The sequence below is a fragment of the Eublepharis macularius genome, chromosome 6, assembly GCF_028583425.1.
Source record: "Eublepharis macularius isolate TG4126 chromosome 6, MPM_Emac_v1.0, whole genome shotgun sequence".
Lineage (NCBI taxonomy): Eukaryota > Metazoa > Chordata > Lepidosauria > Squamata > Eublepharidae > Eublepharis > Eublepharis macularius.
In genome coordinates, this window is record NC_072795.1 from 12,133,146 (window position 1) to 12,204,306 (window position 71,161).

Below are 71,161 nucleotides of genomic sequence, written 5' to 3' on the forward strand. Positions count from 1 at the left end.
ATTCAAATGTTGCCTCTGCTGTGAACTCGCTAAGCAGGCTAGTCACTCTCTCTTTCAGCTACCTGCTCTACAATATGGGGTTGATCATCCTGGCCTACCTTATGGGGCAGTTGTACAGATTATGACAAACTAAAGGTGTCAGAGGCACCTTGAAGACTGCAAGATGTACGCAAATGCAAAATATACTTAACTCAGTGGGATTTCTGTATGACCGAACATGCGTAGCATCAAGCTCTGAAAGGTGCAAGGGGAGTAAATGTAACACCCCAGTGCTGACTTCGTAAATGTTGCAGGTGAATGTGCATAAATCCTGCACGCACACCTGTTTAGAAGAAAGAACCAATGTGTTCATTTTAAAAATAAAATCAGGAACTAGAACCTCAAGCGTGGGGTTTAAATCAGACCAGAATTGCAGAGGCAGGCAATGGCAAACTACCTCTGCTAGTCTCTTGCCATAAAAACCCCACTAGGGGTCATCATAAATCAGCTATGACTTGACGGCACTCTCCACCACCAGATTAGGTGGGCAGCCATGTATCATAGAGGTTAAGTTGTTGGGCTGTGAATCAGCACTCTGCTGGTTTGACTTTCACTCCTGCCATGAGCTCAGCAGGAGGCCTTGGGAAAACCCCTTCTCTCAGCCCCAGCTCCCCAGCTGTATTGTGGGGATAATAAAAACACTGACTTTGTTCACTGCTCTGAGTGGGTCATTAATCTGTCCTGAAGGGCGGTGTATGAGCACATTGTTATTATTATGAGCTGCTGTAGCACAGAAGTTAAGTGGTTGGACTGTGAATCAGCACTCTGCTGGTTCGACTCCCACTACTGCCATGAGCTTGGCAGATGGTCTTGGGTCAGCCACTCCTCTCAGCCCAGCTTGTGGGGATAATAATAACATTGTGGGGATAATAATAACATTTGTTTCCCGCTCTGAGTGGGCGGCGTATAAGCCCACTGTTATTATTACTATTGGTGGTGGTGAGTGCCATCAAGTCATAGCTGACTTATAGAGACCCCTGGTGGGTTTTCAAGTTCAGAGACTAACAGAGGTGGTTTGCCATTGCCTGCCTCTGCCTATTACTATTATTAATAAGATACTTTCAACTGGGTAATAGTAGTTCTAATAATAATAAGAATGCAACAGTAGTCCCCATTGTCATCGGGGCACTAGGAACTATTTCAAAAAACGCGAAAACTAATGGACAAACATCACTCTTTACACCCGAATAGTGATGTTGACAGGTTATATTTACTATGAAAAACTGGTGGAAGAGGACTGTTACAAGTACATCAGGTAGTGGAAGAAGAAAAGAGGGGCATGGATGATTACATCAGTAGAAGCAAAGAAAAATTACCTCCGGCTGTGAAAACAGAGAATATATTAAAAACAACTAAAACAAAGGCTGAATACAAGAAGAAATAGTTTGAGAATAGATTAAATGACTGGAAGAACAAACCCTTACATGGGCAACTTCTAAAAAATATTGAAGGAAAAAGTGACAACAGCCTAACTTGGGCATGGTTGAAGATGGGTACAATCAAGAAAAATCAAAAAGAGTCCAGTAGCACTTTTAAGACTAACCAACTTTATTGTAGCATAAGCTTTCGAGAATCACAGTTCTCTTTGTCAGATGCATCTGATGAAGAGAACTGTGATTCTCGAAAGCTTATGCTACAATAAAGTTGGTTAGTCTTAAAGGTGCTACTGGACTCTTTTTGATTTTGCTACTACAGACTAACATGGCTAAGTCCTCTGCATCTACAATTAAGAAAGAAACTGAAAGTCTGATCTTTGCAGCACAAGAACAAACGTTGCAAACGAATATTATGAAAGCCAAAATTCAGAAAATCAGTGAAAATCCAAAATGTCAACTTTGCCAGAAAAAAGATGAAACTGTGTCCCACCTTATTTGTAAATGCAGCAAAATTGCACAGACAGACTACAAAGCTAGACATGACAGGGTTGCAAAGCTGATTCATTGGTCATTGAGTAAAAAGTATAATCTGCCAGTATCGAAGAATTCATGGGAACATCAGGTGGAAAAGGTGTTGTTAGAACATGATCTTGTGGGATTTTAGAATACAAACGGATCGACACCCTTGAATACAATACACCAGACATAACAGTTGTGGAAAACTGAAAAGTTTGAATAATAGACATTACAGTTCCAGGAGATGCCAGAGTTGAAGAAAAAGAACAAGAAAAAATGATTAAATATAGAGATCTGGCGATAGAAACTACCCGACTATGGAAGAAGGATGTATGCAATTTGAATATTAATATTAATCATAGCAGCTATGTTTATATCCAATTCTTCTAGACAAATGAGTGCCCCACTCAGCGCGGTGGACAAAGTCAATGTTATCATTACTCCCAAAATACAGCCGGGGAGCTGGTAACACTGTCGGTCCGCAGCAGAAGAGCAATATTGGGGTCCCCTCCCTTGAGGTCGCTGTGTGTAAAGTGCTGCTGGACCCGAATCTTGCTCTTCCCGTGGGCTTGTGCGCCTTTGGCTGGCCTGGGTCTGCTCCAAAGCCGGCAGGTTCTGCGGGGAGGGCGGGCGATTCTCTGCTCTGTCTGCCGTCCTTTCCCGGGCGCTGGTTGGGGAGGGGGGAGAGAGAACGCCTGGCGCGCGTCTCCTTGGCGGCGCGCTCCGATTGGCCGCCCGCTTTCTGCCTGCCCGGCGCCAGGATAGCAGCAGCCCGGGAAGGGCCGGGCGGGGGCCGCGCAGGCAGGCGAGGACGCGCTCGGCATTGGCCGCTGGCGGGCGCCGCTCCGCCCCCCCGGCGCTGCCTTCAAGTTTCTCGGGCTGAGCTGCGGCAGGGAAGAGCCGGCCGGGCGCGCGGATCGCCATGCGCGCGCCTTTGAGGTCTCCGGCGGGGCTTTGATCTCGGGCCGGCCCGCCCTTTGATCTCGGGCCGCGGAGGACGCCGACCGGGTGCATGGATTATCCCAGGCGGAAGAAGCGGACCAACTTCACCATCGGGCTGCTGTTCCTGGCCGGGGGCATCGAGTATGGTAGGTGGGACCCCGCCTAGAGCGGGCGCTGTCGGGCGCCTGAGCCTTGGTGCCCAGTGGGGTTGAGTCCGGTGGCACCTTAGAGACCCACAAGGTTGTCAGGGTGTGAGGTTTGGAGAGTCAGGGATCCCCTCTTCAGATACACAGAGGCAGTTATAGTGGATGATAGGTTGCCACCTCCAGGTGGTGGCTGGAGATCTCCCGGAATTACAACTGATATCTAGACCATAGAGATTCATTCCCCTGGAGAACATGGCTGCTTTGGATCGGGGGGGGGGTGTATGGCATTATACCCTTATAGGGTCCCTTCTCTGCCCAAACTCTGCCCTCCAGGCTGCGTCCCCCCAAACCTGGAGCTGGCAGGTTAAATTGCATATACAATGAAATATGTTTTTAAACTTGGTTGTGATCTGCCCTGAGCCTGCTGATCTGGGAAGGGCGGAATATAAATTAAATATAAATAAATAAATAAATATACTTCCAGGAGGTGGCTGGAGATCTCCCAGTGTGCAATTGCTGTCCAGGCCACAAAGATCCTGGGAGAAAATGGCTAGAATAATTGAGTCCAACCCCCTGCACAATGCAGGAAATTCACGACTACTTTTGGGGTGTGGACTCTATGGCATTATATCCCTCTCAGATCCATCTCTTTCCCAACTCCTGCCCTTTTCAGGCTCCACCATAAAAACCTCCAGGAATTTCCCAGTCCGGAGCTGGCAACCCTATTCATGACGATAGTTTCCGGTTAGTAGCCATGTTGGTCTGCAGTAAAAGAAAAAGATTCAGGTCCAGTAGCACCTTAGAGTTTTGAAGAGTCAAAGCTCCAGATGCCAATATCTGATGAAGGAATCCTTGACTCTCAAAAGCTCATCCCCTGGACATCTTGTTGGTCTCTAAGGTGCCACTGGTCTCCAATCCTGCTGTTCTACTGCAGACCAACTCAGCTACCTACCTGAAACTATGTCGGTGCCCAGTATTTGCAAAATGGCTTGTCCCAGTGGCAGGCTTAGGCGTGGCGGCCGAGTCTCCCGTGCCTTTGCAAACTTTCTATCAGTTTAATATGTTTTTTAAAAAGTCCATCCTATTCATTGTATTGAATTTCACTTTATACCCCGTCCTTGTTGAGGCTCAAGGCACGTGACATGGTATAAAACAGAGCAGTCAGATAGCATGAGGCAACCAACCAGGACGGGGATTACCCAGTTAGAGAATAATATCTTTGGCCCGTGCGGGCAGAGGTTTTAAACAGGCTCCCTTATTGCAGCTGCTGTTCCCTGAGTATTGGTATGTATGCACGGAAGACGTCCCAACTAGTTCCAAGTTTCCTGCTCAAACGCCTCTGTTCCAATCAGTGGCAGATCATGGGAAAATGTATCTTTGTTGGGGCTTCAAATTGGCAAGGCTTCTGGGGCGTTGCTGGGTTCCTGCTTTTGCCATCAGCTCTGTGGATTTCTGACCAGGTTTGTCTTGCGCCCGTCCCCCAAGGAAATGGCGCTCTTAACAGGGAAAGATCAAGTTCCACTTGCCCCATCTTTGCCTGTTCCCTTTGCAGGCGGCATTCAATTCAACACCTCCAGAGGGTGAGGTAGCTATTGTATCACTCGTCTCTCGCCACCATGTCCCCTGTCAGCACTTACCTGTGCAGTTAGATTGCTTTCTAGAACTGCAGAGCAGTTCAGGACAAACTTGTCCGGCAGCCTTTTGGGCTTTGGGCGAGCTTCCTGAATCTGAAATTCCGGGTTCAAGTCTCTGCTTGGCTGCCTTGCTTGCCAACTGACCTGAGGCAAGCTGCTGCCATTTCTCTGCTTGTTTCCCAGTCTGACAAATGCTTCCTCTAGGTGATTCATAGAATCATAGGGTTGGAAGGGACCTCCAGGGTCATCTAGTCCAACCCCCTGCACAGTGCAGGAAATTCACAATGCGGGCACTTGCTTCCCATTGTCAAGAGCTCGGACAAACCTGGGACAAACCTGCCTCTTTAGTTGCTGCCAGTGCGCCCCACATCAGTGGGACTTGCTTTGTTCTTTGGGCCAGCAATAATCCACTAGTAACTTTCCCGCTAATTTAAATGGCTAATCAGCCCTAAATCAGAAGTTTGCTTGGGAGGTTTTGTGAGATTTTTGCTTCAATACACTTAGGGCGGGCATGGTTTAGTGGCAAGTGTCAGGCGTGGGAAATCCTTGCTCTATGGCCTTAGGCAAGTTACTGTCTCTCTGCTGAACCTACCTTGCAGATTTGTTGTGATGCTAAGTTTGGCAGTTGTTAGGTATAAATGCTGCTGATATCGGTAGGCGTGCTTCACAGGGTTCCTATGATAATATTAATAATAACATTTGATTGACATACCGCCCTTCAGGACAACTTAACGCCCACTCGGAGCGGTTTACAAAGTGTGTTATTATTATCCTCAACAACAATCACCCTGTGAGGTGGGTGGGGCTGAGAGAACTCTAGAAGAGCTGTGACTGACCCAAGGCTTCAAGTGGAGGAATCAAACCCGACTCTCCAGATTAGAGTCCTGCCGCTCTTAAACCACTACCCCAAACTGGCTCTCATTATGACAAACAGGAGTACGTTAATAATTGGCGGATGGGTGTGGCCACACGGGGTACAGAATCCCGAGAATATCTGTGTTCGTTTTGCAATTCTAGCTTTTGTGGGTAGAGGGATGGAAACCCAGAGATGAGGCTGAACAATGGCAGAGGGTGGGGGCAGGGTGTTGGGACTTCACTTTGTGCAAACCTCATAAAATAGTATCTATGCAAATGGGCTGGATTGCGGAATTTCTGCAGGTTCTAGAAAGCCGCTGTCATTTCTCGTGTGCAGAATACCTGCCTCCCTGAGCGCTTAAGGGTTGGGCGGTGGAGAAATCTTCTTAGGATCAAGGTCATTCCTCCTTGGAAGCCACCGATGATCCTCCCTCCCTGTGAAGCAACGGTGCTGTTCTTCTGCTTATGAGAAGGCGGATAGCTTAATTCAGAATCTCAGGAACAAGACGAGGGTTGCAAGAAAACGTGATGTTCGGAAATGGAGCTCTGCTGCAACCGGAGGGGGGGGCATGCCCTCACAAAGCTGGCCAAACGTTGCCATAGCGCTGCTGGCACCGCATCGGTTCCCCAGCTGAGCCGAGCATTGCGAAATGCTCAGCCTTTGAAAGCAGAAAAGGAGTTGATGTGGAAAGGAAAATGGAGATATTAGAGTGGGAAGCAGCTGCGGCTGCCTGTTGTGGTTCGGAATCCTAGAAAGCCCTTCAAGTGGGCAGAGCGCTGGATGGCAGACTGCAACTTTGTCTGTTGGGTTTGGCAATAACTCAGTGGAGTCAGGACAGGTTGAGGCCAGCAGGCTCGCAGGGGGACCGGAGGGCAAGGGTTATGCTCCGGTTGCTGGAGGTTTTGGGTAGGCCGCTGTGGCACCAGCTCTTCCGTGCAGATGCCTGAAGCTGCTTTGAAATTAAGAAAGAAGTTTGCTAGAGTGAGTGTGATCCTCGGGGTGGCAAATTCTGTTCTTCTTGAAATAGGGTTGCCAACTCCAGGTTTGGAAATCCCTGGAGATTTTGAGGGGCAGAAAATAACAACAACAACAACATTTGATATATACTACCCTTCAGGACAACTTAACACTCACTCAGAGCGGTTTACAAAGTGTGTTATTCTTATCTCCATAATAATCACTCTGGGAGGTGGGTGGGGCTGAGAGGGCTCTGAAAGAGCTGTGACTGACCCAAGGTCATCCAGCTTGCTTGAAGCAAAGAAATGGGGAATCAAACCTGGCTCTCCAGATTAGAGTCCTGCCGCTTTTAACCACTACACCAAACTGGGTCTCAGATCCTGGAGAGGACGGGGTTTGAGGAGGGAGGGACCTCAACGGGATATAATGCTATAGAGTCCATGCTCCAAAATAGTCGATTTTTCCAAGGAGAATTGATCTCTGTGGTCTGGAGATCAGTTGTAATTCCAGGAGATCTCCAGCTTCCACTGGGATGCTGGCAACCCTATTTTAAATGCACACCAGAGTTGGAGCTGAGAACTAGAACTGAAGCTCAAGGAGACCTTCCAATAGGATGAGTCAAAAAGGTCTTGCTAGGCTAGAGTGTCTGGTAAAAGTCCCCTGTAACAAATTTAAACAATAAATTGGTCTCAACAAGTTCTTTTTAAATTCAACGTGCAAAGTGTGCAAACGTTACATCCACAACAATTAATTGCAATTCATTACTGATAATACAATAACATTACAATAACATTTCACAGGCTCACAGACGCGTGTGAACCATCAGGGCTGTCTGATATAATTTGGAGCAATAAGTACAAAGTCAATGCCCCACTGTAAACATAAGCACTAAAGTGCAAGAGGTGCTGTGCAAATAGCAGGTCAACATTGACCTCAGTGAATTGGTGGAGCTGAAATGGAGTAATGCAATGGAGTAATGCAGTGGCATAATTGATTGTAACCTGTACTAACTGGATTTTGCCCGTGAGAGCATCATGTGCGAAACGGAGGCGGCTGATTCTCCGTAGGGCAGGAACATCATTTGTAGACCGCACTGACAGAAGCCTTGGCTTTTGTTTTTTGCTATTTGCACAGCACCTCTTGCACTTCAGTGCTTATGTTTACAGTGGGGCATTGACTTTGTACTTATTGCTCCAAATTATATCAGACAGCCCTGATGGTTCACACGCGTCTGTGAGCCTGTGAAATGTTATTGTAATGTTATTGTATTATCAGTAATGAATTGCAATTAATTGTTGTGGATGTAATGTTTGCACACTTTGCACTTTGAATTTAAAAAGAACTTGTTGAGACCAATTTATAGTTTAAATTTGTTACAGGGGACTTTTGCTAGTTATTACTCATATATATATCCCCTGTTCTTTGGCCTTTTTTCTATTGGGTAGAGTGTCTGGTAATACATTTTTATCTCCTCTCTCAGGCTCTCCCTCTTATCCCCATCACATCCCATCAAGGTAGGCCAAACTGAGAGGGAGACAGGCCCAAGATTAGCCAGTGAGCTTCCGTGTAATTCTGCATAAGGCCACTTCATTTGTGTGTGTGTGCATCGGGGTGGGGTGGTGGGGTATCTTCTCTTGAGCATCCAAGCAGCTGCATATGATTTGTGCCGGACAGATCAACATTATCTCTTATTTGAGAGCCCGCTTGAGACTCTAGGCCTCAAAATGAGCCAGTGCCCTTGAACTGGGTCTTATCTGGAGTGCCACTTTCTCCGTGCAAAGCTTGGTGTTTTTCCTCCCGGGTTTCACAGATCCCCTGCTTTAATATTTTACACATTGTGTGCAAAGTCTGTAACCAATCCTTCTGAAGAAAGGTCAGGAGAGGAGGCGCGCTTGCTCAGCTCCAGGCTTAAGAGCAAAGGAGGAGTCGGTCAGCGGGTAACAAGGCCCAGGCGGGGCTGCGTCACTTCTGCACAGAACATGGGCCCCGTGAAAGAGCTCCCAGGTCTTGCAGGCTCTGCTTTGCTTGTGCCCAAACAGGAACGACCAGTTTGAACCCTGGGAGAGCAGGAGCCGACTGGCCGGGTAGTGGCTGGAGCTCTCTCGAATTACAACTGATCTCCTGGCCACAGAGATCAGTTCCCCTGGAGAAAATCCAGAGGAGTTAGGCGTGTTAGACTGTAGTTGCTAAATAGTAAGGAGTCCAGTAGCACCTTTAAGACTAAACAACTTTATTGTGGCATAACCTTTCGAGAACCACAGCTCTCTTTGTCAGAAGCATCTGACGAAGAGAGCTGTGGTTCTCGAACGCTTATGCCACAATATAGCTGGCAATATACGCCTTTGTGTTTGGGAGAATTGATCCATCAGTAGACACAGGAATGTTCACAGTCAGTATAACTCTGAATGCTAATTTCTTTGCGGGGAGGAGGATTCTGGGATTTCCTCCCTTCCTGGCTGGACATTGCAGACTTGCTGCTTGCTCACCAGTAATTCCTTTGAATCACATATGAGCTTTCAAATGGCACAAGGACTTACCAGACCCAGGAGGGTAGACTTGGTTCTTCTTTATCTCAGGTACAATATGGGATGTGGGTACAGTTTTTGTTTGCATTTTCACCTTGGCTGAAGGATCCCAACAAATGTGAAGGTTTTTTGGGGACGGGATCTTTATTCCCACTAAATGAAAACAAAGTGCTTTTGAATTAATTAACTTCATTTATACCCTGCCTTTCTACCCTGATGGGAACCCAAAGTGGCTCACATCATTCTCTCCTTCAGTTTATCCTTACGACAACCCTGTGAGGTAGGTCATGTTGAATGTATATGACTGGCCCAAAGTCACTCAGTGAGCTTTTGTGGCAGAGCGAGGATTCGAACCCTGGTCTCCCAGATCTTTGCTGCTTTAACACTGTGCAACCCTGGCTATCAAACCTTGGCTTATCACCAAGCGAGCCAAGCATGTGTGCTCAGCCTGAGCTAATAGCATTGCAACTTGGTTTTATGTTTTATTTATTTATGTTATTTATATTCCGCCTTTCTCACTGAGACTCAAGGCGGATTACATAGTGTGAGATTAGGACAATTAGTGGCAAGGACAAGGGCAGGCATTTCCATACAGTGTCAAGAACATTTCCATAAACAATGTCATGGGGTAAAAGAATATAAGTTTACCAAGATACAGTATTAGCAAGGATCCAGTATGGGGTTGAGGAATTGCCGAAACAGAACATAATCAATTCTAGGACTTACATTGAACAACATAAAACACAGGGATAGCAGAGTTGAACCCGCTCTGTCATTAAATGGAACAGGGGCCTTCTCAATTGAAATGGACAGAATACTGCACCAGGAGGTGGGTGAATGTTTTTGCTTTTAGCTTTCTTCTGGGAATCATATCTGGGCAACGTGCGGTGGAAGGGGAGGAGCTTCCAAGGTAAGGGGGGGTCTTAATCTTTTTGACCCAAGCTGACCTGTATACTCTCTGAGCTGCCTGTGACCCTCTCTTTTCTTGGGACGACCCTTTCCCCCCCACTAGCGGTGATCCTGCCTACCATCTGGGCTTACCTGCGGACCCTTGATGCCGAGCCGTACTACCTGGGGCTGGCCATCTCTGCCTTCAGCTTTGCCGGACTGATCACGGGGCCATTCTTTGGGTACTGGTCGGACCGCACCCGTCAGACAAAGGCTATCATCCTCTTCGCCAACTTGTTTCAGATAGCAGGTAAATGGCCAACATCTGGAGGGGACAGTTGTTGAACACAGGGTCAAGCTACAAAGGCAGCCACACCCTTCTCTGTCTCTACTCCAGAGACATAACAGTTTGCATTTCTTCCTGCCTCCTTTATTAGGTGGCCATTTCCACACACGTTGAATAATGCACTTTCAATGCACTTTACTTGACTACAGTGGTCCAAGCAATGGTCACCTCTAGGTTGGATTACTGTAACACGCTCTACACTGGGCTTCCCATGGGCCTGATCCGGCGGTTACAGCTGGTACAGAATGCAGCAGCGCGGGTCATTGCTGGAGCACCGGTGTGGGAGCATATTACACCGGTGCTACGCCAGCTGCATTGGCTGCCAGTGGAGTACCGAATCAGGTTCAAGGTTTTGTTGTTAACCTACAAAGCCCTATGCGGACTGGGACCGACGTATCTGAGGGTCCGTCTCTCACCATATGAGCCCCGGAGGACTCTCCGCTCTGGCGGAAAACATCTTTTAAGTGTCCCTGGCCCTACGGAGGCCTGCCTGGCATCGACCAGGGCCAGGGCCTTTTCGGTCCTGGCCCCGGCCTGGTGGAATGCTCTGTCTTGCGAGACAAGGGCCCGGCAAGATTTACTTGCATTTCGCCGGGCCTGTAAGACAGAGTTATTCCGCCAGGCATATGGCTGACGCTGGGCGATGCCCCCCCCATGGAGGGGGGGTTAAACCATCGCCCCTATGCGAACACAGATGCATGTATGAACCGCTGTGCAGTATGAACCGTAACATTTAATGCTTTTAAATGTTTTTAAATGTATTATTTAATGCTTTTAAATGTTTTAATGGTGGGTGATGTTTGTATTTTGTTATCTGCCCTGAGCCTGCGAAAGCGGGGAGGGCGGAATATAAATATAATAAATTAAATTAAATTAAATTAAAATTAAATTTAGCAGTCCTTTGGAAGTGGATTTTTTGTTCCACACATGGAAAAGCAGTTCCAAATGTTCACTAAAGAGTATTGAAAGTGGATTATCCGACATGTGTGGAAGCAGCCGGTGTCTTTAATACACTTTTCCTCCTTTCTTTTTATCAAGCGCGGAGCCCCTTGTCCCTTCCAACTCCAGCCCCTCACCTGTGTGGCTGTTCCTCCATGCAGTTCCCACGACCCTTCCTGGAATTGAAAGGGGGTTTAGGAATGGAGAGAAATGGAGGAAGGCTCTCCACAAGTGTAGCTGGAGACAAGCCAAGAAATGTATTCTGTAGTTTAGTGCGTATTATTTGTTGGCAATAAATGTATTAACAATAACCCTGAATGCTGGTTTAGTAGGTAGGCAAACCAAATTCCTGCTTCACTATGGAAGCCATCGTCCTAAAGGTCAAAGAGAAAGGGTGTAATCTTGTTGGTCCACTAACATTAGGGGATATTTATCAGTACTTGGGGGGGGGGGGGTTGCCTTGTAATGTCTGGGTCAGTTCTTCCACCCCCTACACTTAGTGGAGCTTCTCGACCTTTACCAATTATGTAGCCGAAGGGGACTTGAGAAGATGTAGGGCTAGGGTAAAACGGCCCTTAATGAAATGAGGACAGCACCAGTCTCTTTTCCACAGTGCTAGAGACAAAAACAACTTGTGTTCCTGCTTCCTATCGGGTCAGCCTATCAGGGATCCAAGCACAGAGAAGAAAGACAGGGTTTACTCTCACCTTCCCCCAAGATATCCCGCTAGTGTTTCATTTGCCTCTGATAGCTTGCCTTATCTCTCTGCCTTCCATTTCAGGGAATTTCATGTACTTTGTTGGTGGGTCCAAATGGATGCTTCTCAGCAGCCGGCTGGTAGCAGGTAAGAGCCAGATGTGTCTTCCAAGGTATATTTTACATGGGTGTAACTAGGGTGGGGCCGGAAGAAGGTGGCCTTTGGGGGTCAGTGTATCATCTCTTCCCGTCTTCTCTGTGCTTGGATGGACAGGTGTGGGGACTGGAGCTGGGGCTTCCATCTTCAGCTACCTGACGCAGTCCACCACTTCGCAAGAACGCGCCACTGTGTTTGCGGTAGTCATGGCTTGTCGGCAGTTTGGGCTCCTTGTCGGTAAGCTGATCTTCCTCCCCTTACTGTGAGATCCTGATAACCTTCTGTTCATCCCACTGTGCGTGAAAAGTCTTTTTCCGTTGATGTTTCTGTAGCCTGGGATCATTACCACAAGTTTCTTGAACTCTTGGAGAAAGAATAAGGAGGAAAATGAGGACTGGCTGTGGTTGGTCCACTGTGCAGCGTGGACTGATATGCCTGCAACTTTTTGTTTTTGAAATGCATTTGTTTCCTGAGCAAGCAGGCGTGCTAATTGGTTGTCATAACATTTGATATTTACTAGGAGTATGATCGACAGTCTTCATTCATACGCTGCAGAATCGTATTTTAGTTTTTCTAAAAAAAATTATCTAGTGCATTAATCTGCTTCTCCTTCAGCGAGTTTAGGGTAGCACACATATTCTATCCTCACAACAACCTTGGAAGGTAGGCGCGCGTGACCGGCCAAAATTGCCCAGCAAACTTCTTAGCAGACTAGGGATTTGAACTTGGCTCTTGCAGACCCTAGTCTGCCATTCCAATCAGTTTGCTTAGAGACAGGTCCCTTCTTGGTCCTCTCCATACACATGTGGGCAGCGTAGTGTAATGGTTAGAGGGTCAGGCTAAGATCTGAGACACCCAGGGTTTGAATCCCCACTCTGCCGTGGATGTTTTCTAGGTAACATTGGGCCAGTCAGTCTCTCGGCCTAACCTACTTCACAGGGTTGTGTGGATAAAATGGAGGTGAGGACAACAATTTCAGCTGCTTTAGGATCCCATTGGCAAGAAAAGGGGGGGATAAGTAAAGTACATAAAGACACATAGGGCTGAAATTTAATCCTGACAATATATATATATTGAATTACCTCAGAAATTTTCAGCTCCTGATTTCACCTGACTTTCCCCCTCTGGTAAATAAACAAGTTAGTTACTTTTGGAATTTTAAAAGCACCTCTGGTGCCATTTCTGTTGTTGAAGGACGAGGGAACGTCATAGCATCTGACCTGCCATGTTTGTTCCAGGGCCAGCCTGCAACGTTTTCCTGCGCCTCTGTGACTTCTGGATAGGGCCCTTTGTGGTCAACAAGTTCACATCGCCTGGGGTGAGTAACGGCGCTTGAGGATCATCTAATGCAAACTGGTACATTTGTGGGGCAAATTTGTCGATTCTTTCTCCCCACCCCAATGCACAGGAAGCAGCCTGAAGCAGGGGTCATTTCGTAGAAAAAGAGCTGGAGGAACTCATTAGCATAACTCATTAGCATATGCCACGCCTCTTGCCATCACCAGAAGTGTGTCATTAGTATAACTGATTTGCATATGCCACACCCCCTGACATCACCTATTCTGGCTGTTTTGGACCCAATCCTGGCCATTCAGGGCCAAAATTGAGCCCAAAATGGTCAGGATCGGGCCGCTGATAAGCGGCAAAGTGATCCACCTCCTGTCAGAGGCCCGATCCAGGCCGTTTTGGCCCCAATCCAGGCCAAAATAGGCCCAAAATGGCTGAGTAAGGTGGGCGGGGTCACCTGACATGTGACCTCTTTGGGGAACTGCCGGAACTGCGTTCCTGTGCGTCCCCCCTTGAAATGAGCCCTGCTGAATAGTAAATGGACCATACCACCTGGGGGGGACTGCATTTGTGGGAAAGCACCGCTTCTGAAATCTTCCCGGGGTTCAACCTTGCAAGCAAAACTCTAGCAGAGCTGACCTAGAACTGTCTTTTTCTTGCTGTCCCCGTTTTGGTTTTTTTTGGCACTTGCTTCTTCATGGAGGGAGCATTTAAAAGTGGTATTCTCCCTGCCGTAGTCTCCGGTGGCACAGTCCATTCTGTCCCTTTGTTCCTTCCTTGTTCACGCATGCAGGAGAATAAGGAGGCAGAATGGACCAGAGAGCTTCAGGCTGCAGGTGGTGAAATACGAAGCATCACATTTTGCAGTGTGCTTTTTATGTTACAAACTTTCCACAAAGAAAACCAGCACGGCAACCAGAGGAAATAGTACCTTTCTCCTTGTTGTGCTGTTTCTCTGTGCATAGAAACTTCTTTTTAAATGCAAAGGAAAATTTAATTTACTTCATTGGCTTTCATCTCAGTGGCGGGGGTGGGGGGTCCAAAATGGCTTATATTATTCTCTCCTCCCATTTTATAGTTGCAACAACTCTGAGGTCAGGTAGGTGCAGAGTGTGTGACTGGCCCAGGGTCACCCAGCAAGCTTCCATGGCGGAGCGGGGAATTGAACCTGGTTCTCCCAGATCCTAGCCTGACACTCTAACCACTACACCACGCTGGCTCTGAAAGTAGGAATGTGGTGCAGTCCGTTGTACCACCTGTGAAAACCAGGTGATAATTCTGTTGCCTCTGTAGATGCAGTTTGAGTTAACTGGAGAACTACAAAGAGACTGAGACTGAGATTTAGATTGTAGGTGAACATATTGTTGGCCATAGGATTGCCTGGCAACTGGTGGGAATCTGTGGGTCAGGGACACAGGAAGATGCATGTGGCATTGCATGCCCCATGGCATCACTTCTGTATTGGGAATCGCCAGAAATTCGGTGGCAAACCCCTAGTGTTTCCTAGAGCTATGTGATGTCACTTCCGGGTTCCACCTGGAAGTGACATCACACCATGTACATTGCAGGGTTTTCTTTTCTCCCACTGCGGCTCACAAGGGTTGCTGGCAGGAAGCCAGTGGGAGGCCAGGTAACCCTAGTTGGGCAATGCCATTTCACACTGTGCGGCATCTGCTTTCACAGATCTCTTTTTCTCCACAAAGCTTATTTGAGTGAGCACCTGATTTTGGTGGTGGCTGATTTTAAAACCCTAGAGGTAGTAGGTGGTCCAATGAGCAGAGCTGCCGCATGGGTTGATACTGGGAGCCGTCCTGCGGATATGTGGGCCCCACCCTTGAAGGCCATTAAAGGTAACAACCAGTTGCTTGAATTGAACTCTGAAACAAACCAACAGCCAGTACAGAGATCACAAAATATATGTGCTAGGCAGCTGGTCCAAGCTGGTAATCAGTCTGCTGCATTTTGACTTTCTTGAACTTTCCGAGTTGTCTTCAAGGGCAGCCCCATATAAAACATGTTACAGTAGTCTAGCCCCAGGATTATTGTTGCAGCATGGATAGATTTGCAGGATTTGAGGAGGAGGCCAGTATCCAAACAAGATGGGACTGACAGAAGGCACTTTCCCCTACCCTCTGTTTTTCCAGTAAGAGTTGGATCTAAACCTCACAGCCCCCCAAAGTACCTCTGATGGGAACAAACCCTCCTCTTCAAAGGAGGGCAGAGCAATTCCCTCCCAGCCCTCAGTTTTGCCAACCAGCATCATTTTCGTTTCACACTTTGATGTCCTTATTGTTAGTTGTTACGTTGTGAGCTGCCCGGTTGGTATTTATTTCCTCACTTGACCAATTCTAGAAGCAGCATATTCAAAAACACTCTCAAAATGGCCACCAAGGGTGAAAAATTAGCACTACTGAACATGTTGTGCTACCAAATCAGAAGAGGTTGATTCAAACTCTGTGCTTGTGTGGGAAATACTTTTTAAAAGATTTTAATGTAAAAGATACAACAATAGAAAGTGCATAAAAAACTTATACAGACACTACATTTAAAATTAGATTAAACTAATAGAAAGCTGCATTCAGAATATGTAACAGCACAATTAAATTGTATAATAGCTCTCGTTCCCTCTCCTTAGTTGGTTATACCCAAACGTTTAGTATCAACCATTTTTAACTAATCATTTCTCCTGTGTTTTATCTTTGTATCGTTACCTTAATTTATCTTAGTTTTAACCTAAAGAATCAAAGAAGTCTTTCCATTTTTTCCAGAATTCAACTGCTGGTCTATTATGCACATAAGAAGTTAATTTGGCCATAGGTCCATAGTCATAGATCTTGTCTATCCACTCTAAAGTGTCGGGGCACAGATCTGTTTTCCATTTTGCTGCATATACCACTCTTGCTGCTGTCACCATGTACCAGAAAACGTCTCGGAAATACTTTTTTTTTTTTTTAGTGAAACGATGGGGGAATTAAGAGCCCCTGACCATCCAAGGGCCCTTTCCCTTCCTTCTTCATGCTGCGTTTTCTGAACTGCTGGATTATGTGAATGTGCTCAGACGTCTTCCTTTCTCCTCTCTTCTCTCGTGTCTGCCTGCAGCTCTTCATGTGTCTGGTGTGGATTCTGCTTCAGGTCATTGTTTTTGTCATGTACTATGACCTCCCGCTTTTGCCGCCCCCTTGCTCGGACAGAGTCATGTCCATGCCATCAGATGTCTTGGATGAGGAAGAGGAGGAGCCCCTTGTGCACCATGAGGTGGGCCAAGAGGAGGAGGCAGAGCCCAGCAGCTATGGGAGCACCTGTGTGGAACCTCGGGGTCCCCTGTTGGGGGACGAGTGCCGTTATGTGCCCAATGGCCACTTGACGGACGAGGAGGCTGCCAAAGGGAGAGAGAAGAGCCCCTTCAGTAACTTCAGCTCCTTGAGAGGTGAGACTAGAGATGTGCACTTTGGGTTTCCGATTGGGGTTTTTAACTTGAATTGGGCCTGATTTGGAAAGATTTGGGATTCCCGAATCATCCGCAGCATTGCTGAGCTTATTTGGAAATCCCGAAGCAAAGCTTTCCAAAGCAACTTGTATTGCTTCGGGAAGCTTTGGGCAAAGCAGCCGGCCCACAGCACTTTTCTAGCTGTTTGTATTTGCAACCAGCAAGAGAAGCCCTCCTCCTTCTCCCATCAACTGAAAAAAGCAGCGGGGTGGGAAGTTTGAAAGCAACACTTTTCTGGCCATTTGCAAATGGCCAGAAAAGTGCTGCTTTGAGCTTCGGTGTGCTCCGTAAAGATTCCTAAATCTTTACAGAGCATACCGAAGCATTTAAACACCCAAATAGTTTTTGGGTTTACCCGAAGCAGGAAACCCGAATCCTTTTGGGGTGCACGCCCCTAGGTGAGACCCTTTCCATGGTTGAGTTGCAGCGCATGGCCATCAGAAGCTTTGCAAATAGAGATCTTTCATGTCACTTATCATCTGATCTTTTTAGCTGGAGATGCTGAGGTTTGAACCTGGGCCTGCAAAGAAGGGCAGAGCATCTTCTTTGCAGGCAGCAGGTGATGTAAAAGATCTCTACGTGAGATGGTGGAGAACTGCTGATGGTCCGATTAGACAATATTGACCTTGATGGCCTGATGCAGTACAAGGCAGCCACAGGAGTTTAGCAGACGTTGCCTTTGGGCAGCAAGCTCAGGGCTTAGGAGGAGATGCCTGCCCCAGCCACGCTATCCCTGCATCAGAGATCTATTTTCATTAGAGGTGCCAACGCTGGCTTCGGAAATTCTTGGAAATTTAGGCGTGGTGCTTGGCGACGGAACTCAGCAGGGATGTGATAACAGAGTCCACCCTCCGAGCTTGCCCTTCCCCCTAGGCGAACAACTGATCTCTCTAGCCTGATGACCAGTTGTCATTCTGGGAGAACTGCAGGTCCCAACTGGAGGATGGCCGCCGTAATTTTATAGCGTGTAAGGCCTGCTTGACACGTGTAACAAGGTGGTAGAATGTATAGTGGAGGATCATGTTTTGGAATTCGCTCCTGCGTTTAACAAAAAACCCCAAATCCCTGCAAATGGAAAACTAGCACCATAGAGAGGTTCCGCGTGTCTCTTTTCCCTCTGTGCAGTGCTAGTTTTCTATTTGCAGGGAAGCTTTTTTAAAGATGCTTTCGAAACCGGAATGTGCAGTATGATGGGGTACAGCCCTTTCTATCACCCCAGGGCTCCATATTCTTATTGGGGGGTTCCGCATGATCGATTTTGATCAGACTTTCTGAGCAGTTGTGCTGAAGTGGAATCATACGAATCCACCACTCCCTGATTCCACATTAAGGCTTTTGTTTTGCATTGACATTTCATTTCATCATGCTCAAAGTCCATCGTGCGGAATTTGCCCAGTATAAAAATCGATTCCTCATTGCTTTTTCTGGGGGAAGTGTCGACAAACATGTGTCTTCTTCATTTTTTAATCCCCCCCCCCCCCACAAAATGTTGCTACATATAAACGTTGCTTCAAACAAACACATCTGATAGGTCAGAACATTTCCCACCTATATCGTGGAATGGGTATTGGTTATTGACATTTGGAGGGAAAATTGTTACCGATGACCCCGCTTTCCCTCTGCCTCAGAAGCTGCCAGCTGTCAGCGAGCAACAAGTAACAAATTTGGCGCATTGAAAAACGGACCCGTTATTGGTCAGCTGTCGTCATGTGACACAGGATATGTTTCTGCATAGACTTGTAGAAACGTTGCAACATTTTTTTATAATTAAAAAAAAACGGGAAGGGAAAGGTAGTGGGTGTGGCTTAGAAAACGTGATTGGCCAATCAAATGAAGTTGATTTGAAGGGCGAGAGAGAAGGGCAAGGGTGGGGAGAACATCGGATAAAGAATTTTGCATGATTAAAATCCCTAATCTGCTGCGAATGGACAAATAAGTTGGGGAAAAGCAGGATGGAAAAAAAAAACGGACAAATCCTGCAGTGACTTCGAAGCTGCTGCTAGGATTGCCTTCCCACGTGTGGAAACACAAAGAAAAATCGAGGCCATTTGGAAGCTGAACAGCGGAAAACCACTAGTGCGGAATCACCCGTTTTCCTGCATGAGCAAACTAGGTTGGGTTAATGTGTTGGGTGGCACATGCAAGAGATGTGGAGAGGCCAAAACAAAGCTCGGCGAAGATAGGGGCAGTGTTATGGTGAATGTTCCAGGAATCTAGCCTTGCCTGCTTCAGTCTCGCAGGACTGATGAGCCCTGTTCTGTCGTTCCAGAGTATTTGAGGGAGGAGGTGGTGGTTCTACTCACGGCCCAGTTCATCACTCTCTTCAATCAAACGGCCCTGGAGGTAGGTGTCTGCGGGCAGGGTGCTCTCTTATCCCTTTGCAACGTGTTCTTAATCTGGTTAATTGGGCGGTTTGTGTCCTTGCACCTTTTTTTATCTTCCTTGAGCTGGTGAAGATAACGTGGGATATCAATATTTTAAATTTAAATTTTTGCCATGCAGAGTTGCCAGTTTGCTAGTGTGGCTTTGGGTGGGGGCTGGGCAAGCAGCAGGGGGGAGATGCAGCGATGCTCCTGGTGCCCTGTCTACTGATCTCTTCGCCTGGCCCCCGCCCGAAGCTAGAGCTAGCAGTGGCTAGGCACCCTATCTGCTGTGCGGGGAAGGGGGGGCAGGAGAGGGGCTCCGAAACCCCCCACACCCAGTGGAGGGGAAAGGGGATGCCCCGCAAGAGCCTGACGCCTGCACTCCCCTCCCTGCTGCTCTGTAAATGTTAAACTTAAATCTGCAAGGACGCCTACACTTCCTACACTCCCCATCAAACCTTGAGGTAAGCAGACACGTGTAGAACTCTAGTAACACGTCTCGTGTAGTTCTGCTCTTAGTCTAAACTACAAGTTATTTTTAACTCCGAGATGTCCGGGAGGAAAATGGTCTCCTTGGACCATTTCAGGTTGGGTTAACAGCACAGGGGGGGCAGGTCTAAACCCCTTCTCCCACCCACTGTGGTCCTGTCCTGAACTGGGCCCACGCTGCCCTGGGAAACAGGCGGCTCCGGCCTACATCTCTCAAGCAATGGATGTTCCTGGGGAACAACAAGATTTGACTACTTAGGGCTAAGAGTGAGTACCCCCAGGGTGGCCCAGTGAGTTTCATAGCAAAGTGAAACTTTTGAGTCTTCCACATCCCAATGGTTCTTTAGAGAAAAAGGTGGATTGCGCACTCCACCTCTTTCATGACTTTTGCAACTGATTTGCATTTACACGGCCCTCACTTCCTGCACCCTCCCCCCCCTCCCTTTACCGCCTATATATACCTCTGGCTGGTTTCTTCATACCCTGCATGCATCTGACGAAGAGAGCTGTGGCTCTCGAAAGCTTACGCTACAATAAAGTTGGTTAGTCTAAAAGGTGCTATGGTACTCTTTACTATTTTGCAACTACGGACTAACACGGCTGACTCCTCTGGATCTCTGGTCCATCAAGATCAGTATTCTCAGACTGGTAGTGGCTCTCCAGGGTCTCAAGTAGAGATCTCTCGCATTGCCTACTGCCAGATTCTTTAAACTGGGTATCGAACCTGGGACCTTCTGCCTGCCAAGCAGATGCTCTGCCTCTGAGCCACACCCCCTCCCCTCCTGTGGGCTGGATCTCATGCTCTTGAGTGGCTAGTTGTCAAGCAGCGCCTGCATTTCGTACCCTACAGCTTCCCCACATATGACCGTGCTCTTGTGTGTGGCTTCTCTCTTTAGACCATGGTGACGCCCATCACCCAGCGGTACTTGAACTTTGGGGAGTTGGAGAACAGCATCATGTACTTCCTGTGTGGTGTGGAGGTAAGGATAGGTTGTGTATGCGACCCGGAGTTATCACTGTAGAGTAGGGCAACAAGTGTGTGCACTGGATTCCAGGCCATGTTCGGTGTGTGGATTTGACCTTCTAGGGCCTCCAGGTGTCTCTCCTCCAGAATGTCTTAGGGAATGCTGTCTCCCGTATATTACCACAACGCCACTCTTGAACCCTTTGCGCATTGAACAAACATGCTGGGAGGAAGAGTGGGCAGGAGTACACTGGCCCTTCCCTCCACCTCTGCATAAGTGCCAGGTTGTCTGCTTAGTGTGGATGTGTAGAGGCACTGCTGGCACCAGGGTTTCTGGCGCCCGCGGCGATCCCCACGTGTGTGCGCCCCCGGACTGTGTGATGACGTCATCACGTGATGGCGTCATCACGCAGCAAACGCTGGGCCCATTGGCCGGTGGGTGGCTGGGGTGGCGTGCGGAGGCTGCCCGCGCTCCGCACGCCGCCCCGGCTGCCTGCCGTGCCTGGACTGTGCCTGCTGCGCCCAGCCAGGGGTGTGTGGCAGCGGCAGCGTGGGGCTGGCCAGCTGTAGCAGCCACAGGCCAGGCATGCCAGCTCTGTGGAGCGCACCTCCGCCCCGGCACCCCCTCTGGCGCCCCCTCCAGCGCCCGCGGCGCCCACCTCACCGCCTCAATGGTGGCGCTGGCCCTGTGTAGAGGAAGAACGTGCATGCACCTTCCCTGTGATTGGGGATGCCACTTTCCAAACACTGCCAAACACTGGGAAGGAGTGCATGCGCAGATGTTTCCTCTGTGCATAGACGCCATGCTTACAAGCCGGTAATCAAATGGAGGTGGGGTGCAGGGTTCGCACACACTTGCCTGCTGTCCTCTCCATATATTCAGTCACGCTCTGAAGCTTTGTGTGTCCAGGGCTTAAGATCAACAGGGCTTAAGCCTCCTTGCCTGCAATTCAGTTCTCAGCTTCTTTCTGCGGTGCTCAAAGGGTGGAGGTGAATCTGGAGGGCTGGGGTCGACTAACTTGGTTTCACCCGCTGGATCAGAGCTAGAGGGCATTGGTCATGGGTGACTCGTGACACCCAGCTTCATTGTCACTCTATATCTCGTCCCCTGCTTTCGGGAGGTGGGGGACTTGGGCGTGGATAGCGGGATTTTGAGCAGACTGTGGGAAAGGAAAGGACGAGTGAGTCCTTCCTACCTGCTCTTTAGGGTTGCCAACCCCTGCTTAGGAAATTCCTGGAGATTTGGGGTCAAAGCCAGGGGAGGGCACTCAGCGGGGATGTGATTCCACGAAGGTAATCCTCCAACGCAGCCATTTCCTCCAGGGGAGGTGATCTCCGAGTTGAGGAGATGACTCGTCGTCCTTGGCGAACTCCAGGTCCCACCTCTCAGGTGGCAACTCTTCTGCTTTTAGTTGCACCCTGAGGTTGCCTTCACTAAGAACAAAATTGGGGGAAGGATCATGGAAATGTGTGTTGCAGATTGCTTGGCCCCAGGATCCAGCGATGATTACGCTGGCCTCCCATCAATGGGAGAAGCCCCTGTGGGAAGGGTTACCGGGAGCTTTCAAAGGAGCAAGTAGAATTCATACCTTTTAAACTGAATCTGCTTCAGGACAACAATTTTTTGCCGACAAAGTGAATTCTGCAACCTGTGTCCACTACGTGCCAAACGACACGTGTCAGCTTTGCAAAACTCGCAACGCCATATATTCTGTACGTGCCCTTGCTCATTCACAAAGCACAGCTAGTCCTTCCGTTGTCGTCCTTCAGGTCATTTGCGGCTTCTTCCTGGTCCGCTGCCTCAGTGTCCGCTTCAAGGATCGCGTCATCTTGGTGGTCGGCTTGGTCATCTGCAACGTGGCCTGTGTCTGGTGTCTGCTCTTCCTCACCCGGCCCCAAGGTAACGCAGCAGCGTGGGCCCGTCCCCCACCCAACAGAGCCCTGGCGCTGCGCTTGCTATGCATTGCTGGGTCTAGTAGACACTACCCTCCGAGGCCCGTTCTGTCCTTGGGGAAACCCTCCCTTTGGAATAAATGGTGAGAACGTAAGAACTGCCTGGCTGGATCCCTCTAGTCCGGCATTTGGATGCTTCTGGGAAGAGCCACAAGGAGGGCATGAAGGCAAGGCAGCAAGTGTTCCCCGGTTGTTTGAATGATGGGTGGTGCCTGGCAGGGAGCTGGGATGGGAGCAAGGAACCTGCGAGTTCCGTTTAGCAATGCCAGCTAATAGCCATTGGCGGACCGATTTGCTTTGGCCATCTAAGCTGGTGCCTCTTGATCTGCAATTCCTTATTAAGTGTGGTGAAGCTCTTTTTTCTCTTTGCGTATGTGTTCTGTGCCATCAAGTTGCTTCTGACTTATGGCAACCCTATCAATTAGCAACCTCTAAAACGTCCTGTCATTGACAACCTGGCTTAGGTCTTGCAAACTGGAAGCTGTGGCTTCCTTTATTGAGTCACGCCATCTTATTTTGAGTCTTCCTCTTTTCCTACTACCTTTCGAGATTTGAGAATGGCAAAGGCTAGACCTGGTTCAGTGCCTTGTCTATTTGCACCCAACCCTGTTCTGTCTGCTGATATGTGGGAGATCACGGCGGAACAGACTATGTAGGCTGCCTTGCTAAGGATCCGAAGGTTAAATCTGGCCTGTGTCGCTCATCACAAGCCTGCTGCATTGCACATACTGTTTATAATCTAGTCTGCAGACTGGTTAATAATTGAGTGTTTGTCATTGGACTGCCGTATCTGAGGGTGACCTTCTTGTTTGAGTAGCCTGAAAGAGATAGAATGTTCATGTTAACTTGATTGCAATTTAAAAAAAAAAACTGGCTTTGGAATTTTTTTTTTTTTAAAAATCCAAAGCAAAATTGTCAAACCCAAAGCCTTGTAATCTCTCTTGAGTCTCATCACAACAACACTGCAGAATGCAAGGTTTGAAAGTGGCGAAGGCCGGATCAGGGCCGTTTCCAGATGGCTTACCTGCCTCTGGAACGTTGCGCCATGTTGCGGGGGGAAACGCGAAATATCGCGTTTTCTCGCGCAAGTTTTGTGCGACGTCGCGCAAAACTCGCGCGAGAAAACGTGATATTTTGCGTTTTCCCCGCAACATGGCGCGACGTTCCAGAGGCAGGTAAGCCATCTGGAAATGGCCCAGGTTTAGTACCTTGTCTAGTTGCATCCAGCCCTGCACCGTATGCTAGTATTTGGGAGATTACGGTAGTACAGACTCTGTGGGTAGAGAGCTGCCTTGGTTAAGGATCCACAGGTTAAATCTAGCCTGGGTCGCTCACCACAAGCCTGTGGCATTGCACATATTGTTTGTAATCTAGTCTGTGGGCTGGTTAATAATTGGGCGTTTGTCGCTGAACTGCTGTATCTGAAGGTGACTTTCCTGTTTGAACCGCCTGTGAGAAATGGAACGTTCACGTTGACTTGATCGCAGTTTGTTTTAAAAAATCCAAAGCAAAAACCTCAAACTCAAAGCCTTGTAATCTATCTTGAGACTCGGCACAGCACAACGGAAATATGCAGGGTTTCAAGGTCCCCTGGAAACTCTTTGTCAGGCTCAGGGCTCATTTCGAGGGGGAGCGCACAGGAACGTAGTTCCGGCAGTTCCCCAAAGTGGTCACATGTCAGGTGGCCCCGCCCACCTGACTCTCAGCCATTTTGGGCCCGTTTTGGCCTGGATTGGGGCTGAAACTGCCTGGATCGGGGCTCTGACGGGTGGTGGATCACTCTCCCACTCATCAGCGGCCCGATCCTGACCATTTTGGGCCCCTTTTCAGCCATATTCAGCCCCTTTTTGCCATTTTGGGCCCAATTTCGGCCCTGAATGTCGAGGATTGGGTCCAAAACAGCAAGGATAGGTGATGTCAGGGGGGTGTGGCATATGCAAATCAGTTATGCCAATGACACACTTCTGGAGATGGCAAGAAGTGTGGCATATGCTAATAAGTTATGCTAATGAGTTATGCTAATGAGTTCCTCCAGCTCTTTTTCTATGAAATGACCCCTGGTCAGGCTAGATGTTTAAAAGAAATAAATAAGTGCGAAAGGAGTTGGAGATGTCTCAGGCCTAATCTTTAGGCCAGGCAGGTTTGAATAAAAAAGGTACGGAAGGTTAGAGCTGGTATCAGGTTGCCTCTTTGGGAGGGACGTAAACGACAGCGTTTAACAGAAGTCCCAAGAAGCCGGAATCAATGAAACGTCTCTCTAACAGCAAATGCAATGCGCCGGTTCCTTAAAAGATGAGGTAGATGTGCCAGAGGGAGCATGAGAGAGTACAAAAGTTCAGTCTGAGATGGCCCATCCATGCCGGAGGTCTTTCTATTGCTGCTTCAAGCATTGAGTTTTCACCTGCCTGGCAGCCCTGAACAAGGTGGTCTTTTCCACCTTCCGGTCCTTCCTGCCTTCCGGTCCTTCCTCGTTCTCCTTTTCATCCACAGGCAGCTTTGCCGTCCTCCTCATGGAACTGGTGGTGGGCGTGTTCCTGCAGGTGTTGGGCCTGCCCTTCGTCGCTGTCTCCCAGGTGTCGCTCTTCTCAAAGGTCACGGCAGAGAGGACGCAAGGTAAGCCCACTCACGGTGCCGCCACTGAGCTTCAGTTGTTAGCTCTATTTCTTTGTCCCCTTCTTGAAGTGTGCACCAGCTTTGGGCAGCTCCTGCCGTCCTGGTCTCGAGGCTTCTCTTGGTAAACATCCCAGCACCGTTCTCGAGTTTCTGAGGTGGATACCTTCTTCATGCCAGTTTCTAGATGGTGACTTGGTCTACACACGCAGCTGCAAAAAGATGACTCTTGAAAGGGTAGAATGGGCTAAACCATTTCAACTTGTGGGCGTGGAATGCTGCTTTTTGAAAGGGGGGCTTTTACAACCAGTATCCCTACCCTGCAGCCTGAATCTGGTACAGTCTGTTCTTTCACCTCTGTCTTCCACCAGCCTTGTTCTTCTTTCATACATCAGCTCTTGAGCTTAGCAAGAAAGTTCCTGGTAGGCTGCCGGAAGTAAGCTGAACTGAGCCCTGGCAATGCTAGGAGTGCTGCCAGCATCATAGCGACTTGGCCAGCAGCAACGGCAAGGAGTTGTGGCTACCCTGACAGCCAAGTAGCCTCTGTCCTTGGCACCGCTGGGGGCGTGGTTCAGCGTGCTCCATTTTATCATCCGAGCCCGGCCCTGGTTTTGCTGTATGTGAATATTTGGGCAGACGAATGCACATATTTGCTACGAGTACTCATTCTGAGGAAGTGCGCCTCTGTTTTCTCTAGTTGCATCATGCTGCTACCGTAATGGGGGTTTCCGAGTATTATTGATCGCTCTTGGAGGGGGGATACCATATCCTCCCCCCTGCAGGGATAGCTGCCTCCCTTCCTCTTAATTCTGGGCGCTGATCACAGCCGTTCCAGCAATCGGGCAGGTGGGACGCACACCCTTTTTGTTTGTGAGATTGAAAACGCTCTCTTTCCCCAAGGCCTTGGCTTTCTAAGCTCTGTGTTTGTTCTGGGGTATACCCGTGCCCAAGTTATGAATTCCAGACTCCGCTTAAATAAAAGTTAAGTTTATTTAGCTTAAGGAGTGTTTGCCAAAAGCATGAAGCATTCTTAGGCAACAGACATTAAGAAAAATTTACTGTTGCTCAGGGCTTTTTTTCTAGGAAAAGAGGTGGTGGAACTCAGGACTGCACAACGACGTCACTTTGGGTTAGCTGCAACAAGGGGGAGTTTTTAAAAGTTTAAGTCGCCCTCGGAGAAAATGGTCACATGGCCGGTGGCCCTGCCCCTGGCGCCGAGGGCAATCTAAACTCCCCTCTGTCTGGAGATCAGGGGCTGGGGCCACCAGCCATGTGACCATTTTCAAGAGGTGCCGGAACTCTGTTCCACTGTGTTCCAGCTGAAAAAAAGCCCTGCTGTTGCTACAGAAATCTATTTAAACATGAGAGCAAGCTACCTAAGGATCTCTGCCTGGCATCCATTTTGTTGCTTATCTCACCCATCCATTAGAATGTGAGCTCTCTCCCATGCTAAGCTGGTTCGGCACAGGGACACCCTGAGGGGATGAATAGCATGTGGCTTTCAGCTTCTCTCCGGGTTACTTGCATGATGGAGAATGGAGTAGCGAAAGAATAGAGTGGGGCTGGGTGAACTGAGAAGCCATCTTTTCAGGACTCAGTGCCCCACCCGGCAACTCAAGAGCCAATCAGGGCCAAACTGTTAATTAGCGTTTCAGCTGTGTGAAACTCTAGGGAGTGAACATGGAGCCTTTCTGAGAACAGCCTCCCAAGGCCGAATCTCTGGGAAACTCAGGGACTGCTCCACAGTTCAGCCCAGCCACCATATATCTGAGCTAGGCTACAGGCTGAGAACACTTACAATTCTGAACCCGAGTTCAGCCATTTTTACCAAAATCTGGGTTTGGGCTGACAACTTCTTCCCGCCACGCCCCCCCTCCTCCAAAGGAAGCCATTGAACTTGTTTTGTGTTGGGGAATTTTCTAGCCTTCCCCCCAAGTAGAGTTGTGTAGCAGTCTAGACAGACTTCCATGTCTTTTAAACAGCGAGCTCTGTGTCAAAGCAGGAGCTGTTTCTTTCACCGTGGCGCAACAAAGCATCTGTCCTTTTCATCATGGACTCCCGCGATGGTCTGCACACTCATGTTGTACTTGAACAGCACCACATTAAGCACTCTATTCAAGTAGAATCCCATGAGTGGTAGATTTCTACACAAGTTGCATATCAAGATGCAACATTGCTGGAAATGTTGGCACCGTGGGAGAGAGATAAGTTTGGGGGGGAACTGTACTATAAGCAATACTTACTGTCCTGTCAAAGATCCAGAGGAGTTAGCTGTGTTAGTCTGTAGTAGCAAAATAGAAAAGAGTCCAGTAGCACCTTTAAGACTAACCAACTTTACTGTAGTATAAGCTTTCGAGAACCACAGCTCTCTTTGTCGGATGATTCTCGAAAGCTTATGCTACAGTAAAGTTGGTTAGTCTTAAAGGTGCTACTGGACTGTTTTCTATTGTCCTATCAAACCTACACTGTTGTGTAGGTTTCAAACCTATTGTCCTATTAAACCTATTGTTGACTGCTCTAACAATATAAAATGCACCATTAATAACTTTGCATATACAATTGCCATATTTGGCATCTTTATGGAATTTAAAGTTATAAATATCTTAGTTTTCGGCAAGCAAAACCCGACCCTTGCGAGAGAACCGCAAGCTGATGCGCCCTGTGCTACCTTAGCACGTCTAGTTCCGGTGCTACCTAGTTCCAGCTAGATGTTGTCATGTTACTTCTGTGGCTGTTGCTTAGAGCGAGCTCAGGTCTCCATGAAACTTTCATGGCGTTTCTGCCCCCCCTCCAGCAAGGTAGGGCAATAAGCTATTTGTTACCCAATCTGTGTGCGTATGTGTCACGCTGACATGTAGGAGAGGTGAAAAAGTCAAGGAAAAAGTCAGGTCAAAAGGACAACAGGAGACATGCAGCAATTGAGAGATAACGGAAAGCCCTGCATGTTCCACTCATAGAGGTTAAGAATCCTAGGTGCAGAAATGCACCTTTGCTTTAAGAGTTGTATCTGTCTATGGCATGCCCACCTTGTCTTTAAAAGCATTTCACTCATTCTAAATGAGAACATATTTCTAGTAGTTCTGTTCTGTACTCCCCCAAATTTGCAATTTTTCCAACAGAAAAATGGGGGGGAAAGGCCTAGGGAGGGGGGACAGGGAAGCCCCCCTAATGCTCCCCCCGGGCTTCACATCTCTAGCTGCATCTCTGTTGACATAGGAGCAGGTTGTAATGAAGCTGCCTGAGAGATTGTCAGGCCACTGATGCAGTTGTCTCCTTTGAGACCGGCAGTGGCTCCCTTGGGGATTAAAATGGGGTGAAGGGCTGTTGGAGAGGTGAGGCAGGGGGATATTTACCATCATTTTCCGGTGCGACTGGGGAGTGTGGGAGCATGCATGCACATTCCCTCCCCCTGGTGCCTTTCCCCCCGCAGGCCAGGTGAGTGGGGCCAGGGGGGTGGAAGGTTGGGGGCAGAGGATCCCCTGCCCCAGGTGGGGCCTGGCATCTCTGTCTCCGGCAGAGAAAGGTCTTTCCTAAGACCGGAGATCCCTCCTACTGGAAAAGTCGTGGATTGAATCCATGTGAAGCTGGTGGTCTCCCGCTGAACCACAGCCACTCTCTTGCAGAATAGAGTTGCAGAAACTCGCACCACTTTGAGAAAGCCCTGGGTCTTGTTTAAACCCATCTCAGCCTAGTTCCGCCCTGGTCCCCTTCAAAGAACCTTGCACTTGTACTCCTTCTCTTTCCTTCATTTTAATAATGGTTACTGCAGGGAACAGTGTCTTCTTTCCACCCAGATTTCTGTTTCTCGGCCAGTGTTCCCTTCCCGATCTGGCTGTGCTCCCCGGGGTCCGGTTACTGCCAGCTGTTGCCCTTGTGAGCCACTGAGCTTTCTTTTCTGGTGGTGTTGGATTGCTCTGTGGCCTGATCTCCTGCCTCCGTATTTGCAGTTTTTGAGAGGCAAAAGATCTTGGCACGATCCTTCTCGGGAGGCCAAAATGCCAATACAGATCTGCCTGTATTAGCATAAGGTGGCAGGACTGTGTCTGGGGGTGTATGTGGGGCGCACCAGCCTGCGGTTCCCAAGGGGGAGCTGCAAGAGCCTTGCCCAAAATCCAAGGGTTGTAGCTGTGGATTTTGCTAACAAAGGGGTGTGTGGACACCTGCAAATTATTGAATTTGCCTGGGTTGCAGGAAAATCTAGCTACAACTCTGCTAGGCAGCTACTAGGTATGTTCCAAGCCAACAGCGTCAGTTGGTGGCTTCTTGCTGTTGCTACGGACTACGGATCGGTCTTTACCCAAAGCTTGGTTATTCTTCCTCCTCTTTATTTTGGATATTGCTGTGCTGCCTTTTCATAGTCCTGCTCGAGGCAGCCGACAGTTAAAACCACGTCACAGTGTTAAAAACAAGCCACTGGACGTAGACAGCAAAAAAAGGGTCCATAAAACAGAAGCAGACCATTAAAAAACTGGTAAGTTAAAGCTCCTAATTCAAAGCCTGGGTTAAAAAAAAATGTGTTTTAGCCTGGTGCCTAAAAGACAGGGAAGGGGCCAGGTGAGCCTCAAGAAGGAAGACATTCCGAAGGTAAGGAGCCACCACAGAAAATGCCCTGTCTCTAGTTGCCACTCACCTTGACTCTGAAGGCAAGAGTATATAGAGCAGAGTTTGAGAGGCAGATCTTAACTGGCGGGCTGGAACCTATGGGAGGAAACAGTCCTTCAGCTACCCTGGCCCCAACCCCTTTAGACCCTTAAAAGTAAGAACCAGCATTTTGAACTCCGCCCGAAGACAGAAGGGCAGCAGTGGAAAGTGCCATCATGTCATAGCTGACATATGGCGACCCCTGCAGGGATTTTCAAGGCAAGAGACTTAACAGAGGTGGCTTGCCATTACTTGCCTCTGCATAGCAGCCCTGGCCTTCCTTGGAGGTCTCCCATCCAATTACTAACCAAGGCCGACCCTCCTTAGTTTCTGAGATCTGATGAGACCAGGCTCACATGGGGCTATCCAGGTCAGGGCAAACAGATGGGTGACCAGTGCAGATCTCTCAGCACTAGGGTGATACGATCCCTGTAAGCAATCCCTGACAATAGCTCAGCTGCTGCATTTTGAACCAGTTTCTTTTAAGGAACTGCAGAGAAGGAAGGGACTGAGGCTGGCATTCTCACGGAAGTAGTAAAAGCGTGTTACCTCTGACGCTGCTTATCTGACAGACTGCGCCTCTATCCAAAATTTCCCCATGTGGCAAGAGCTAGTATGTTTGTGAGGGGAGGTTCTAGTTTAACTTTCTTCTGAACATACTGTCCATATGTGGGGAGTTTCCGCGTGCCTTCAGTACATGAGCGTCTGATAAGTGGTCTGGTCCAAGAGTGACAGAGACCAGAGCTGCGGCCTTTCAAAGGCATGGATTCTTTTAGCCAAGCTGTGTATTTCTTCTTCTTCATCCCCCTCCGCACATCCCATTCTGGCTGCTATGAGAGGAAGGCTTTCTTATCTTGGGGAGGAGATCTGCATTGTGTGCAGCCACAGGGAATGAAGATATTCTAGATTATTACCTGTACTGAATTTTTAAAAAAAATCTTTGAAGAAATGCAGGATTTGGTGATTTGTGTCAATTACGTAAATAGTCCGTTCTCGTAAATCTAGTGATTTTTCTGTGGTTGTGCTCTCTCTGATTGGAAGAAGTAGCAGCGTGTTTTGCAGATGTTGACACTTTCAGCTCTTGACCAATAAACATCTTCACAGCACCTCCTGCCTACCCTGAGATACCAGGAGAGATGGCTCATGCACTTTTTCAAAGCCATCCTCTGCAATCTTAAGGACTACAAACTTGCTTTTCTTAAAAGACAAATGATGGTTACGATGCTGTATTCCCCCAGTACCAAAACTCCTGTCTTTATATAGCATGATCTTGAGATATTATTTTCAAAGCCATCCTCTGCAATCTTAAGGACTACAAACTTGCTTTTCTTAAAAGACAAATGATGGTTACGATGCTGTATTCCCCCAGTACCAAAACTCCTGTCTTTATATAGCATGATCTTGAGATTTTATTGCCTTTTCTGTCTCCTAATATCCAATTATAAAAACATCCCTTCAAACCACTGTGGTTTCTGTGACTACTGTCCCCATTTTACAGATGAGAGGGAGAAAAACTGAGGCGGAAAGAAAAGAGGGGCTTTTACTGATGCCTTCCATATGTTCATGTCTGACCAGGGGTTTGAATCTGGCTCTCCACTTCAGCATGCTATCAGCAGATTGTATTAGCTCCTGGCTTTCCTTTATCTTGTATTTCATACCAAATGATTTTAAAAATCAGATCTTATTTACAATCACTTTTATCCTGCCCTCTGCTGAGCCTGTGGGTCCCGCTTTATCACAACAATCCTGTGAGGTAGGAGATGTGAGAATAAATGATTGCCCCAAGGTTACCCAGAATGCTTCATGGCTGAATAGGGCAGTCTGTCTGCTCTAATAAAGCACGTTCTCAACTTGCATCTTCAGCTATCTAGTAGCCTTGACTGAGGCTAGAGTAGAGACAGGAGTCTGACGTCTAGAATCTGTTTCTGAGCTAAGTGTTGTATTTGCATCTGGAATAAAGTACAGAGGGTACAGAAACTGCACTATTAGCAAAAATTGAATAATCTATATGAAGAGCTTATAGTGAGAAAACAAAGAATTATATATATATATATATATATATATAGAGAGAGAGAGAGAGAGAGAGATGGGCACAAACCGGAAAAAACCAAACTGTGCGGTTTGTGGTTCATCACATTTCACGAACCACAAATTTTCACGAACCTGCCCCAGTTTGCGAACCAGTTCGTTTGGTTCGTGAAAACGCCACATCCAGGTCAGCAAATCATCACTTCTGGGCCAGCAGAAGGTCACTTCCGGGTAAGCAGAAGGTCTGCAGGAAGTCCATCCCCTGTTGCCTAGGAAACTGATTGATTGGCGCCAGGCAGTCTGCAGTGACAAACCAAAAAATGAACCAAACGAACCAGCCTAAAGTTCATGGCGGTTCATCAGAAATGGGCTCTGATGAACCGCCAGTTCATGAACCACAACCAGAACTGGTTTGTCACGAACTTTGGTTTGTATTTCAGTTCGTGTCCATCTCTAGTGTGTGTGTGTGTGTGTGTTCCAAACCATCAAGATACAAAGGTATTTGGCTGGTCTTGCGACCGTAATAAACCTTTGATTGATTGATTGATTGATTGATTGATACAAAGGTACTCCTCCTACTCCTACTTATCAAATGTGGGGAAAACCACATATATATCTTCCCAAGGGGAGAGCGCCAAGGCAGTAACAATTCTAGTGCACAACTCTTCTTACAGCAATAAGAAATCCAGTTCACAACTCCTTTTACAGATGAATTGCCAGCTCCATTTCCGTTTCAAATCAATCTTCATCAGAGTTCTTTTCTTACAATTCCAAATGCCTCAATAAATTATCAAATTTTAAATACGCAATAGGATTTGCATCTGGAACATCACAGGGATGCCGTGTCCTCACTTGGCTTCTTAGATCAGGATGTGCGGGCGAGTTTGTACAGGAAGCAGACTCCGCAAGACCACCTCTGTCAGGTCTGCTGCATTTCAGGGATGTGGAGGGCTGCTGGTGGTTAAAATGCTATCCTGGACAAAAATTCCCTGCACAAATGCTGCTCCGCGGGGGTTGAGAGGCCAACACAGTGGAGAAACCTGACCTACACACGGGAGATCAAGCATCCCTCTAACGCTTTTGCGTCTCTGCCCTCGTAGGGTTGAGTCAGGGGCTCCGCCGGTCTGTAGGAGGAGTTGCAACCATCCTGGGGCCGCTGTGGGCTGGCGGCTTGACAGAGAACCTTTATATCATGCTTGGAGCCATGATGGGGCTGCTGAGCCTGTTGATGGTGAGTTCTTGGAGGAGGCTGGGGATTTTCCGTTTCTCTTCCCCCTCCACCCGTAGATTGTGAGTTGGTAGAGCCAGAAAATCTTTTGCAGAAGGAGAAAAAGGCTTGGAAGGATAGCAGGACACGCATGGCTTACATCTCCTGCTCACGTCCAGTGTGGCTTCATCTTTTCACACTCAGGTTGCATCTGCACTGTTATCAGAAAGGAGAATCATCTTGGGGCATAGATATGTAGGTGTCCCCATTCTTGGATCAAGGGATCTCTTAAGTTACAGTCTCTGCTGCTGAGGTTTAATAGTCCTCCAAAAGGAGATGAAGAGCAAAATCGAATGAATAAATAATAAATAAATAGAAGAGACGCTTAACCAATTCAATCTTTATTGATCTAGAATAGAAGTGGAGAAAGACAGGAAATGTTAGGGGTAAAGGCAAGTTCAAAACGATTCGAAATGCAGAGGCGGTTCTTGCACGGGCAATGCTCAGCCATGAAACAGCAAGCAGTTTACTCAAGGGGGTTCTGAAATACAGTGCTAGTGATCCACTGCTACCTAGCATCCTGTTACTTGAGAGTTTACCAAAGATGTCTCTTTCTGTGTGGTTAGTCTAGGAAAATCATCTAGGGGAAGTGGCATGCACTTGGAAGACTGGATAGTGACAAGACGGGAAAGGGATCCCTCATCGGGACTGTGGGTAAAGGGGTTTGACAGAGGGGGAAGGCGTCTCAGAGTTAAGCTACAAGAGACGAATTACACGAGGAGGAGCATGTGAAGGGAGTTGCAATGTTAGCCAGGAGTTTTAAAAGAGATCGGAAGGCTTTTTCAATGTCCCCTTGCTACAGAGCCAGGGAGATCCCTACTCAGAGGGTTTGTTAATTTCCTCTTCGCCTCCCGAAAGCTCTGTCAGTTTCACCTCCCCTTCTAAGAGGAGAAGAGGAAATTAAACCCTCTGGGCAGCCATCTCCCTGGCTCTGTAGAGAGGGGAAACTGACAAAGCCTTCCGATCTCTTTTAAAACTCAGCTTCCCGGCTAACATTGCGACTCCCTTCACGTGCTCCTGCTCGTGTAATTCGTCTCTTGCAGCTTGGCTCTCAGAGCCAAAACACACGTTAAGAAATACCTAGGTTCAGCACGTGTTCTCTTACCTCAAGGTTTGCCGGGATCTGTAGGCGTCCTGGAAGCTTAAAGTTTAGCATTTACAGAGCAGCAGGGAGGGAAATACAGGCGCCTGTATTTCTCTTCCCCTTCCTGCTGCTCTGTAAATGCTAGACTTTAAGCTTCCAGGATGCCTACAGATCCAAGCAAACTTTGAGGTAAGAGAACAAGTTTAGCATTTACAGAGCAGCAGAAAGGGGAAGGGAAATACAGGCGCCTGTATTTCCCTCCCTGCTGCTCTGTAAATGCTAAACTTTAAGCTTCCAGGACGCCTACAGATCCCGGCAAACCTTGAGGTAAGAGAACACGTGCTGAACCTAGGTATTTCTTAACGTGTGTTTTGGCTCTCAGTTGTCATTAGAAAGACCTGTCAAAAAGAGGGGGTTAGAACAGGCAAAGCCCAAGGAATAGCCAAAGAGTTACAATACAAACCCCTGGGTCAAAATCAACAAATCAGAGTTATATTCAATAGTACATTCATTCATGAAAATTGTTTACAAGCATATACATTATCTTACATATCATAAATTTGAATACATCTGTACCACCATTCAACTAAGTTTCAGACCGTGTGAATTCTTAGTCCATGTGTCAATTTTCCATGTAGATAATTTTGATCTCGCAGTGCATCAAAATAAAGTTATTCACCCTTAAATGTGTAGTTCATCTTTCTTCCAAAAAAGAACCGCATGTGAGTGCACTGAGATAAGCACCTGAGATTTTGTGATTTGCCGTTGGGTTTATAGATAGAAGAACGAGACATAAATGCCCCTGAGAAAACGGTGTGAAAACTCTTGCAAGCAGCTTGTTGGGCAGAGGGAGGGGAGACCGGCCAGGCCCCCTCTCCCATGTGTTCTTCTCATTTACGAGCAAAGAAGTGTGTAAGGCGTCTACCCGCAAGCAATTGGATTTTTTCTGGAAAGACAATTTTCCACACGACCCCTTCAAGCACGTGGGGAGTTTAGTGTCTTGCAGTGCACTGGAGAAAAAAAAATTGGAAGAAAGATGAACTACACATTTAAGGGTGAATAACTTTATTTTGATGCACTGCGAGATCAAAATTATCTACATGGAAAATTGACACATGGACTAAGGGCCAAGCTACAAGTGACGAATGACACTTGAACGGCAAGTGGATTGAGTGAAGCGCAAGTGAACACAGAGAAATACACTTGCCGTTCAAGTGTCATTCGTCACTTGTATCTTCGCCCTAAGAATTCACACGGTCTGAACTTTAGTTGAATGGTGGTACAGATGTATTCAAATTTATGATATGTATGATAATGTATATGCTTGTAAACAATTTTCATGAATGAATGTGCTATTGAATATAACTTTGATTTGTTGATTTTGACACTCATTAGAAAGACCTGTGCCTGAGACTATGGAGAACGGCTTCCTGTCTGAGTAAACGAGACAGAACTTGAGAGAGCAGCAAAGGTCTCTCTCAGCGTACGGCGGCTTCGTACGTCTGGAGATTCCTCATGCCTTATAGATACAGAATTGTCAATTGTCCGCAAGAGCTCTCTCTCCAATCCATGCGTACAATTTGACATTGGTTGAGGCAGCAAAGGAAGGAGATCCAGCTAGAATTAAAAGGAGGCTGGGAAAATGTCCGTTCCGTTCAGCGAAATGTGCTTAGGATTCTTTTCAGTGGGCAGGAGTGTGAAGGATTCCAATGAAGGGCTTACCAGAAAGTGTGGGATTTGAGAACTCCTGAGGGATGTGGCCACATGTGGGACTTCTGGGAAGGCATTCCATCATAACTCTATGCCTTGATGCCGAAAATAGGTCCTGGGGCTGAATCCTGGCTTTCTCTGTGGTGCTCATTCTCCTTCGCTTCTACAGATTATGGTGGGGCTTTCCTACCCTTACCTGGTCGAGCCAGCTGGCGGCTACGTGTCATCAGAAACAGAGCGGGATGAAGACAGCTCATGACAGTCATCTTGATCGGAGGTGCATTGGAAGGGATGGAAAAGCTGGCGCCTGCCCAGGTGAGTGCAATGACCACGTCATGTGGGGGGTTTGAAATTCCAGTTACCCAGCAAGCCACGGAACAGCTGGCGACCAGGTTGTCGGTTAGAGGAATTGGGTCTGCCTCAGGTTTTTGAGAGCCAGGCCAGGCGGTCCAGAATTTTTGGTTCTTGAACCATTTCACACAGAGGTGCAGTGTCTTCTTGTCGGTATCTCCTTGCGGGACAGCAGACAACATGCTCTTCAGTGTGCAAATATCAACTAATATGTCTTGCCCAGCTCTTTTTCCTGCCCTCAATAAATCTTAATTGTGATTGTAAAGAAATGGACTTGCACGCTCCCATTCCTTTTGGCTGGGAGGTTGGAAAAACCCCTCGTCCGTCCCTTCTTGACGCCGCTGCCCCTTCCCTTCACTCCCCAGAGGCACCACAAACAAATGGGTATCCCTGCCACTGCTGCCAATGACTCTGAGAATATCTCCTGCTAAACAGAGCTGCATGTCTAGCACTTTGTATCTGCGTTGCTGTTTAATGGCTCAGTGTCATTGTTGCGGCTGCCAGCTTTGCTCCACAAGTTAAGACGGGGGGCTTTTTATTGCAACTCCCTGTTACCACACTTCAGCTAGTGAGACTGAGGGCCAAGCTACACGTGACGAATGACACTTGAACGGCAAGCGGATTGAGTGGAGGGCAAGTGAACAGGGAGAAATACACTTGCCGTTCAAGTGTCATTCGTCACGTGTAGCTTGGCCTTGAGAGTTTCTAAACGAGGTGAAGTGCCCAAGAATGCTCAAGTGAAGGGAGTCGCAATTTTAGCAGGGAAATTGTAGTGTAAAAAGACAGATCTGAAGACACTGTCATTTTCACCTCTCTAGAGCCGGCATGGCAAAGATCTCTGCTCAGAGGGTTTGTTTATTTTCTCTTCACCTCCCCAAAGGGGAGGGAAAATTGACAGAGCCTTCAGGGAGGCGAAGAGGAAATAAACCCTCTGAGGAGCAATCTTTGCCGTGCAAGCGCTAGAAAGATGAAAATGACAGAGCCTTCCAAGCCTGTCTTTTTACACTATAGAGCCTGTCTTTTTAGTCTACAATTTCTGGCTAACATTGCGTCTCCCTTCACTTGAGCATCCTCGTGTACTTTGTCTCGCCAATAGAGATTCTGAATAGGGGTGATGTGTTTCCAGCAATCAGACTTGGAGGGTTCAAAATATAAGAACATTTTAATAAATGGATAAAAAGACTATGCATGTTCTGGTCAGTTATTTCAGGCTGAGCAAGGGAACAAAGAAAAGGAAGAAAACATGCAGTACCCTTTTCTTTATATTTAGTTTTTATCCTAGTGCTGTTGAAATAGGACAAGCAAGCTTTACCTGAAGCTGCAGCAGTTCAAAGATCACCATCGCCTTAATTCTAGTGCTTGACTCGTAGGGTAGCCAAGTCCCCCGTGCTTGAAAGTTTGGGGAGTGTATCAAGGGGGCTTACCTTGCTTGTGTGTGCACGCTCTGGAGTATGTCTTCATCTCGCTGGGAATAATGTCATTCCCAGCATGATGCAAAAGTGACAGGTGTTGCCTGGGGCTGATTTAATAATAATCAGCCCTAAACACCTAGATTGAAGGCCGCTTTTTATCAAATCAGCCCTGCGAGCAATCTGTCTCTTGCACGTTGTGCCGGTAACGACATTATTCTCAGTGCTAAAGGAAGTGCTCCGGAGAGCTCAGGAGTGAGCTACAGAGTTTCTAGGCCTCTTCCCTTTCCTGTCCCCTTTGCCAGCTAGGGGAGAGTTGGGGAGCAGAGGCGGGGAGTGGAGGACCCCTACCCTCACCAGGGGACTGGTAACCCTATGCCTGAGTCTTCTCCCTGTTGCCCCTTGAGCATGGACAAGAGGGAGTCCCTAGATATAAGCATGGCGTTTACCAGGGGTCATTTCACAGAAAAAGAGCTGCAGGAACTCATTAGCATATGCCACACCCCTTGACATCACCAGAAGTGTCATTAGTATGACTGATTTGCATATGCCACACCCCCTGACATCACCTATCCTGGCTGTTTTGGACCCAATCCTGGCCATTCAGGGCCTAAATTGGGCCCAAAATGGCAAAAAAGGGCTGAAAATGGCTGAAAAGGGGCCCAAAATGGTCAGGATCAGGCCGCTGCTGAGCAGGAGAGTGATCCACCTCCCGTCAGAGGCCCGATCCTGGCCATTTGGGGACCAATCCTGGCCAAAACGGGCCCAAAATGGCCAAAACTCAGGTGGGCGGGGCCACTTGACATGTGACCTCTTTGGAGAACTACAGGAACTGCGTTCCTGCGCATTCCCCTTCAAAATGAGCCCTGGCATTTACCCATCCAGAGAGCTGCTCAAAATGGAAGTAAAAGAGAGCTCCTTCCTCATGTCCTGAATATTTCTCATCTGCCCTGAAGAGTCCATCTCACCTGGGGGTCATGTGGATCTTCCTGCCCCCAAAGGAAGCATTTACTTTACAGCGCTTGGGCTCTCGGCAGCCTTTATCCCATTTGGGTGTGACATGGCATCAGGGAGTGTGAATTAGTAGGTTTTGTTCGGCTTCCGCCAAATAACTTAACAATTTGATAACTCTCTGCTGGGAGCTTGACGGCTTTCTTTTTCAGTCCTCCTCCTTTCTGCCAACTGCTAGTTTGCCGCTGAGTCGTCAATACTTGGGCCATTTCCACACTACTTACCTTCATCCAGAATGCTGTGGAACGTCTCCAAAAACCCGCAGAAGATAGTGTCATCTTGCGCGATATCGTGCAAAACTCGTGTGAGAAGACGCTGTCTTCTGCGTTTTATTCACGATGTTCCGCAGCGTTCCGGATGAAGGTAAGTAGTGTGGAAACGGCCCTGGACAGAGAGCTGTGACGATAATTGAAACATAGGGTGGATTCTTGCGTGGAGGGCATTTCTCTACAGCGGTGATCATGTTTGAATGCGTCAGAATGCTCTTTATGGATTACGCTCTTTATGGATTATGTAGGGCACCCATTTAGCTTGAATTTGCTTGTTTTTCAGCTGGCAAGGGTATCAGTGATTAGCTGTAATCCAGGCATCCGAGCAAATATCGGTGGGTACGCTGTTGCTGGTGGAGGGCTTTTTTCCAAGGCGTTCCATCATAACTCTAGTTCTCTCGCTTTGCCTTGATTCTCTTTCCCTTCTAAAGATCTTTTCCCCCCAAACAGAACACACAATCCCACCGCATACAACTTGGCCGGGGAGTATCAAAGCAAGCCGTTATAGCGATGTGAAAACATCTTCTCCGTGTACAAGGAAACGGGAACAAACACGACGTCCTTACCATTCAAAAGCTCCCAGGCCTCAGTCAAACCCGCAGTGAAAATCATTAAGTCTTTGAAATTGAAAATGCTTTCATGGCTTAAAGCCGTTTTGAGATCTGCTACTAGAGGTTACCGGGGAAGAATTCTGATGAGCGGCCCCAGGCGAGTGGAATTTGGCTGAGAAGCTTGGCCCGCACACTTTAAAGATCAACCGGCTTCTTTCCAACGGGTGGACTGGTGGCCCTAGCCATTGTGTCCTTTGTCCCGTTCCCTGGTTTCATAATTCTCGACTTTTGCAAAGTCCATTTCTCACATTCTGAGGCTCTTATCAACAGCGGTGGACTTTATTATTATTATTATTATTATTATTATTATTATTATTATTATTATTATTATACAGCAACAACATTCAATTTATATTCCGTCCTTCAGGATAACTTAATGCCCACTCAGTGCGGTTTACAAAGTATGTTGTTATTATCCCCAAAGCAATAATTACCCTGTGAGGTGGGTGGGGCTGAGAGAGCCCTGAGAGAGCTGTGACTTGCCCAAGGCCACCCAACTGGCTTCAAGTGGAGAAGTGGGGAATCAAACCCGGTTCTCCAGATTAGAGTCCTGCTGTTCTTAACCGCTGCACCAAACATCCTCCGGTGATGGAGGATGTGTGTGATCTAGGACTTGGCAAGATCCCTTTTGATCTTGTGCTTACCAAAGCTGACTTGTGCAAAGTTACCCAACCTAGGTCCAGAAAACGGAGCAAAAGGGCCATCAAATGTGGCAGCGGGCTCCATCTTGGCTCTTCATGTAACACATTTTTATCCTGCCTTTTCGCTCAAGCGCTCCGGGCTGTGTAGATGATATTCTCTTCCTGCTTTTTATCCTCACCACACCCCTGTGGGGAGAGGCCAGGTAACTGGCCCTAGTTACCCCAGTGAACTTCATGTCTGAGTGGGGACTGAACTTACTATATAGCAATAACAACATAATAATAATATTCCATTTATATATTGCCCTTCAGGACAAAACACCCACTCAGAACGGTTTACAAAGTGTGTTATTATTACCCCCACAACAGTAAACACCCTGCGAGGTGGGTGGGTCTGAGAGAGCTCTGAGAGAGCTGTGACTAATCCAAGGTCACCCAGCTGGTTTCAAGTGGAAGAGTGGGGAATCAAACCTGGCTCTCCAGATTAGAGTCCTGCCGCTCTTAACCACTACACCAAACTATAAATCTCTTGTGGGAAAGGCGGGGCTGTAGCTCAATAGAAGAGCATCTACTTAGCGTGCACAAAGTCCTAGATTCAGTCCTTGGCATCTCCAGTTAAAAGGACCAGGCAGGAGATGATGAGAGACATCTCTACCTGTTGAGCCACTGCCTGTCTGAGTAGACAGTACTGACCTTGACCAAGGGTCTGATTCAAACCAGTACAGACTGATGACCCCCATTCTCCCGCCTTGTGTGTCTCTGATTTGCTAAACAGTTAGGGCATCATGTCCTTGCGCATTGTCAACGATTACTATGAAGTAGATACCTTGCATCTGCTCTAGGGACATTCCACTTGCGCACAAATCCAGTTGAAATAGAAAAGAGCAGGAGTCCAGTAGCACCTCTAAGACTAACAAAATTTGTGGTAGGGTGTAAGATTTCGTGAGCCACAGGTAACTTCTTCAGATCTGGTATGTGAAGAAGTGAGCTGTGACTCACGAAAGCTCATACCCTACCACAAATTTTGTTAGTCTTAGAGGTGCTACTGGACTCTTGCTCTTTTTTTTCTGCTACAGACAGACTAACAAGGCTACCCATCTTGATCTATCCAGTTAAAAGTAATGCAGATGTCTGGGGGACGAATGTCTGGTGTGCAGATCTCCTTGCCTTGAGCAAGACAAGAATCTTGGGCATCTCAGAAGCCTTGCCTGATTCTCTCCCACTTCTTTCTTCTTCGTGCAGGTGCCCTCCTGGCCGGATTCTGGTATCACATTGCTGCTGTCCTTGTGGGATGAGAAGCAGGAGAGAGCTTGCCTCCTTCCAAAGAGCAGTGCCCAACGCAGCTGCTGGCTGGACCTTTTTCTGTTCCCTTTCCGTGTCTGGATGCCCCCTTTGGTGCCCGCCTGGTTGCCACCACGGTTCCGGACTGGGTTCAATACTGCCCCACGAGGAACGCCTTTCCCTTTCACGCCTCTGTCAGTGCCCTTCTTTTTGGCCACTCTGGTGCCTGGCAAGCTGCCTTCTCTGGATTGGGGGTTGGGCATAGCAGCCTCAAGGCTGTAGAGGACCCCCTTCCCTCTACACCCGTTGCTCCTCTTCCCCTGTCCCGTTCTCTTTGATTTAGTTGCAGTGGCAGCTGCAGTGCGTGCTGTCACAATTTCTTACGGTAGCGTGTGTACATGTGCCCCTCTGCAGAACAGAAACCTGGCGGAGCTTCGAGGGCGTTAAATGAGATGGGTGCTAATTGAACTGAGAAGGGGGTTAGCCTGCTTGAGGTCTCTCTCTTGCCCCAGCCGAGTTCCTTATGGCTCCTGTTGGAATCAGGCAAGGGGGAAGAAGTAGGAAGGCAAGGGTGGCTCCATGGAGCCCGTCACTGAGAAAATCCATGTGTAGGTTGAAGACCAGATCTCTCCCCATTTAGTATTTCAAGTATGTTGCATCAGAACAGAGAAATTGTACTTTTGACTGTCAAGTCTCATGTTCTGTAGCATTAATGAATTCCTCTCTGAAAGCGGATTATTGGCCCGTGTCAATGAAATCCATCGGCCCAGAGGAGCTGCCTTGGCGTACTCCGAGTCTGGCCTGGCATACAGAGGGAATGCTGATCATACATGCTGGCTTTAGTTGTTTTGAATTTTAACCTGCCCTCCTTCCCAGAGTATTCAAGCTGGGTAAGAACTATTTCAGAACAGGGAATGTGAGTTTGTCCCCCTCCCCAAATATTTATATCCTAGATCCCAAATCAAGCCCGGTGCTTGCCCATATATGTGGGAACGGCTGCTGCCGCCAGCCCCGCGACCTCTTTCCGCCGAGCTGCCGAAACCAGACAGCTGTGCGGCAACATCTGCAGGCATTTTTGAGACCCGCTTAGGACCTGGTGTCCTCTCACAGCACCAGCTAAAAGGTTCTGCCTTCGGCCCTTTCTGAGCTGCACAAAACAGGTCATGTTTGGGGGTCGGGGGGCCTTTTGCCAACTTAGGGTCTTGGCCAGTGTCAGATTTGCCCGTATGGGGAGCTGGCCTTGGGATGCTGAGGCAGAAGGTGTTTGGGGATGTGCGATGGTCTCGGACGATCTCTCGAAGGCCTCTTGCTCTAAATCATGCTGAGGATATGCAGTAGATAGAAGGCAGTCTCCTTAGCAATGTACAGAGCAGCTTACGGCTAAGGCTGGAAATCCAAATAGTGGCACGGGTTTTGCTTGAAATCTATAACTGGAGAAGCAATTGCTGTGAGTAAATAGGAGCTTGGCCCAAGGAAAGCTGGGAAATCAGTGCTGTTGCTACTAGCGCAAGTCTGAGCTCCCCATGCAGGGGCCAGGCCTGCGTCTGAGGATGGAGCTGTTGCCTGAAGGCCACCAGCCAGCAGCTGGCACGTGCAGAGAAGCGGCAGGGAGCCTCAAACCCTTCCCCAGCTGGCTGCTTCTGTCCCGATTTCCTCCTTTAGAGCCTCTTTGGTTTTCTGCCCTAGTTCCGAGATGGAAGTAAGCCTGCCTGGGTGAAGGAATCGAGGGAGGAAAATTGCTGCTTCTCCAGTAGAAAAGGCAGCTTCCTTGCTACTGTTCGACATCTGTCAGTGGGAAACCGCTGGAGGATCTACTCCCTTGACAGCTCCATTGGCCTTGGTCATGTGCTTGATCCGTTTGTGAGTTCTGGGGTGGCATTTGATTGTGAAAATACATCTATTGGCATAAACTGGACCACTGGAAGTGTTCAGTGAGCCATCGGCCCCCACCTGCCTGGACTGGGGCTGAATGACCTGTGATGCTCAGTAATGCAATTCTTTCCTTCCCCTCCCCTTTTTGAGAAATGAAAAGCAGCCTTCGGAGGCTGCAAGCGGATAGAAGACTGAGGGGAGGGGCTACTCCATCCATTCTGCCCAGACATTTATCTGTTCTGATGTTCCCTCCCCAAGCCACGCCCTCCCAGTGAACTAACATCACATCCTCAAAGGAAGAGGCAATTTTGCATGGAATGGCCAATTCCAGGGGCTACTGGCATCCGGCCTAAAATAGGCTTGTGCAGTTTGGGCAGTTTTTACAGTTCCAACACAAATAACCGAACTAGCCCCAAATCCACAATTCAGCAGCAGATTCCTCCATGGGGAAGCGGGTTCCAGGGGAGCCCATACCATTGCCTCTGTGTATGAACTGGATCTTCTAAGAGATCTGAACAGGATTCCATTCCAAAGGATACTCCCTCTCACTCACTCCCCCCTGTATTTTCTGTTATATGTTGGGAGAAGAGGGTTCGTTTCTCCAGTAGGGTTTGATGTCTGGACGACCACAATAAATTCACTTGTCCTACTGAAGTTGTTTGGAGGTTGACTCTGAAAAACTACCTGGGCTACAAAAACCAAAATAGTTTTGTGGTCTCTCTCAGAGGCAAACTACACGAGACAAATGGCACGTGAATGGCACGTGAATGGACTTACACGTGTCGCTGCGTGTTTCTTTTGCACACTTGCCTGCACTGCCAGACTGTGGCAGACCCCGTGTCTGCGCGTGCATGGGTTTCCTCCGCGCTATGCCAGGAGTTGCTAATTGCATCCCAGTTCGCGCATGCTTGAACCATTCCTCCCAACCGTGCACTTGCTGCAGCAGCCGCACATCGAACAGGGGGTCTATGGATGCATGCCCAGTCAAGGACGCGTGACCATACCAGGACTGCAAGACACATGAAGGTGGGATTTTTGACACCTGCTTGGTTGCGTGCCGATCATATCATGTAGTTTGCCTCTTAGTCTAATGACTGTATTGTGATATACATTTGCAGGGAGGTGGTTCAAGTATGCTCTCCTTAGAGAAAGGAGAAAGGATAAGATTTGGTAGATGACGCATCTAACCGAGTAGATTCTAATGTCTGGTAGTAGATTTATACACAAGTTGGGGGGAGAAGCATGGGGAAGGAACAGTTTGGAAATATCCCCCTCTGCAATCTGTGAGCTTCCAGGAATTCGAGTGGGCTGATTCCCCCCCTCCCCAGTTTCATTGTAACTGACTCAGCTGCGGTCAGCCGCGCTCAGCCTTTTCCATCAGCTGGACCAATCTAGTCCTTATTTTAGGTTTGGTTTAATTCACAAAGTTGTCTTTTTGTGCACGTCAGGGGAGTCCCCTGGAAATCTAGATTATTTATTGATTTGATTTGATTTGTACCCTGTCGTCCCCGCAAATGGGCTCAGGGTGGCTAACAACATTCATAAAATACATTAAAAAATCACAAAACCATCAAATCAGTAATTAAAAAGTCATTCAAATAGTCCAGGCGCAGGCTATTTAACAAATATTTGGGAGTCCGTAACAGATGGTGTTATCTGTCCATAACACATAACACCAGCTTGTCCAGGGTGTCTAATTGTGAAATTCTAAGGAGAGTTACTCCAGTCTAAGCCCGTTAAAATTAATGGGCTTAGACTGGAGTAACTCCGTTTAGGATTGCACTGGCTGATTCCGCACACGTTGGATAATGCACTTCCAATCCTCTTTATACATCATTTGGAACGGATTTTTTTGTGTGCGGAACAAAAAATCCACCTCAAACGATTGATAAAGTGCATTGAAAGTGCATTATCCAACGTGTGCGAAATCAGCCACTGTTAGTTTCCCACTTTCAGGAGGCGCACAGAGACCAGCCAGTTTGTTATCAGATACAGGTGTGCGAGATAGAAAAGGAGGGCTGTGGCACAGCACTGGAATGGGAGGGTTGAGGAAGGCTTGTCTCTGAACGCATGCAGAGTGCCTTCCATTGCCAGCCCCATCCCAGCTAGAATAAAGAGCTCCAGTTTTTGCAGAGGAGGGTTGTGTTGACTGATCGTATCTGATTCCCTCACATGCACTTTTGTGAGTCAGGAACAGGATTTGCGTAACATATCACATATTTTGTTGCTACAGATAAGTACTCTAAAGGGGCAACATGAATGCGAGTATGTGCTGAATCCACAAAAAGTGGCAGCGTCCTTTACAGAGCGTGGAATGGCTAAAGTGAATAATGCTTGTGATGTTCAACGATGATTCAGTTCTGCCCCATCCTATCAGAGCACGCTTCTGTTTTTTTGAAACGGGGAACATGATGCACCTTGGAACCAAGTGGGATCACTGTTGACCATTGCAGGCACCTTTCTGTGTTGTTTCGGTTTTGAATGGGGCCCACAATGGCCAACTGAAAAATAATGTGCGTGCAAAGTAGAACTGTAGCCAGCTCTGTTGAAGATATGTGTCCCAATAATGCAATGTGCAAGAGAGCAAAAATATGCAGGAAAAATGGAGAAGGTGTACATATCCACACTTAAGGGAAGATAACCGGAAAGCCATAGCCCTAAACCATTTACTGAAATAATGTTCTTTTTCCAGTTTAGTGGCAGGTGGCTCCCCTCTGTAAAACAATAAACACAAAACAACAGAAGCTTGCCTCTTACCCAGTCCTGATTAATGCTGGACTCCAGTGGCCTTTCACATTTGTCAGTCATTTTTGTAAAGTGCTAGAGCCAGGAAAATGTCAATAAGGAGGCTGATCCAGCAGGGGGCACTGTGGCACCACAGATGCCGTTATCTGAAATAACTAAACTTATTCCTGAAGAGTACCAGGAGTTCTTAGGGTGGGATGTTGCGTTTATGCGAGTGCATGAAAGAAAGGGAGTGAGGGGGGAGAGAAATAGGAAACCTGCCATGAGCTCTAAGTAGAAGCCTCTGGAGTCCCAAATGCCAGGCACGTTGCGTTCAAGCAAATTAAATCTGCACAAATCAAATCAGGACAATGTGCCCAATATGTAGGTCAGCTGCATCTCCCGAGTTCACAGTTGTAGTCCAGGACTCTGAACAAGTTGCTCATTCCATTCCCCGTTGTAGTTGGGAAGTTCCTTGGCAAACTTCTTGCAGTGGGTCAGGCCTGCAAGGATGGTTTGGTTCCAGGCCCATTCTAGATTGGCAGATTCCCTCCAGTACACGACAATGTTGCAACCTCCGTCAGCTCGGCCTCAGCCCAACAGGGCAAGTCAAAGCATTTGCAGTGGTCCCTGCAAAGGGGTCTCGTGTTGCCAGTCTCTTGGGCATCAGGAACAGTTGCAACCAGGGTGGAAAGGGTATCAGGTCATGTAGTGATCCTAGGAGGACTGGATGCAGGGCTCATTTGGAGGGGGAATGCACCGGAATGCCATTCCAGTAGTTCCCCCAACAGTGGCAATCGGCTTTACCCCGGGCATATAAAAAATGGCCGTGAGAATCAAGCACTGATGTAACCCTTACTGCCCTCCCTTTCATGATTTCCCTAAATTCTTAATCAAATGATCAGCATTCCTGATAGATGGCTGTCTAGCCTCTGCTTAAAAACCTCCAAATAAGGAGTCCACCACCTCCCAAGACAGTTCTTCCTAATGTTTAGCCAAAAACTCTTTTGATTTAATTTCAACCCCTTGGTTTTGTCCAACCTTTTGGGGCAGAAGAAAACAACTTCTGGGGTGATGGGTGGTATTCAGATACTTTCAAACAGGACACACTTTGTGCATGGAAAATCCTTCCACCCAGGTAGGAATTTCAGATGGGGACAGGTGGCGAGAAAGAGATTTCAGGAGAGATGGTGGCAAGATTCCTTGTAAAGTCTATAGACCACTCTAAATTCAAGGTTAACATGGCAGTCCTATACAAGACCAGGGCTTTTTTTCAGCTGGAATGTGGTGGAACGGAGTTCCGGCACCTCGTGAAAATGGTCACATGGCCGGTGGCCCTGCCCTCTGATCTCCAGACAGAGGGCAGCCATTTTCTGCTGTTTTGGGCCCCTTTTGGCCTTGATTGAGGCCAAAATGGCCCTGATTGGGCCACTGCCAGGTGGGGGAACACTCTCCCCTCTGGCAGCAGCCAAATCCCAGCCATTTTGGTCTGGTCAAGTGCCGTGGGATATGCTAATGAGTTATACTAATAAGTTCCTGCAGCTTTTTCTACGAAATGACCCCTGACTGGATGAATAGGAAAGCAGAGATTCCAACTCCTAAATAATGATATTGACAATATAATGTATTGGATGATGATGATGATGATAATAAAATAGTGTGCTTATATACTGCCCTTCTGGACAGATTAGTGCCCTCTCTAAATAGCGAACAAAGTCAGTGTTATGATTATCCCCACAGTACAGCTGGGGATCTGGGGCTGAGAGGATTACGCAAGGCCACCTGCTGAGCTCATGGCAGGAATGGGAGTCGAACCAGCAGAGTGGTGATTTGCAGCTCAATCATTTAACCCCGATACTACAACAGCTCTCAAAACTAATAATAATGGCATTTATATACCATTCCTCTAGAAAGATTAGTGCCCTACTAGTGGACAAAGTCAGTGTTGTTATTATCCCCACAATACAGATGAGGCTGAGAGGAGTGGCTTGCCCAAGGCCACCTGCTGAGATGGCAGTAGCGAGAGTCGAACCATCAGAGTGCTGATTTGCAGTCCAGCCACTCACTACTATGCAAAGTGGCGAGTCTTTCCATTTTCTTACAGAAAGAATGCAAAAACAGTAGTAGTGGTTTGACATGCTTGCTGTAAAAAAACATAGTCTCCCAAAGAAGCCCTTGAAGAAGCTTTCTAGAGCAACATGTAGGGAATTTTTACTTCTTCGCTTGCATCATTGGCCTTTGCCTATTTTCATTCTTATGTGATTGGCGTGGCACTCCTGATTTCTTGTTTGCATAAATTCTGCAGACAGAGGGGAAAATTGCATTGTGACTTAATTTGCATAATCTATGGGTCGTAGGGAGAATCAAAGAGCCACAAAATCTTATTCAGCTCTATATACTGCAGCGCTTCCACTCACATGTTCGCCAGCTTATCCAAAAGTGTAACTTGCCTTGCTAAAAGAATAAATGAGGGTTCTGAAGACACTCAGCTCTGCACTCGTCACGGGGTCTGTGCTTTTTCCGCCCGCCTACAAAATTACAAGCAAACATACAGACTTGGAAGGGAGCAGGATTTTTTCCAAGTGCTTCTCTTGATTAACGTTCCTTTCGATTTCCTTGCTTATTTGTTCAATTAGACAGGGGAGCTTGGGTAATTATATAAATATGCAAAGCAAACAGACTCGCGTTGCATTGGAATGCACCAAGCTGCTCGGTTGCATTACGAGGGACAGAAATGCCTACATGTCTCTTTCCTCCACGTGCACTTGAATAAATTCTCAGGAAGAGACAGGAACCACGTCCTCCTCATCCACCTGTGCAAAATATACCCCAGAGAGTTCCCATGACATGGGTGGGAGGACAGGCTTTGTGGTTTCCCAGGCCAGGAGGGTTTCAGACTGTGGTGGGAGTGCCCCAGAGGGAACTGTCTGAAAGCCCCTTCTCTAACCAACTGTCCCAAATTATGCTTCCTTGCCACCTAGAAAGCTCCTATTTGAGATTCCATACACCTTGTTATATGTGCTGCACAAATCTAGCTCTTTCCCCCCTCTGCTATCCCGCAACATTTTACTATTTACTAGCAGCATTCTTTAATCTTGCCCCAAGACAAGAAAACTGATAATGTGCATATTAATGCAAATTCATAAAACTATGTACATTGGTGAGTGCTATGGAAAGGGGTGGGGCTGTGCAGGGTTTCCCATGGATGGATGGTATGCCTCTTCCAAGGATCCCTCTTCGCCATAGGTAAAAGTAATCCCCCGTGCAAGCACCAGGTCATTACTGACCCATGGTGGAGACGTCGCATCACATTTTCTTGGCAGACTTTTTGTTATGGGGTGGTGTGCCATTGCCTTCCCCAGTTGTCTACACTTTACCCCCAGGAAACTGGGTACTCATTTTACCGACCTTGGAAGGATGGAAGGCTGAGTCAACCTTGAGCCAGCTGTCTAAACCTGGCTTCCGCTGGAATTACAACTGACCTCCGGATTGAACTCAGGTCATGAGCCAAGCTTGGGCTGCAGTGCTGCCGCTTTCCACTGTGCCACGAAGCTCTTCCCCCCGTCCCCATACACCCTCTTTTTCCTCCTTCCCCCTTTAGCCTTGCAGCAGTCAAAGACTGCTGCCACCACTCTGGTTCTAGGGCTTTATTCGAGAGGGCTTAGAGCCCCCTCCCTGCCCCCTCCCAAGGCAACTCCCTTTTCAGTCTGGGCATGCCCGGACGTATCACTGAATATGAGGTAGGAGGACCCAGGCAGAGCCTAATACGTTTCCTCTCCAAACGCCATCCCTCTCCATTTCCCCCCAGTCCAATCATAAGGCTTGGACGGTGTTTGGGAAATGTAGACCTGTTGGAAAATTTAATGAAGGGATCTCGGGTACCTGCCAGTGGCGGGCAATCTCCTGGTGATTTGCCTGCTTGCCCACAGACACTCTGGGAGCACACTCCTGGCAGACGCGATGGCATCACTTCCAGAAGTGCTATCAGTGTGCTGGCTGCAGGAGTGCTCCCATGCATTGTTTGTGGCTGAACATCCTTTCGGTCCCGCATGGGAGCACAGGAGCACTCCTGTGGCTGGTGTGGCAATGTACACAGGAGCGCACGTACAAAGAAAAGATTCCCAGTAAGTACCAGTCCCCCCCACTCTCACCAGGAGGGTATAGGGACCTGGGAACCCCGTCTTTGGCCCCTGGGGCTGCTGGCAATCCTAGTGGAAATAGGGTTGACGACCTCCAGGTGGTGCCTGGAGATCTCCAGGAATTGTTCTCCAGCCAACACAGGGTTGCCGTCTTCTGGGTAGGGCCAGGGGATCTCCTGGAATTACAACTGACCTCCGGATTACAAAGAACAGTTCCCCTGGAGGAAATGCCAACTTTACAGGGTGGACTCTATGGATTATACCCAGGGCGGACGTGTCCATTGAGGCAGTGCCAGCAGCCGCCTCGAGCGCTGAGGCACCGGAGGGGGCACCAGGGGCATGCGCCGCAGAGCTGGGGTGGCTGTGCTGGCAGCTGAACAGGAGGGCTGGGAGGACGCACGTGCACCGCCCCAGCTGCCCCAGCTGCAACTGCTGCGCCCAGCCAAGAGCGCGTGCTGGCGGCGGCAGCATGGGGCAGTCTGAGCGGGCAGCCTCCCAGCCCTCCTGCTCAGTTGCCCCATGCCACTGCCGTCACCACCACAGAGCTGCGGGCCAAGTGCAGCAGGCGGCCAGGGCAGCCAGGGGCAACTGAGAGGAAGGGCTGGGAGGCCACCCGTGCACCAATGGGGCCTGCTTGTAGCACCAAGCCCTGTGTGATGACGTCACACACAGTGATGTCATCACGCAGTCCGTGGGGGTGTGCACGTGCACGGGGGCAGTAACAGCCCTGAAGCTGCCCCCGGCCCCAGGCACCAGAAACACTGGCACCAGCCCTGATTATACCCTCCTCAAACACCTCCCTTCCATTCTCCTCGGCTGCTTTGGAGGGTAGACTCTATGGCATTATGCCCTGCTGAGGCCCCTACCCTCCCTAATCCTTGCCCTCCCCAGCCTCCACCCCGAATCTCAAGAAATCGCCCATCCTGGAGCTGCAATACAAGGTGGGAAGTAACAAAAGTCTTCCAAGGGGCAAGGCTTTAACTAGGCCTCTTGTGCGTGCTGATAAGAAGCAAGAATGGATGGGTTGCAGGCCCTTTTTCTCAGGGCTCTCCTAACGTGGTCAATAAACAAAACCTCTTCAGCTTCAGTTTGGTTGCAGGCCTCCAAGAAGTTCTTTCCTCCAACTTCTTCAGTCCCCACTGGGTTTTGTGTTTTTGGCGTGGCGGAAACAACGCCCCCTCAACTTCTCTATTATGATAGTGGCTTTACAATATACATGTACAGAAGTCTACAGACTTTTTGAGCCTGTGGACACCTTTGGGATTCTGACATAGCGTGTAGGGTTGCCTGTACTCCCAGCAGGAAGTGGCCCCTCGACACCTACCTTTTTGGTGTCTCCTTCATGAAGTGATGTCATCACGCAGGCTGCGGCTGCCCCGGAAGTGCTCCCGTGTTCCAAAGGGGGCCCAAATCCCCTAACAGCATTGTAGGAACAGCCACAATATGGCTGCCCAAAATGGCTGCTTCAGAAGGTGGAGACAAACAAAATGGCTGCCAAAATGGCTGCCAGACACAAAATGGCTGCCACAGCTGTCACTGAAGACATTTGTGCTGCGTTGGCAGCTGCGTTGGCAGCTACTCCTAAAGCAATGTTTTTTAATTATTTGCAAAGCCAATATTTGATAGGCACCACATAGGGTTGCCTGGGCCCCAAACTAGGGGATGGGGGGCAGGGGGAACTTACCTTTTGAGTGAGAAAAATGTGCACACATTCTGTGGGACTTCCTTGTCATGCTGGGAATGTGTCATGCAACAAGGAAGTCCTCTGCAGCACGCAGAACGTGCTCCAGAGCTCCCAGGCCCATTCCCTGCACCTTTCCCTCCACCAGAAAGGCAAGCAGTGGTGGGGGGCACAGGCTGGGAGCCGGGGGATCTCCTGCCCCCATTGGGGGAATGAAATCCCTAACACAAGGCAAGGTGTTGGCGCCCCCATGGCCCACTGATACCTTTCCTATTCGCAGCTGTAGTTTTGCTACAGACCTCTAATTCTGTTTTTCCGTCCCTTTCTCTCCCCTCTCTCTCCTTTGCTCAGGAAAAGGCAATGTTGTTATGTCGGCATCCGGCTGTTGAGAGATGGAGTCCGTCGGAAATCCCATTACAGTCCTATCACAGTGCTATTGTGTTATGCTGCACTCAGCCTCCCCGGTTCATACCAATGGTCTCTTTATACCAGCAATCTGTTTCACTCGGGGTCTACCAGATGCCCCCAGAAGATACCCCAGGCTGGGCATGACCAGCAGCTGGCATTCAGCACTGGTGTGAACACGGTTATCACTTGCCCCAGAGAAGAGCCACTTCATGCAAATTCCTGAGCCACAACTGTGGATTTCACAGCTGCTCCATAGAGAAGGAGGCAGGGAAGTAGAAGGAGGCAATTGAGGGTGACAGGCATTATCCCGCCAGCTGGGCGAGAGGATAGGGTCAGAGGTGAGCCCCCTACCAAGGGGTCCTCTTGGTCTTCCATCCGGAACCTTCCAGGAACATGCCTCTCCCTCAGTGATATGCGCTGTTCTGGCGTTCAGCTCGTGCGCATGCTAAATATAACTCTGTGGTGGGGGGCACATAGAGGGGAAGGCAGAATTGCCCAGGCAACTCACCCAGTGGCCTGCAAATGAACCGGAATATTCTCTAATCCTTGTTAGGAGGGGGGACGGGGGGTGCAGGCGGAGGCGAGGGGGCTGACAAAGCGGGTTATGGAAACATTGCGGGAACCTGCGGGCAGCGCCATGGGGCACCACGGCACTTGGCATCTGCTCTGGGACCTAGAAACATGGGGTCAAAAGTTCAGTCTGGGCGCTTCGCTCCTCCTCCTCCCCCCCCCCAAACAGAGCGGCAGCCACAGCAAATTCTGTTCATCCTCCCCCGCTTGCGAGGGAATTCCGCTAGATTCCGAAGACCTTCATGGGACTTCATTACATCTGTGAGGAAAGGAAAGCCAGTGGGAATAAAGGTCTCCCAAAACCAAGAGGGTTGTGGTGCTGTCAGGGCTCATTTTGAGGGGGAACGCTCCAGAACGCCGTTCTGGCAGTTCCCCCAACAGGTCATGTATCAGGTAGGCCTGCTCGGATCCGGGCCCAAACGTGCCCAAAATGGCCATTTTTGGCCATTTTCGGCCCATTTCTGCTGGGATTGGGGCCAGAACAGCCAGGATTGGGTCAGTGCTGGGTGAGGGAGCCCGGCACTGACCTGATCTGGGCTGTTTTGGCCCTGGTCCAGGCTCAAACGGGCCCCAAATGGCCCTTTCCGGCCATTTGGGGCCCGTTTCGGCCGGGATTAGGGCCGAAACTGCCAGGATTGGGTAGGTGCCTGGCGGGGGACCCCTTCCCTGCCTGGCACTGACATGATCTGGGCTGTTTTGGGCCCAATCCTGGCAAAATGTGCACAAAATGGCCATTTTGAGCCGTTTGGGGCCCTTTTTGGCCTGGATTTGGGCCAAAATAGCCCTGATCGGGCCACTGCCAGGTGGGGGAACACTCCCCCATCTGGCAGCAGCCAAAACCCGGCCATTTTGGGTCCGATCAAATCAATTATGCTGATGACACACTTCAGATGATGTCAAGGGGCATGGCATATGCTAATGAGTTATGCTAATGAGTTCCTGCAGCTCTTTTTCTACAAAATGACCCCTGGGTGCGGTCAAGGGCTAAGAATGGTGACCGAAAACTATTCTGGTTAACTTTAGCCTGCTGACTGGTGGCTTATCCTCAGGCAGGGCTGCGCAACCAAGTTGAATGCAACCCCTATATGGAGACCCACCAAACACACTACCTTCCTCCACCCACTGTGGCGATTCCAGGCTGGCAAGAACTATGGGAGGCTTTCTGAGCCCTGGGTGGGCATAATTAGCAATTAGCAGTCACCATTGCTGGGCTACAGGGTGACACAACAAGTGGCAAGATGGAACCCTGGCAACAGTCCTTCCTTTCAAAGATGCCTGGTGGCAGGATGTCAGGCGTGGTGCATGATGGGAGAATCTGTCCCACTTTGTTCTCAAATGGCACCCCTAGTTCCCATGGCTGATTCCAAGTAGCACGGAGTGTTTGGCCGTGGCTCCATGGCAGGGCACATGTTTAGCCTGCAAAAAATCCCACGTTCAATCTCTGGCGTCTCAGGTCATGGGAAATGTGGAAGACCTCCAGCTGAGATTTTTGCTGCCAGTTAGAGTAGAGCTTAATAGGGCAGTGTCCTAACTCAGCAGTATGAAGCTGCCGAACGTATTGTTGCATACGGGCCCCTTCCTCAAGAGGTGTTCTGTGGGTCACATCGCACCCATTGAGCCCCTCTCTGCCCAATTGTCACCAACATTTCTCCTTCGGCCACCGGTGGAACTGCCTGTCCCACGTTCCCACTTGCCCCAGTTTTCCACGCTCACACTATGATTCATGTGGCATCGCAAGAAGTCCAAGCCGTCCCACCTTGAGAATGCAGGGGGTTGATGAGAGCAAAGCAACGTCGGTTTGCAAAGGCTAGGCAGTAGGAAGACATCTGTGCAGGAAAGATGCCCAGGGAATGGAGCTTGATGATCACGGGTCGGGGGTTTGGGGCTCATGGAACGGAAAAGTGTTTGAGTTCAAGGCAAGGGCGGGGGCGGGGGGATCTGTTCTTCCAGCTAATGTGAGTTTGGGTTCATTGCAGGGTCACCATCAAGCATCTGTGCTTGCCGAATAAAGGGATGGGCTGGCCTGGCTTAAAGGCTGCCTGTGCTTAATCCATTTGGACGCGAACGTTCGCCTCTGTTCATTTAAATCACCTTTTTTCGAGTAGCCCCTCCCCCTGGCTCCCTCCCACACATCTCGCTACATGGAAGGCTGCCGAGATGCTGTGAAATCCAGGGTCCCACCGTTCCTCCATCTGGGGTCTTATCACATGGAAGGGCTTTGAACTCCCTCTGGCTGAATATTAATGGAACGGATTCACTTGGCTGCTGATTTCTCGCCTTCTCCGACCTCCAAACCCATAGAAGCTTCAGTCCACCAAAGTTTGCAATGCGTGCCCATTGGGGAAGGAAAATCTTTGGGGGAAAACATGGCGGGCCAGTTCCTACCACCACACCAACCTAGCAAAGGCACCCCACTGGGTTGACTTATTACATGGCAAAATGTCTTGTGGACTCTTTCAGTACATTCTAGCTGCTGTAGCATAGTTGTTAAGTAACTGAGCTGTGATGCAGGACTTTGATGGTTCAAATCTCACTTCTGCTGTGAACAGACCCACCGGCCTTGGTAAGCCACTCTTTTCAGCCCTGGCTGCATTGAGCTAATAACAACACTGACTTTGTTCGCTGCTCTGAATGGGCACTGATCTGTCCAGAAGAGCATGGTATAACTCTTACTATTATTTATTATTCCCACGCTGTGTCTCATCACCTCTTGGGGAAAAAATTTGATTCTCAACATGTGGCATAAATACCACTTCTGTGGAATTTTCCTAAAACTGCATTTGGATTGAAATTTGGGATTACGTTAAATGAATGAAATGGTGGACAGCATTAGTAAAATCTGCAATTTTTTGTGGAATTCATGGCATCATTACATTTCTGCAGAACCACCAGGGATAATGAGTATCTTCTCACATTATCATGAAAGGGAATTATTAATTGGTAATGCTGCTTTAAGACTACAAAACCCATGATGTGGGCGCATGTGAGTGAACTATGCATGCAGAAGAACTAGATCTACTGTTTCTGTTAACGCTGCCCTACAAACCCCATTACATAAGCAAAAAGATCTCTAGGGTCCCAAGGGCTCTAGCCTAGCTTTCTCTGTGCCAGGATGTTGTGTTTTTTAAAGGAGAAGCATTCAAACATGCAATCTGTCATCAGCTGGCAGAAGTCAACAGCTCATGAACATAGGTTCAGGTGGGTAGCCATAGAAGAGCAAGGTTCGGGTCCTGTAGCATCTTAAAGACCTACTATATTTCCAAGATAGGGAGCGTTGACTCTTGAAAGCTCATACGCTAGAAATCTAGTGGGTCTTGAAGGTGCTACTGGATGCAAATCTAGCTCATGAATAGCTTGGTTATCTGACAGAGGTAAAAGCCTCCCAGCCAATCCGAAGGCCAAGCTAGGAACCAATCAGAACTTGAGAAATCCCCAAAGGAAATGAGAAAGGTGGTTGAGTGGTGAGACCTCCACCTGCAGAGCTGAAGGTCTCCGGTTGTGACTTTGTGGAGTTTGACAACAACTGTCACACTTGGAAAGACAGAGCCAGGGCTCAGGAATGCTCAACTTTGCCTCTCACCCCAACCTTGTGATGCCCGCGAATTCACCCTGAAAGTATCTGTTTCTTGGCAAGAATGAGAAGGTCATGACCCGCCTAGGGCCTCGTGGTGCGCCACAATGATCAGCTATCACTCTGTCGATGGCCTTGGAGAAGCCGTCTGTAATGATCAGCGTCCATCGCCCCTCCTGGGCAGACATGATTGCGGCTCAGCTGGGTCAGCAGGAGGAGGGGAGTTCAGGCTGCCATTCAGCGGGCACCGAGCCAGGCTGGCCTCCTTGCCTGTTTCTAGTTCTGCTGAAGATGTAGGACGGGCACATCGCACAAAGAGAATACACAATGCTATTTGCAATTTCTTTCCCTTGTGTGGGTCTGAGAATTGTGGAAAGGGCTCTTTGGGTCTGACAGCCGTGTTGATGAAAAAGAGGGAGAAGCGTGTGGAGGCAAAGAGAAGATAAAATGGAGGAGATCAGCAAAATGGGTCTCCACTAGAGGCAGGCACGAACCGGAAAAATGGTGGTTTGTTGCAGCTCTTGGTTTGCAGCGTTTCATGAACCATGAACCACCATAAACTTGCCTGGTTTGCGAACTGGTTCGTTTGGTTTGTCGGTTCGTCACTTCCGGGTCTGCAGAAAGCCCGTCTGCCCCCCGCCATTGCCTAGGTAACAGATTGATCGGTGCCAGGCTGTCTGTAGTGACAAACCGAAAAATGAACCATACGAACCGCTCTAAAAATCATAGCGGCTTGTTGCGGTTTGTCAGAAACGAGCTCTAATGAACTGCCGGTTTGCGAACCGAAAAAACAGCCCGGTTCGTGACGAACTTTGATTTGTATTTTGGTTCGTGCTCATCTCTAGTCCCCACTGGGGAGAAAATGGGGGTATAAATGAAATAAAGAAGAAAGGAGATGGGGCGAGATCACCGGCCCTCATCTTTCCAGACCTCCCCACATTTGTTGCGATTATGCCAACATTGGCCCGGTGGCTGTCAGAGTCATCCTCCTCTTTCTCTTCCTTAGGGTTGCCAGGTCTAGGTTTGGAAATTTGTGGAGATTTCAGTGGAGGAGCCTGGAGAGGGTGGGGTTGGGGGAGGGGAGGGGCTTCAGAATGGTATAATACATTCAAGTCCATCCTCCAAAGCAGGCATTTTCTCCAGGGGAACTGATCTCTGTCACCTGGAGATCAGTTGTAATTCTGGGAAATCTCCAGCTACCATCTGGGGGCTGAAAACCAACAGAGGCTCCCGGGGGTGTGCAATTGCAAAACAAAGAGGACACTAGTCTACCGAGAGCTGGTTGCCCAATGCATATGGATACCTGAGAAAATCAAACAGACGGGTCAAGAATGCATATGAAATAATTTCCTATGATCCAATACTGAAGGAAAAGCACTTACCTTTGACACAAGTGAGCACTTTATATGGGATTCCTCGGAGAAGAACCGTCTTGTGTAGACACTTTATGAACTTGACCCATGATTCCTCCACCAGCAGTTCCATTGGGTGTACCAGAATATTTGCACACTTTGATTCTGTAATGAGTGTGTACTTGGCACAATGATATCTGTGATTTGCATTCTCCTTGTGTCATGAACATTGACACAGGGTTTTCGGTGTGTATATTTAGTGGGATGTGCTGCTTATGTAAAAAAAAATTCATACAAAATTTTTGATTATTTGAGATTAGATGGTACTTGATTATCGGTAGCACTTAGCACTTTAAGAAACATAAAGCAAGTCTTTGCAAATTGACGTAGTGATTTATTAGCTCTTGCTAGTGTCCTCTTGGTTTTGCAGCCACCTGGGGGCTGGCAACCCTACTCTTCCTCATTATAGTGATGGCCACCTGCCACTGTAGAGCACCCCACTTCTTGATCTACACCTCCTTCCTACACCAGTGGTTCAGGAAGTTGGTGGCAGCAGGCGCTGTAGAGGATGATTGCGGGAGATGTCCTTCATTTCACATCTAATTCATGTCGCCACTGCTTTTGTGTGGGGTGGAGGAAGCCTGGGTCTGTCCGAGTGGAGCTGAATCCCTGGCCCTCATCCTTGGAGGAAGGAGGTTTGAAAGGAAGAAGCCCCGGTCCATCCAGTTCACATTGCCATGCAATTCCCTCTGCCTTGCTCGCTCTGCTTCTTGGACAGGAGGAATTTGACTCTGGCCTTGATGTGAAGATGTTTTTGGCTTCCGGCAAAAGAGGTCACCTTGTGTGCGGCCAGTTTGGCCCTCCCATCTCTTAATTACAGCTTCAGGGTTCACAGACCCGCACAGAGGGCTTATTATAATAGCAGCGAAAGCCCCCTGCTGGGACCACAAGGTTTGTTTGCAGCATTCGGCAGACCGTGCACTGCTGCCGTGTGATCATGTAAACACATCACCACCCTGGGCTGCAGGAGATGTCAGCTCTCTTCTTGCCCTTGGATTTTTGGCCTGGCTGTAATGAACTTTCTATGATCCCATTCCCACCCTTATTTCAACAATCCATCCCCAATACATTTACTTAGAAGCAAGAGCTGTAGCACATGGAATGAAATTTCCTCCATGGGGCAACCACTTTCATGTTGGAGTGAACTAAGAGAGTTCAGAGTTACTGTTTTATATGCAGCAGGGAAAGGGCCCCCAAGCGAGATCCAGAGAGAACGTTTGCAAAAGGAGGCATGCTGGATTCACCATCTCTGAAGTCTGAAACCAAAAGGGCTGAATGACTGGAATTTATCTTGCTTTCTGTAAAAATCAATACCGTTCTGTTTTTTGACATCCGTATTTGTAGGGTATTTGTACTTTTAATTTAAGCGCCAGCTATGAGAGTTTGGAGCTTAAAACCAACAGCTATTGGGTGGGTTTGAGAGGTTGGCCGTCATCTATGGTGTATCGCCGTTTGAGTTTGCACCGATCTTTTGACAGTATGGTAAGTTAGCATTGCACTGTTTGTCAATTAACATGCAGGAAAAGGAAGGTTCTAATTAAGGAGATAACTTTATTGTTACAGAGTGATAAGGCTACTGGACCAAACTAAAGCCCCTGAGGAAATGTGCATGAAACATGAGGTTTCAACAGCTGGCCCCGTGTTGGGCACTGGATACATGGATTTGCTCCCGTGTCCTTGAAACTCTGGTCCTCAGGAGATATGGAAGCATGATTATCTATAGAACATACTGTGTATTATTTACTGTTACTTACCTGGAACTTACCGTCATTTGGACCTCAGCTCGTTTAGGATCACCTACGGCGCACTGTAAGGAATTCATCCGTAAAGGAGAAAAGATCCAGAGGAGTTAGCCGTGTTAGCCTGTAGTTGCAAAATAGTAAAGAGTCCAGTAGCACCTTTAAGACTAACCAACTTATTGTAGCATGAGCTTTCGAGAGCCACAGCTCTCTTCGTCAGATAGTCTTAGAGGAGGGAAGGAAATTGATCTTCCAGCTTCAATGGATGTGTCGATATTGTCAAACGGCTGATTGATTTTTTAAACAGCACATATATTTATTGATTTATTCAGGAGGTTATGTATGCAGATTCAAATGATATCGGATATGGATGAAGCATAGGAATTATTACTGTTATTCGTGTCGGCACTCTGTCACTTTATATATAGACTTTGAGCTGCTATTTATAAATTCATTCTGTATATCTATGTATTGAATTTGTGGGGGGATTGGTTACTCCCGTTGCTCCGGCTGCAGTTATCCACCCTTTGTTTCCTGCTTTCATGTTGGAAAAAGCATGGGTCTGGATGCCCAAGTAGAACCAATGGACATGTTTTATTTTACTGCTTCTGGAATGTCTTCCATATATCCCTGCAAAGTACCTTTCTCAGGATGTAGATCCACCAGTCAGTTTGCAATTCAGTCCTTCCCTCCCCGGGTGCACTGGCCAATATGTTAGATTCAGGGTTGCCCGCCATCCTGGAGAAAAAGTATCCTGTCCTTTTAAAAGAAGGTTAACGGGATGTTATTTACCAGGCGATGTCATGTACCTCTGTGCCATGAAATGCTTCATCGATCCATTTCCACACCTTAAAGGGGCAAAACATTTTTTCTTCAGGCCTGTTAGCAACTCTACTTAGATTCATATAACTGCCACTTCTTTCCACTTATTTCATAGATGCTTCGAATCCTTGGAGAAAGGCAGAACAGAAATGTTTGAATTAATAATTAAATTACCACATTAGTTCCTGCCCCCATCCTACACATATGCGCGGAATGGATCATGCCCTAAGCGACAGTATTTACTCAAATGCAAGACTAGGTTTTTCCCATGGGTATGTTATCAGAGAGCGGGAGAGGGAGGGAGAGTGTTACCTTAAATTTGCATACAAGTTATAAATATGTCCAGTAATAATAATGATGATGATAATGTGTATAACATTTTTAAGGGGGTTGTCTTACGTTTGGGGTTATCTTCCTTTCAAGTAAATATGGTACGTACCAAACTTTCCACAATAAAAGTGTGCAACACGAGGAATAAAAAATCCAATCACCCCCAACTCAGAAATAAATCTTGTATTAGAAAATATCTCAAACAATACAACTGTAAGATGACTACTCACAAGAAATATAAGAAGATAAGAACATAAGCCATGTTGGATCAGGCCAATGGCCCATCCAGTCCAACACTCTGTGTCGCACAATGGCCAAAAACCCCGGTGTCCTCAGTAGGTCTGCCAGTGGGGAAGGGACACTAGAAGTCCTCCCACTGATTGCCCCCCCAAACACCAAGAACACAGAGCATCACTGCCCTAGACTGAGACTTCCATCTATACCTTGTAAATGTAAATTCGTAAGATTACACTGCAATATATACTTACCAAACTTGGACATAAATACATTTTTCATTTCATCATTTTATAACTATTTTTAACATATCACTGAGATGTGGCTTTTGATCAAAGTCACATCACGTTTTACATACAAGTTGTTACGAAATCTCACAACCATTATGTAAAATCTTGACAAATTGCAAAAATGTTCTGTTACAGATATAGAAGTCCGATATGTAGGGTCGGCAGCTTTTAACCAAGTCCCTCTTGCTGTTCCTTTAAAATCAGTTTAATCTGCGGCAAATATCAGGTGATGTTATTTAACTTCATGCTGTGAAAAGCTTCAATTGCCCGTTAAAGTTCTATTGAAGGGACAGGATATTTTTTCCCCTGGCCAGTTGGCAACTGTATTGATATGCGTTGACTGTTGATGACTAATAAAGATAATGCCTCCCCTGCAGCCCAAATTATTTCAGACCAGTGGGTCTCATTCTAGGATTGCCCTTTCCATGTTGCATAAAAAGAGATGCTTCAAACGGCAGGTAATTCTGAGCCCAACTATATTTTTATAGACTGTCTTCCTCCAGAGCAATGGACTTCCACTTTTGCTTGCATGAAAAGGAGCTACAGCCACCGCCAAAGGAGACACATGCGGCAGCCGTGCGTTAGCTGTTATGTGTGGGTGCGTTCTCGCTGCTATTCCAGGTAAAGAATTGGGGACAACAAGCAACGCTTTCCCTCCGTAACCGATTCCTTTTCGGCAATGAGTAGAATGAAAAAGGAATGTATTCTGCTTATTAAATAATTATAGCCAATTAACCTCCTGCCTTTTAGACGATGAATCCATTACATTTTAATAAATTTGCATAGTAACAAACTCGTGGCTTTGGTGCCATTTTCAGATGTTGGAGGAAAAGTGAGTAAAAACGGCCTCTTAATACATAAAAACAACTACTAACTATTAGAAGGGACCATTTCATTCTAGTCCTTTATTATTGTGAAACATAATTGTATCTAATTCTGAACGTGGCCCCCGATGTGCCACGTGCCAGATTAGGGCCATATTACAGATAAAGGAGATTTTTCAACAAACGGGAATCCTCAAGTTTGCTGGAAAATCTTAATATAAAAAGACTTGCAAGCAAAGAAAGTGTTGGCTGCAGGGGGGGCTTTTGGCATCTTAGCCCAGCCAGCCCAGGCACTTCCCTGGACCAGCCCTGGCATCACCACGCCCAGGCCGGGCATGTCCTGAGCCTCTAGCTGGACTAATGACCCAGGGTCACTATGTAGTTCCCCACTTTCAGTGCACCTGGAGCCCCTGCCCTCTGGCACCCTAGGTAATTGCCTATGGCCACCTAGCGGATGAACGCCCCCCCCCTCCCTGGGTTGGCTGCTATTTTGAGGGTTGCTTGGAAAACGAAATCCTGCCCTCAAAGCATAGCTGACTTATGGCAACCCCTGGTGGAGTTTTCATGGCAACAGACTAACAGAGGAGGTTTGCCATTGCCTGCCTCTGCAACCCTGGTCTTTGTTGGAGGTCTCCCGTCCAATTACTAACCAAGGCCCATCCTGCTTGGTATTGGGGATACAATCAATTTGTGGCAGAGTAGCAGAATTGCGCATTGCACATAATAAGAACACACATTCCCAGGTTTAGCTCTATAAAATACTTTACTACATAAAGGATAAAAAGGTTACATTGGAATAAAATAAGAAATGCCTGCATCTTGCTAGCTTCTGAACTAAACAGAGACTTTCTTCAGACTGGCTTAGACTGAACTGGGCCGTTTCCACAAGGCTTACCTTTTGCTGGGATGCAGCGTGATGTCACGCGAAATTGTGTGAGAACAGCTTGATCTCACGCAAAATTGCACGATAACAGCGTCTTCCTGGTGTGATTTCGCACGCAAAGACACTGTGTCCCAACAAAAGGTAAGCCGTGTGGAAACAGCCCTGGTTACATTTTAATACCCACTCAGGGCCAAGCTACAAGTGACGAATGACACTTGAATGGCAAGTGTATTTCTCCCTGTTCACTTGCGCTCCACTCTATCCACTTGCCGTTCAAGTGTCATTCGTCACTTGTAGCTTGGCCCTAAGACTGAGACAAAGAGCAATAAAATTTCAGTGTATCTTTCTACTTAGTCCCCGCCCCCCCATAAACTGGTTGCCCAACAGAGAATTCTAATTTTAGTTCATTACGCATAGGGACTCTCTATGGTGGGACATCCACACTTGACAACTAAGTGGTTACATGCAAATAAGTTTTCTTACTAAGTAACACAAACAACAGTTTAACTCTTTCATGACTGAACGTAAACACTTGGTAATTCCCAACACTTAGCTTCTAAGATCTGATGAGCTCAGGCCCTCCTGGGCTATCCAGGTCAGGGACGCTTAACAATCAGATAAATACTGGACAAGAGCAGGGACAGAAGTGAGAATAGTGGGGAACGGAAGAAGCAGGGGCATGGGTAGGCAACCAGCTAAGCAAGCAACTGACAGACGTAGAAGAAGGGAAGAGGAGACCTGGCTGAACCAGGTGGGCTGCAGCAGCCACAAAGGCAGCAGCGGGGAATGGAGGAGCTGGTGGTGGCCTAGAAGGGCAGGCCAGTGAACAAGACAATGGCGACCAGGAGAGTGAAGGAGGCTGGGAAAGCAAGGAGGAGGAAGTGACAGAGAAGGGACAATGGAGAGAAAGAATATGGGGAGGGGACAGAAAGAAGCAGGAGGAGGAAGGGAGGTCCAGTGGAAGCGATTCCCTCTCCCCTGCACATTTTGCAGTCCCCAACTTGTCACCCTCTAAACACAAACAATGATGCCCTCCAGGCTCATCTCTTGCAGAACAACTGAAAAAGAATTCTGTTTTTAAAAAACGCAGTGAGGCAAAAGCTCCTCGAGAAAGCATCTGTAATAGCAATGGCACCTGGCGCTGCTGAGTTCCCCCAGTTCCTCCAAGGTGACCTGCGTAACAGCTTCCCCATCCCCGAAAGAAGAACAAAATCTAGGGAGTGCTTTTCATTCGGACCAAACTAATTGACGCAAAACATTGTGCAAGCCAGAAAGATCACCTAAAATCTTCCTCCAGCCAGATGTTACAAAATTTAAGAAGACAGAAGGGTGGAAAAGAGATTCTTCAGGTTGTGGAATTAAGGTCTGATCTCGCACGCGTCCTCTGAGGGATGCAAGCAAGCAATTTGCTTCGTTTTATTGCTGTCAAGGTGTCACCTTACAGCAATTTTCCTGGAAAGCCGAGTTTGGTCCGTGTCACCCGTTCTTTGTTCTTTCGCATAAACCACTCCAAGTCCACCTGAAATTGTTACAAGTCTGCAGAACTCATCATTAATCCTGGATTAATCGGATTCCAGAGGTGGCGGCCCATTTTCCTGCCAGTATCCAGGAAGTGCATGGAGAAAGTGTGCAGAGCTTTGCAAAAATGGTGAACTGCTGAAGCATACATGGAATCTATGCACCAGGCAATTCTCACCCCGGGGCGGCTGACTCAGAACTTTGCCCTCCGTAGATGTATCAATCGTGTTGTTCAGAACCTCTCCGGGAGGTGGCAGTGTTGTGCTGAGAATGAATGAGTGATTCTAGGGACGCCTTTCAAAAATGTAATATACATGCGGGGATGCAGTAGGATGAAATGTTCTATTTCTCCCCACTGCCCGGCACCAAGAGCATCAGATACAGGTAGATGTCATAGCTGCACACTTTGCAAACTCTAAAGGGCTTCCTCTTCCCAAACGTGGACAAGGCTGTGCTCCCCAATTTTGCAGTTCAATCCAATCCCTGCTTTATATCCAGATATTTCATTCATTCATTCATTCATTCATTCATTCATTCATTCATTCATTCATTCATTCATTCATTCATATATTTCGCCTTTCTCACTGAGACTCAAGGCGGATTACATAGTGTTAGATTAGTACAATCAGTGGCAAGGACAAGGGCAGGCATTTCCATACAGTATCAAGGACATTTCAATAAACAATGTCATTGGGTAAATGAATACAAGTTTACAAAGATATGGTATTAGCAAGGATCCAATATGGGGTTGAAGAATTGCTGAAACGGAACATTATCAATTCTAGGACTCGCATTAAACAACATGAAGCACAGGTAGTATCTAGGAGTACATATTTAAAGCAACAGATAATATGTAAGGGAATATAATGGTGAAGTCTATGGTTCCTAACTCATTAGCGAAATGGCCACAATCCATTGCATGAAGTGGTTGCGCTCAGTCATGTAGGGTTGCCAGGTCCAGGTTGGGAAATTCCTGGAGATTTGGGGGGGGGGGTGGAGCCTGGAGAGGGTGGGGATTGGGGAGGGGAGGGGCCTTAGAACGGTATAATGCCATAAAGTCCACCCTCCAAAGCAGCCATGTTCTCCAGGGGAACTGATCTCTGCCACCTGGAGATCAGTTGTAATTCTTGGAGATCTCCAGCCTCCACCTGGAGGCTGGCAACCCTAAGTCGCCTCCTTATAGACCTGGTTTCTATAACAAGGTTAGAACACGATGCTCTTCGTTCATAGTCCGCTTTTCTCAGTGGGTCTCAAGGCAAATTACAAATATGTTAAGAACTCTTCAGGCAGCAAGCAGATGGCAATGTATGATAAACAAAAAAATGTGAATCTAATAGCAAAAATTCCTGGTAAAACAGAATAACGGAATGGGGCTGGGCAGATTACAGGTGTGAGAAAGATTATTCCATCAACCCGTGAGCAGAATACAAAGCGTGATGAAACAATTTGATCCAACAGCCGAGATTTTTAATGAAACGAAATAATGCCGGGTGGCTGGGATGGCAGAACTAAAAAACAGCCCAAGAAAACAAGGCGACGAAGCAATCAATGAAGGTGAAATTAATCCCTTTTATAAAACGGTTCAATCTCTCTGCAAGGATCCTTAATAAAACAAAATAATGCAACGGGGCTGGGATTGGAGAATCATCGTCTAACAGAACATTCGTAAGAAGATCTAGAGCCCAGACCAGTGATCCGAATAGCATCCTGGCTCACACAGTGGCCAACTCCAGGGCACAGAGGTTGAGGCCTTCCTCTGATCTTGTCTCCTGGCACCGGCATTTACCGTCTCTGAACATGAAGGCTGCCTTCGGTCACCATGGCCAGTAGCCACCGATAGAGCTATCTTCCATGAATCTACCCAACTCCCTGCTTAAGCACTATCCAGTGGCAGTGAGTTCCACAGTTTAACTACTTGAAAAGTAAAGAAGTAGAAGCATTCTGGCTGCTCTCTATGCTGTCTTGTTCTCTCACCTGGTTGGCCAGAAGGCAGGAAATCTCAAGGAGAAAAGCCCAGGGGGAGAACATACATGCTGCTTGCAGAAGCCCCCACCCCTACCATCTCCAGCTGCAGGGCTGACCCCTCCTCACCTGGCTAACGCTGATCAGTTGAGCTTGATGGACTCAACATTAGTCAGGTTTGTGTTTCGTATGTGTTGCCATGGAATTTGAGGTCCTAGGGTTGCTAGAGCCAGGTTGGGAAATGACTGGAGATTTTCTATTTCTATTCTATTTATTCAATTTCTAGCCTGCCCTCCCCACGAACAGGCTCACGGTGGGTTACATCCAAGTATAAATACAATTAAAACCACAAGAAAATCATGACAATCATAAATACAATTTAAATTTACACTTTACAATTTCTAAGATGGTGGTCCATATCCATCTCATCCCCCCTGCTAATAACGCAGAGGGGGGGGAAGAGAGGGAAGGAGGGAGCAACTGTTCTGGTCGGATTGACTCATATGGGGGGGCGTTGACTGTACAGCACCCCCCCCCCCGCCCCGAACAGGAGATTGGTGGAGCGTAGTGAGGGCAGGTTTGGGGAAGGGAAGAGCCTCCGCTGGTATAATTCCAGAGTCCACCCTCCAAAGCAGCCAGTTGTAATTCCGGAAGATCTCCAGCCACCACCTGGAGGCTGGCAACTTTAGGCTTATTTGATTTCCCTCTTTTTTTGGGTAGCCGGGCGCTCAGGAGGGAGAGGAGCAGGCGATTATGTTGTAACAGACGTGCCCTAAGATACATGCCGTAAAGCTCGAAGTAAGGGTAAAGCCCTCAAGAGAAGCTGTGCTGAGTTGCACAAAGACTCCTGCGGAAACCTTAAGGGGTACAAACTCTTTTACTGGTGAGATGGGCGGAAAAAGTGAAGGACATTCTATCCATGTGGATTGCGATGCGCAGGATCGGTTTGGCTAGATGAGATGCAAAGGGGCACAGCCCCAAAGAGAGATGCTATACACCCCCTGTAACTGGTGCGATTTCTGGACGGGCCATCTTTTTGGGGCCAAGCAATGGCTGATGGACCACTAATGCTAAATGATGTGCTCCCACATGACCCAAAATTCAGGGTAAAGGACCTCTCCTTTCCCCCCAGAATTCCCTGAGAGCCAGTTTGGTGTAGTGGTTAAGAGCGCGGGATTCTAATCTGGAGAACCACGTTTGATTCCCCACTCCTCCGCTTGAAGCCACCTGGGGGACCTTGGGTCACTCACAGCTCTCTCAGAGCTCTCTCAGCCCCACCCACCTCACAGAGAATGGGGGTCATCAGTCTGTACTGGTTTGAATCAGACCCTTGGTCAAGGTCAGTACTGTCTACTCAGACAGGCAGTGGCTCAACAGGTAGAGGTGTCTCTCATCATCTCCTGCCTGGTCCTTCTAACTGGATATGCCAAGGACTGAATCTAGGACTTTGTGCATGCTAAGTAGTTGCTCTTCTATTGAGCTACAGCCCCTCCTTTCCCACAAGAGATTTATAGTTTAGTGTAGTGGTTAAGAGCGGCAGGACTCTAATCTGGAGAACCGGGTTTCATTCCCCACTCCTCCACTTGAAACCAGCTGGGGGACCTTGGGTCACTCACAGCTCTCTCAGAGCTCTCTCAGCCCCACCCACCTCACAGGGTGATTGTTGTGAGGATAATAATAACACACTTTTAAACAGCTCTGAGTGGGCATTAAGTTGTCCTGAAGGGGGGTATATAAATTGAATGTTATTATTAAAGTTAAAGGTAAAGGTGCAAGCACCGAGTCATTACTGACCAATGGGGAGACGTCGCATCATGATGTTTTCTTGGCAGACATTTGTTATGGGATGGTTTGCCATTGCCTTCCCCAGTCATCTACACTTTACCCCCAGGAAACTGAGTACTTATTTTACCGACCTCGGAAGGATGGAAGGTTGAGTCAACCTTGAGCCGGCTTCCTGAACCCGGCTTCCGCCAGGATCGAACTCAGGTTGTGAGCAGAGCTTAGGCTGCAGAACTCCAGCTTACCACTCTGTGCCACGGGGCTCTTCGTTATTATTATTATTATAAAATATTTCTATCCTACTTTTCTTGAAGGACTTGAGGTAGCGAATAGAATGCCAAAAGAACGACACAGCCACAATTATATATCACAATAGCACAGCCAGATTTGGGGGGGGGGGACCCTTTATAAATTGTCTCTTGCCCCTAAGACTATTTCTGAACACGGTAACCTGAACTGCAAGTCCTTTGGATCCCAATGGTCTCCCAGGCTTTCCTACAAATGTTTTCCTGATATTCCCTGGAAAACACTTCCATAAAATTAGTCCAATGATCAACCACGTCCCGGCTTAGATGGAAGATGATGGCACAGATATATGAGGGGGCCCTGAGAGCACAGCTTGACCAGAGGAACCTAACTGGCTCATGGGTCCCTATAGAGAGATGCGGTCCTTCGGGTATGTGGGTCCCAGGTTACGCAGCGATTTAAACCAAACTGTGGAGCAAACAGGCAAACAGCGGAAGTGTTTCAAGAGAGGTGTTAGCTTCTCCCACTCAACAGCTGCTACATTCTGCACTTCCCAAAGATTCTGAGTTGTCTTTAAGGGAAGCCCCTGTAGAGTGCATTGCAGTAGTCCATCCTTGACGTTACAGTCACACAGCTGTGCTGCTAGGCCAGATGAGCGCGGAAAAAGAGATAATTTACACACACCGTGCAATTGTCAGCTTGCTTTTTCAAAAACAAGGTTTTGGTTAAACCTCTTTCTTACCTTTGCAGCTCTAACAACAACATTCGATTTATAGAGTGAGTGTGATCCTCAGGGGTGGCAAACTCTGTTCTTCTTGAAATAGGATTGCCAGCTCCAGGTTCGGAAATTCCTGGAGATTTTGGGGGCAGAAAACAGCAACAACAACATTTGATTTATATAATACCCTTCAGGACAACTTAACACTCACTCAGCGCGGTTTACAAAGTATGCTATTATTGTCCCTACAACAATCACCCTGTGAGATGGGTGGGGCTGAGAGAGCGCTGAGAAGCTGTGACTGACCCAAGGTCACCCAACTGGCTTCAAGTGGAGGAGTGGGGAATCAAACCTGGCTCTCCAGATTAGAGTCCTGCCGCTCTTAACCACTACACCAAACGGGCTCCCAAATCGGCTGTGCCCATTGTTTATTTGTACAGACCAATGGAAACTCATGATCTATTATGACCCACATGGGGTTGGGTTGGGAAACTGAGATTGTGGCTGCAGGTGCCCCCCTCCATGTATCTTCATTTGAAAGTCTGCATAGGTTTAGGAGGAGGGTGTTAGATAATAAACATGCATAGTAGCAGGGTGGGATTGCAACACCAAGATCTCTCCATGCTCTGTCTGGGTTCTTTGAAGCCCACATATAAAGCCTATGCACAAACCTGCCCTGAGCCCATTCGCGAGAAGAGCGGAATAGAAATTGAAAAATAAACTAACAAACAAACAAAACATGGATGTCACATCACCCTCACCATACAATCTGCTTCTTGCAGTGTTCTTGACTTTATGGAGAGCCTTACGTGGGTACCGTTCTAGGGGCACAGGTTCTTTTACAAGCACTCCCCAAGCGTTCCCATGACTGTCTGATCTGATCAGAGGTGCACCATTCTTCGGTGGTGGAGAAAGTTATATAACCCCTCCCCCAGTCATTAATTCTTCTTTACTGACCCAGGAAATAGCTGTGTTGGAACAGAGGGTAGAAACAGCTGGCCGCCTCCTTTCCCTTAGAGATTTCTCTGTTGAGTTATGATCTGCTTCTCTGATATCTGAGATCCCCACAGCTCCACCGGGCAATTTGGGGAGATGCCAGTTTTATAGCTGAAATGTATGGTGTCAAGCCAAAACAAACAGAGGGCCAGCCTCAGGGCGAGAGAGTTCAAGTCAGGCGGTGTGGGAATGGAAGAGGGTGCAGGGAGAACTCTCGAATTGTGGTTCTTATTCGCCACAACAGCTCAGCTCCTTGATTTTGTGTCTTGCCCTTCTCTGACTAGATCCCAGAGCCATGGTAGCCTCTGAGCAGTCCTGTGAGGGGGAGAGGCTGAGAAAGAGTCCAGCATGCCAGGGGATACCTCGCTATCCTTGTAGTTGAACAGAGAGCTTGTGTTTCCAAATTTTAAAGCCAACGCTCTCCACAGGACACCAAGAGCCATGTGATAAATAAATCATTATGTGGGCCCCAGAAACCTAATTAAAGAATTCCATGTTTGAGCCATTAGCAGAGTCTGTCGTTTGGCACAGAAAACGTGATTATAGGTGGTTGTGAGCTAGTTTTGCTGGTTGGTGTGTGTGCAGGAGAGAAAATAATAAACCATACATTTGCTTTATATTTAGAAAGGAAATGAGAGCTCTTTATTGTAGGTCCAGAGGAGTTAGCCATGTTAGTCTGTAGTAGCAAAATCAAAAAGAGTCCAGTACACCTTTAAGACTAACCAATTTTATTGCAGCATAAGCTTTCGAGAATCAAGTTCTCTCCATACTCCATACTCCATACTCCATACTCTGATAGGAAAGGAGGAGAGATAGATCCTAACCAGGGCTTTTTTTCAGCTGGAACGCGGTGGAATGGAGTTCCGGCACCTCTTGAAAATGGTCACATGGCCAGTGGCCCCGCCTCCTGATCTCCAGACAGAGAGTTTAAATTGCCCTCCGCGCAGCAGCGCAGAGGGCAATCTAA

At 47.9% G+C, this 71,161-nt stretch overlaps 1 protein-coding gene across 3 annotated transcripts; it reads left to right on the forward strand.

The window, feature by feature from the left end:
- Nucleotides 1-2,819: 2,819 nt before the first annotated feature.
- LOC129332384 (uncharacterized) lies at nt 2,820-52,377 on the forward strand. Of its 3 annotated transcripts, XM_054983468.1 has the most exons (14): nt 2,820-3,019; nt 10,004-10,189; nt 11,946-12,008; nt 12,135-12,254; nt 13,256-13,335; nt 16,404-16,731; nt 19,061-19,134; nt 20,540-20,623; nt 22,378-22,507; nt 25,051-25,173; nt 32,940-33,070; nt 36,070-36,215; nt 39,224-39,275; nt 41,435-43,999. In XM_054983468.1, the coding sequence occupies exons 1-12, from the start codon at nt 2,944-2,946 to the stop codon at nt 36,157-36,159; spliced, it is 1,485 nt and encodes a 494-aa protein (XP_054839443.1). In that variant the 5' UTR covers nt 2,820-2,943; the 3' UTR covers nt 36,160-36,215; nt 39,224-39,275; nt 41,435-43,999. The 3 variants fall into 3 exon arrangements, with proteins under 3 accessions (XP_054839443.1, XP_054839444.1, XP_054839442.1); XM_054983469.1 differs by lacking the exons at nt 39,224-39,275; nt 41,435-43,999 and adding an exon at nt 52,241-52,377; XM_054983467.1 differs by lacking the exon at nt 39,224-39,275.
- The last annotated feature ends 18,784 nt before the right edge of the window (nt 52,378-71,161 follow it).

What these genes read in the sequence shown, in the direction of transcription:
- LOC129332384 (XM_054983469.1), top strand. Translation starts at nt 2,944, where the DNA reads ATGGATTATCCCAGGCGGAAGAAGCGGACCAACTTCACCATCGGGCTG. An exon ending in CAGCAGCCGGCTGGTAGCAG is followed by an intron (nt 12,009 to 12,134) that starts GTAAGAGCCAGA and finishes TTGGATGGACAG; the next exon opens with GTGTGGGGACTGGAGCTGGG. An exon ending in CTTCCTCACCCGGCCCCAAG is followed by an intron (nt 22,508 to 25,050) that starts GTAACGCAGCAG and finishes TTTCATCCACAG; the next exon opens with GCAGCTTTGCCGTCCTCCTC.